We start from the raw sequence: 62,475 nt of genomic DNA on the forward strand, positions 1-62,475 counted from the left end.
GCAAACTGGCAGCGATACTCGCAGCCATCAATCAAATTAACGAGAGTCTAGGAAATATGAATGCGAGGTTAGAGGTCTTCGAGGGTCAAATAAAGATCCTCTCAGTCAAGCACGAACGACTGGCGGCGAAGACAGCGACGATAACCGTGAAGAACAAGTTCGCAGCGCTAAGGAAAGAACGCGCCAATAAAGTCAAGGAATCGATCGCGTACAGGCCCGGTCGCATCAAAACGTCAAAGAAAGATGGCGCAGACGCCGAACAGTAAAAAGCAAATCCGCGGGGGGGAAACAACGATCATTTACCAATGGAATAGCAGGGGCATCCGCACCAAGGAAGCCGAGTTACAACTTCACATAGATGGGCTCGACCAGAAACCGGATATGATCGCGTTACAAGAGACACACGGCAGACCCAGACACCCGGGTTACGTGACCTACACGGATCCGACGGAAGGCGGGACGGCGTTACTGGTGCGCACCAACATAGCAGCCACCCAGCACCTCACGGCGCAAAAGCGCTGCGAACACACGCTGGTCGAGGTTCACACAAGGACTATTGGCAGTGCCGGAAACCTGTCTGTGATGAGCGCATGCTGCAGGCCGTCACAAAGGCAGCACGACTTTGAAACAACAGTGAGCCAGGCGAAGAGTTTGGCGGGGAACAGGCCGCTCCTGGTCCTAGGCGACTTCGACGCCCCTCACACTACATGGGGTTACAAATACCATTCCAAGCGAGGCAAGGCTCTAGCAAAGGCAATGGAGGACCAAGAAATGGCGCTCCTTAATGAACCGGGTGTCGTCACCCGAAAGAGAAACAGCGTCAACAGGGACACCACCCCGCACCTGTCGTGGATGGCGGGCTCCCTAGAAGTGGCCTGGCGGAACGAAGACGTAGACCTGGGCTCCGACCACAGCATCATAGGTGTAACGATAAAGGGACCAAAGTACCGGGCAGCCCTCGGCAAAGCCCGGATCACCGACTGGGACCGAATGCGCAAGCACACGGACGAAGAAAACGAGACCTCCAGAGAAAACGCGGAGGAGGGCAGACATCAAACGTACGCAGAATGGGCGCGAGAACAAAAGATCGCGCTCGACAGATTTACTCAAGAAGTTGTGACAACGATACAGACGCCCTTCGTCGACGCCAAACTAGCACACATGTGGGAGGCGCGGCACTCGCTCACGCGAAGATGGAAGCGTCAACGACGAAACAAGAAGCTCGTCAAACGCATCGCGCTCCTCAACAAACAGATCGCTGAATACGCAACCAAGCTGTGCCGAGAGAACTGGATGAGTACGTGCGACGGGCTGCAGGGAAAGCTGTCGACGCGCAAGACCTGGTGCCTGCTCAGACACCTGATCGACCCGTTGAGCAGCAAGACCGCTACCAACCGCAACCTCACCAAAGTTCTGAACGCTTACGATGGCAACGGCCAAAGGCTCATTGAAGACCTCAAGGCGATCTACCTCAAGACCGAGAGAGGACGATTGCCGATACCGGAGGAGTACGCGGGACCGGAAAATCCGGCATTGGATGAACCGTTCACCATCACGGAGTTATTAACAGCCATAGACGAGAGTAATAAGACGAGCGCACCCGGAACGGACGCCATTACATACAAGCTGCTCAATAACATGACTGATGCGGCGGCACGCAGGCTCCTGGGTCACATCAACAGAACCTGGGAAAGCTCGAAGTTGCCCGCAGAATGGAAAGAGGCCGAGGTACGGTTCATACCTAAACCCGGCAAACCTCTGACGATCGATAACATGCGCCCTATCTCGCTCACGTCCTTTGTGGGCAAGGTCATGGAACGCATGGTTCTCAATATACTTCAAGCACACCTGGACGAGACAAATCAGATGCCGGCGACCATGTATGGATTCCGCCAGCACCTGAGCACCCAAGACGTCCTGATCCAATTACATGAACTAGTGATTAAAAGAGCAACGAGGCACGCGCCCTGGGGTATACTGGCTTTGGACCTCAAAGGGGCCTTCGACAACGTGTCCCACGCCAGCGTGCTCGAGAACCTGCGCAAGACGGGGAGTGGCCGCAAGACCTACGGCTATATTAAAGATTTCCTAACAAATAGAACAGCAACTATCCGGATAGGAAATGAACGGTCAGAGCCTGTGGAGCTCGGAGACAGGGGTACCCCACAGGGGTCTGTCCTGGCGCCTCTGCTTTTCAACCTAGCACTCCTGCCTCTGCCCGAACTACTCAATCTGATCGAGGGCGTGGACCACGCGTTCTATGCCGACGATATAACGGTGTGACCGAACCACGCGGGGTCCGATGCCTGGGTGGAGGAAGCCCTGCAGAGAGCGGCAACGACCGTCCACGAGTATGCCACGACCTGCGGCCTGAGCTGCGCTCCACAGAAATCGGAGCTGCACATGGTACAGCCTGGAAGACCAAAGAAAGAGCCGCCGCCGAACATAATCATCACCATCGACGGCACAGAGATCAAACCAACGCAGCAGATCCGGATGCTGGTCCTGCTGTTGCGCAGCGACGGCAAGGCGCACGCAGCCGTGAACAAAATCAAGACCACATCAGAACAAGTCCTGAGCATGATCCGGAGAGTCACCAACCGGAACAGAGGAATCAAAGAAGACGCACTGCGCCTGGTGCAGGCATTCGTCGTGTCACGCGTAACGTACTCCGCCCCGTACTTCCAGCTTGCGAAGGTGAACCGCGAGACGCTGAACACGACGATAAGAAAAGCAGTCAAACTCGCCATGGGCATCCCAGTCTACTCCTCAACGCAGAAGCTGCTGGAAATGGGTGCCCACAACACGGTGGAAGAGCTGGTGGAAGCACACCTATCCCACCAGAGAGTAAGGCTGAGCCGGACAGAGCACGGTCGGGCCGTCCTACGCAAGATAGGATGGCAAATTGAACAGCAACCGACAACGGAGCCGCTCTCCACAACGTGGAGAGACATATTAAGACCAAGCCCCTCCCCCGGAACATGCAGCCGGGGAGGAACAACCAGAGACGCTATGCGCGGGCCAAGGCACTGGCTCGACAGCTGGAAGAGGACCCCGAGGTCCTCTACGCGGACGCCTCGCTTCTCAAGCACGGAACCAGAGCAACGGCGGACGTCACCACCATCGATAGGCTGGTCACAGGCGCGTCGATACGGATGACGAATACAGCCGAAGCAGAAGTGGCCGTGGCCCTCGCACTCGCACAACCGGGAGTGAGGACCGTGGTCACAGACTCCCAGACCACCTACGCAAGCTACCGCAAGGGGAACATCTCTCCCGCGGCACTAGCGATCCTCACCAAATGCAAATCACCGGGACCGGCCGTTGAGCTCGTGTGGGTCCCGGCTCACTCGCAAGTGGAAGGCAACGCACTCGCCGACCACTATGCCCGAGAACTGCCAATCCGGGCCGAGGACGAGCCAGAGCTACCGCACCCCGTGACAAGCTACAAAGAAATCACGCAAATGTACAGAAGCGGCAGATGTAGGCTTCCCCGTCCGCATCCGCAACTCAGCCGAATGCAGCAAACAATCGTGCGACGCACGCAAGCGGGGTCGCTAGCGCATCCCGTGCTCTTGCACAATATGTTTCCAACAAAGCATGACACTTCATGCCCTTTTTTCAGACGGTCAAAAGGCACTCTAGCACACATCCTTGCAGAGTGCACTAAGCTCAAGAACCCCCCACCATCCCTACCCCCCACCCTCCCCAGCCCCAACCCCCCCCCCCCCCCCGAGCGATGGGAGACCTTGTTGTCCAGCCCCGACCTACCGACCCAGCTCGCGCTCGCGGCTAGGGGCCAGGAAGTGCTGGACAAATATGGGACCTGAGAAGAAGGTTCCACCTCCTCTGGTGCCAGCGCGCACCAACCGTCACTAAGGGCTCAGTACAAAAGTTGTTTCTCTCTCTCTCTGCACATTCGCACTACGCAGAACGTAGTGCTTTTGTATACGCAAACTGTCGAATAAACACACTAGATAATACTCTACAGATGTACGGTGGAATGCGTCCGCGTTCGAGCTTACAATTTATCTTAAAATAATAGCACGCACAGAAAACTGAGAGAAAACGCCAAGTAAAATATCAACGTGTTTTGTGCCGGAGTTTCAGGACAAATAGAACAGAAATGTTGCTTGCCTCAGCATTTTTTATTAAGTGGAACGTGCGTCGAGTTACTCATTGCGGCTTCAATCACCTAACTGCGACAAGATTCCTAGCTTAACATGTTATTTAGCATAATTTAATAAATTGTTTGTTCAGTGATTTTCAAATTACATTTACTGACGTGCACCGTGATTAGTAATGCGTTGTCGAATAAAAGACGTTACTGTCCCCACGGCGTTGTGGTTTAAATTTTGGCTTCTTATTCCCACTTGGAGCAAGTGTTATGGTTCCAAGCAAGCGTTCACGTGCGATGCTTGATAGTATGTTTGGAATGTTTTTTGAAAGAGATGCCTCGATATCTCAGTAATAGAACAACAACCAGAATGAAGAAGTATTGTATTGTTTATAAGTAAAGACAGTCTTTATTTGGGAAGTTGATTATTCAGCAGTAATGTCAGTTGTCTAATCCATGTAATGTGACTTGCCATCTGGGCCTCCTCCTTTCTGTGTTGCTTTTATTATGCTGTACCAGCACAATTTACCATAATCTGCACCGTTTCTCTGGATTCATCTTCGAATCATTTGCACACTTGAATACGGTGGCAAATTCTTCCATGTTTTGCATTGGTATGTTTACTCTACAAAAAAAAAAGCATAGCAAAACTGCACTTAGAAAATATGGCCCGAAAAGTATGTTGAATTGCGTATTATAATTACTATTATTATTTGCATTGCTAGCCTTTTGCAAAGTGGTGACGATGCCCAAAGTAGCATGCAGTGAATAGTTGAATGAAAAATTAATATGATATTAGTTTGCGAAAGTGCATGCTGATACCAAATTTAGACGCTTTCTTCACCAGTGTTGTTTTTCTTTTGTAAATCATTCGCTTGAAACTGTTGGAGGGTGTCTGAAATCGAGAATCGTAAATTTCAAGTAATGCGTCTTTTGTTTTCATCAGCCTAAGTGATAAACAATGGACGAGATGGTGCTGAAGATGGCAGTTTGCGTTAAAATTTGCTATAACATAGTATAGCGTCAAAATCAGCGTAAACGCAAAGAGGAAATTGCAAATCTTGGCTCACCGTTGTGGGAGTAGAAAGCAGATTTTATATAATATGGGGAGCGGATGGTTTAAGAGGAAGTAGGGGCTGCATATTTTAGTAATGTAACAACCACATGGAGCTGGAATAAGTACTGACAAAATTAAATGTTTAAATTGCCCAAATATCTTGTCAGATAAGGTTATTGTGAAATAATCACCTTAGCACCTAATAAAAAAGTTATCAAGCCTGCTCTACACTTGATAACGCACCGTCTCACATCGTGGCGTTGCCGCTTTCGCAGTTCGGCTTCTTCGGCTCGTTTTCGACGCTTAACTGTGGCTTCACGAACTCGTATAGCGTGGTCAGACTAGCGCCAACGGCGTCTCCCTACCACATTACATAGCATCCTCCCAGCAGGGCAATGAAACGTATGCTGTCTGGTGTGCTGTAAGGGTTATTTTCATGAATGTATGCACTGTTCGCCTCATCTTGCTGAGTGCTTACAGCTTCATCCTTACGGGAGTATGATCCATTGGAATATCTCGTTTGTTCACGGGAGTCTGAGCAACTGAGAAGGTATCGTGAATGTTTTTTTTTTTTTTGTATCACTCGACTAGACGCCGTGTTTTTGTACGTTCTATGCGTGATTCCAATGAATGTATGCACTGTATGCTTCCCTTTGCTTAGTGCTCAGAGCATCTGCATTGCGACAGGGATAAGACATTGCATTTTTCGCTTGCTTAGGGGAGCATGATCTAAATTATGGGGTTATACGTGCCAAAACCACGATTTGATTATGACGCACTCCGTAGTGGGGGACTCCGGAAATTTGGACCGCCTGGGGTTCTTTAACGTGCACCTAAATCGAAGTACATGGGTGTTTTCGCATTTCGCCCCCATCGAAATGCGGCCGCCGTGGCCGGGATTTGATCCCGCGACCTTGTGCTCAGCAGCCTTACACCATAGCCACTGAGCAACCACGGCGAGTTGGGTGTATGATCGATTGCTGATGATGACAGTTTTTGTACCATTGCACCGGACGACGTGTTTGTTTCAAGTCCATCGGAGCTACAACCACTTAAGGCTTTCACCTTAATAAATACTGGAACGTAAGTGGAAGGAAATAAAACTTGACCGCCGGTCTTTGGACGAACTTGTTCAGGGTGGGAACATCATAAGTTTCGCAATTGGAAGAGTGGATATTCACAACCGCAGCGAGGCTCTTGTTCATTGAATATTGTCACGTAAAGGACGGTCTCCCGCGTAGTGACTTTGTCGCTGCGATTTTATTCGTATACCATGCTAAAAAAAAAAAAGAAGAAAACGAAAACACCTAATGTCGGGGAATGGCGCTGTGTCATTAAGGCGTGCAAATTAAAAAAAAAAGAAAAACCAGAAGAAGACATTTTCGGGCTCCTTACGCTATACCGCAGTCACGCACTCGTTTTCTATGAGCACTTCAATCAAATATCACTGAAATAAGCTGGTCCCATTCGCTCCCGTTCACGAGCTCGCGCAAAGGTGCAAATTAGGCGCGGGCATTTAAGTGGCATTTAGCTTCAGTGCTCAATGAAAACGACAGTGTGATTGTGGTGTTATACATAGTTAGCTTTAATTTGGTTAGCTAAGTTGCGTTAGGTTAGTGATAGTGAGAGCACCGAGGGTGCACTGAGAAGTGGCCAACCCTCAGTTACAAGCACGCCCAAGTGACGTAGGCCAGTCCCTGACGACGAAAAAAACGGCCGCTTCACCATTACGGACTCCCTATCAGGATTTGTTCACCCCAGCTGCTGTACTCGGTACCAGCATGGCTAGGGACAAACGGAGCAAAGCACGCCCTCCTCTGTAGTACCTAGGCAAATGCAGATTTCGAGAAGCAATAGTCCTCAGATTTCTCTTTAACCACTCACGTGTGCGTTTCTAAGTCAGGAAAATACGAGAGAGAAGCTCTCGCAGCTTTCTTCGCTAGCTTTCAGAACCCTTCAACCGTGTGGCGGAGGTGCGAACAGTAGACACACTTTTGGAAGAAAAACGAAAAGAATGTCTATAGAAGCATGGATGAGTGTGGAAGCGTGTTCCAGAAGGGCGCCGTAAGTCTCAAATGAGCGGCGCCTATATTTGCGTTGCCGGCGCAGCGAGGGCTCCGGGAAGACGCTACAAAAGCGTACATATAAAGCTGGCATGCCTTTGTGATAGACGTGTGTTTGAGAAATAGAGAAAGGAGAAGGGGATTACAGCAACAGCGAGGAGGCAGCGTCGACCTGGGTATTGTGCTGTCGATAACGGGCCAGTTACGCGGTTCCGTTCTGTGTATTAAAGCGAAGCTTTATATGGCTAGGCGAAAAGAAAATGCGTCTGTCCGCGCCTGCGTACAGAAAACTGTCATCATCAGCAATGGCTCGAGCGTCGTCGTCTTCTTTCACAGCTGGCTTCGTGGCCGCTCATCATTCCAACGTTGAATTTCAGTTCTCTTCTGGCGTCTTAATGTGGAGGCCGCGTTTACGGGAGTACAAGCCATTCATTGTCTTACATGATGGCCAGGCTTAATTTTGAAACAATCTAATTTCGAAGAATCGCCCAAGCGTCAATGGTGGGCGGATGCTGCTAATAATGCCGCCGAGCAATCTCGAGACATCGAACGCAAGCGACAACGGCGGACTGCGGGCATACCGTCACTGACGTCGTTCTCTCCGTGGGAGCTGAACGGGTGGGTAAGCTGATTAAAAAACACTAACACGTAACCAATACTTGAGATAGACTTCAATGAACCGTCGGGATTAACCCAGCAATAAACATCGGGGCCGCACGTATCAGCTTCTCTGGTTAACCATCTGTACAGAGTGCTTGGGCGACGAGATTTGTTTTTGTTTTTTTCATATGTACAATCACTGGAAGCATGGCGCGCTGCCTGGATAAAAGTTGCGCGTTGCCGCCATCGCCGCGATTTTTGCGATGGCATTTTCGAAATTGACAACAGGTCGGCAGGGCGATCAGAACATGCTCAGACTCTCTCAGGAAATATAGTTTTTGTTTAAGGCTTAGTCGAAATCAGGCTCATCTGAATGCTAGTAAGCCATGTTCATTCGGACGCACTCAGGGGTCAGTCTAAGTTTCAGTCAGTCAACTCACGAGTGAGTTTTTGCCGACCTATGGCTAGTGTTATACAACTGTTGCTGTTGCTGTTGCCTCAAAACATGGCTCACGCATCGCGTTGTCCTATTACTTATTTTTTCTTTCTCTCTTTAGGGATAAGCTTGCGTTGGCTTGATGAATACCTTCTTATTGCAGTGTTTGTCGTTCCACTTAGCTTTGTTTCTATAACACTGGAACGGCTTATACGTACCTGTATTCGGCGGGGCTGTGTGGGTCATACTGAATTTGCAGCTGTCGCATTTTTTTGCGATATCGACTGCACCACACCTGCGGAAGAGAACGCCTATGTCAGTGCTATGTTCCACGGCCTCTTTGAACTGTCCTATTCGAGATAATATGAAAAAAAAATATTTTGCTGGCCGAAGCGACATTTGCAAATCAAGGTCATACCATTGCTTCCGCAATAAAGAATAGTTGATTTCCCGATAGGTGTGTTAGTCCAGGTAGGCGAGTGTCCACACCCTTATATTCTTCTTTTAGTAATCTTTCATAAGCCTGAAACACAAATGAATTGGGACTTTTACTTCAGCACATTATGCAGGGCTTGACAATATACCGTATAATATACTTTATAGAAAACTGTGATGTTTTACACCATAGTTTTTTTTTATAATATCATCAATGTTTCTCGAACAGTACTCTTTCTCTTATCTACCTCCCCTAGATAAGCCTAGAGCAGCCTAGAGCCATAATTTAAATAAGACATTTTCTCCCTCTTCACCGCAGTAGATCCAGTGTTCCAAGGAACAGTGGATCTCACCCCTTTATCGCCTTGGATGCAATGATGTGTTCAATCGTGTCCGCCGTGTGGGCGTTAAATCGCATTTTCTTAATCTGCACACAGCAACCCTACTGCTAAGACATGGGTAAATGCAAGAAGTTGTCATGTGCTATGCTGATTATGGCAACGGGAATATGCTATGAGACAAAGCTTCGCAGACTGCAGGGACGCTACATTTTTCTGGAATGTCCTTCAAGGAGCTCCCAAGAAGGACGTATATAATATTTACAACACTATTCTTCATTTATCCTTCCTCTTTGGGAAATCCCGAAGGTCCTGCATATATCATGTTCATGTTAATAGGTCGCCGTTCGACTTAGCTGTCCTTTCGTAAAGCCGGAGATATATAGGTGTGTGCACAGCTCAAGAGCCGAAACCGGAACGGATGTCCTTGCTGGTTGCGCGTTCCCGCCTAGGGCATATGTATTAGCCACGTGAGATCTGAGCACTTGCTGAGAGATAGGGCGCTATAACGTAAAACTATTCCAAACTTTTCTATTCCAATTCTGCTATCAGCCCTCCACGATTGGTCAAAAACATTTTTCGACCACCCCCACTTCACCTATCTGTCACGCGACGTCACGAAAACCACGATACTTCCCCATCTGATATGACGTGTACACACTGATTATACATGATTTGACAGAAAAAAGAAAAACAGTTATTTTTGATTCGACCCCTTTTCGCCATTAGCCTTCGGCTATTGGTAAAAAGTTTTCGGGCTGCACCCACTTCGCCTGCCTGTCACGCGACGTTACAAAACCGCACAAACTCACCGCGTCAGAGTGACGTACGCGATAAAGGTGCATTAATATGCGCAACAAAACTGCATTTTCTTCGGAATAGCCGCAGGCTGCCCCGTTCGAAAAGGAATAAAAGATGACTGCCGCTAATCGCTGAGACGCTGCCTACTCGCACCTGCCGGAGAGCATGGGTGTATTTGCGTATTATAAAACTTCTTGCGTGGTCGTGTAACGTTTTCGAGCACTTTCGGCACGTTTACCACCTCATTCTGCCAACTCTTCTTTGCTGAGTGTCAGTTTTAGCGTAATTCTTAAGCTTCCGTTGCATGCCGCTGCGATTTTCGACCAGCCACCACAAGCTAAGTAAGGGAACGCCGACCAATCGCAGAGCCGGCACCACCCTCTTCATCCGGTTATCGATTTTCAGTGTACTGGCTCTGCCCCAGCGAATTCCTCTCCACTTGAGCGTTCTCCTCGCCTCATGTCAGCCAATTAGATACGACAAGCCGCTCAGTGAAGGCAATGTTATTCGTTTTTCAAGCAAACAAAAGTGACCTCCTATGAACGTGGAGAGCGTTTGATTGGTCTGTTCAGACAACCCTGCGGGTTACCGCCCGGTGCTTGCGTCGGTGGTTACGCAAGTTTGACATGAGTAGATTGGAATAGAAACATGTTGGAATAGTTTTACGTTATAGGGCCCATATATACTGTTTTTTATTTCGAGCGTAGCTCTTAGCCAACCGTTCCTGAGGTGAGCGTCGGCGTCGGCGTACCTCGTAACGGAGTAAACGAGCGCCGGGAAGGATGAAAGAGCGAACGCGAAGCGCAGCGGGGGATGAAAGACGGCGATAGTGAAGAGAGCGCGAGGAGGGTGCAGTGGAAGTGCGAGTCGAAAAGCATGGTAGGAGGGCATGGCGAAAGCATGAGAAGAAAAGCGCAGTGCCGCGCCAGACGGGCTCTGCGGCGATGGTGGCTACGAGATGGCGCCAGAGTAGTTCACGCCGTCTGTTCACCAATGACGCCGTCAATAGCATATATGGAAACAGAGCGCTGCATGAGCGGAGGTGTTTCTGCTGCTGTTGCTGCTTTTAACAGCACCCACGCCTCACCGATGCGCTGCCCCTTGCGGTCTCCCGATTTGCGAGGTAGTCACGCCGCACTTCGCTCCGTTTGCAACATGCCGCAAGAGACAGGTAGTTCACGGCAGCCAATATATCGCGAAAGTTGGAAATAGCGGCAATTGTTTTAAAGTATGGTTCGCACACGGAAAGTGCGTCAGTTCTTGGTTAAACTCACCTGGTAAGCCATTCGAATACCGCCATTGTCGGCAATGTTTTCACCAACAGTATTTATACCATTGAGCTGCGAAGAGAAATGTAATTACCCTTCAGAATGAATGAATTCTTGGGTTTTACATGCTAACACTACGATTTGATTATGAGTCACGCAGTAGTGGGGGACTCCAGAATCATTCTGACCTCCAGGGGAATCGTTAACGTGGCCGCAATGCACGGGACACGCGCGCTTTTGCATTTCGACGTCATCGAAATGCGGTCGCCGCTGCCGGGATTTGATCCCGTGACCTCGTGCTTAGCAGCGCAGCACCATAGCCCCCAAGCCACCTCGGCGGGTAGGAAATACTCTATCAGTCACTTGAACGATGCCAGTGAAAGAGAACCGGCTAATATTTTTTTCATTATTTATAACATATTGGAGACCATACATCTCTCCTTGAAGGGAGGGCACTCAAGCATACAAGGCAAATTAGAAACAATGCAAGCAAAAAAAAAACGCGAATATAGAAATGTTGATACTGTACAATAAATACAAATAAATATGCATAACAGAGAGCATATGAGTAACGGGTAATTCGGTAACTTGAAATTATTTCGTGTGCATAAGACAATATTTCAGAAGTAGAGGTGTCTAGTTAGTGGAAGTTCGCTTCTTTTGTACTTCATGTATCGTCGATAAATCTGGTGACACCAATGGGCCACCGTAAACTTGCGTGCATATCAATGTAGGAGACTTGAAGAGATTATTTTTAAAATACATTATTTCATATTCCGTTGTATGTGTTTTGACTTGACGAAATCAATGCAGCAGCTAGGAGTGGTGGAACGGTGATGTTGAAAAACAAAATGTTGCACAAAAAGGATGCGTAATTGGTCGCATTACGCAGGCCAAAGCGCCCGCCAAAATAATTATTGAAAAGGTGATGAAGCTTGAATCGCTGGATGAACAAACTTTGTGCATGAACAGTATGGCATACACCTCAAATGAGCCAGCGGTAACCTGGTATTGATTACTGCTGATTCCTATTAAAAACACCTACAGAATGCATTGTATTAAACATTTAATCAATGTTTCAGTTATGCATTGCTTGAACTCTGGAACATTAACAATATATTTAGGTTCTCAATGTTTATTACATAAAGAGTACAGCTTTTCATATATTTTATCTAGGGTGTGACGTAATTTTGAACCAAGGCAGAAATATGCAGCCTCTCGGAATTAAAAGAAAAGAAGTGACACTTTTGCTTGGTCACGGTAATCGATTAGCAAGACCGTAATGCCGAATGTAATACCGAGAAAAGAATATATACCTTTAATTAGTTCTCCTCTCTCTATATATGGGTCATCATATTGTGCTTAGTGGTGAAGAAATCCAACTGCAGCAGGCTACGAGATCGGGCTGGTATGTATTTCATCTTGCTACAAAAGGCATAACCAGGCAAAGGCGGTCACCTAGCAACGTAGGCAAGCGCTTGTCTTTGTCCCTCATTTGCGTACCTTGTCTGGCCCCGAGCTGTGTATCAAGATGGAACCTAAGACCAAAGGCACCCAAGTTTTTACCCCCAAGGATATTCTTTGTTCGCCCACACTGGGCTCGACTTGGAGCAGTATAAGTCGGTGATCTATTACGACGTTCATGACGAACATATGAATACAGACAGCGCAAAGAAAGAAAAAGACGCCGACAGGGTAGACGTCATAAGCCCTCGCTCCTAACTGAATGGTGATTACAAACGTCATGGCATATAAACACGTGAATATCACTCCAACAGGAAGGAGTATAAAACTAACATCTAAGTAAATATAAGAGGAAGAGCATGTGTTTAGACACTCGTACACTGAATGCCTGCGTAAACGGTTAGGAACAGTTAGCGATTATCTGGTCATTTACCTTGTTCGTATTTTTTGCCTTTTTATATACCGTCACCTTCTCTATGCCATGTTATTGATACTGTTATATCAATTGAGCGGCCGCAGCGACCGACGACAAGTTGCGTATACTTTAGAGAGCCAGAGGTTGGTATTAAAGCGGTCCTGAACCACCCCTGGGCTTGGTGAATTAACATAGTCTGAGGATAGCATACGCTGCTGTGAATATATCAGCCAAGTTTAACTGTCGATCGTACGCGGTGCTTGGAGCTCACAAGCGGAGCGCGAAGTCATCTTTCTCTCGAACGCTCTCTCTTCAACAGAAGCCTGCTTCTCACTCTCTTCTGGGCACTTCATTTCGTAATAAAGCGGATTCTCATACAGGGCTGCTATTGGTAGCTGTGGTCTTCTACGTAACGTAGATACCGCGGTCGCGCCCTGGGGTTCCGCGACGAGTCCACTGGCTAAGCGCACGGCGGCTCGCTGAAAACAACCGCGTTTGGCGTACGTTTAACACGTCGTAGGCACCAAAACGGAACTAGTGGCGTCTACTTTAATATTGAAAATGAAATTAGAACTGCGCGTCACGGCGTCATTTAGAAGGCGGAGATTTGGAGGAACGCTTCGCTTGTGTAAGGCTTCGAAGGCTTCGAAGAAGGAGCGGAAGCACCGTGGAGGCCGTGTTTCATTGCCAATAACTCCGCTTCTGCTGAACACATTAAAGTACTTCTTGCGGCAAGGTATTTCTGAAATAGCCTATTTTGAGTTCAAACGAATTTCTCTTTTTAGGTAGAAAAGTGGTTCAGGGCCCCTTTAAAAGGCAATAGCAACGAAACCTCTCCCGTGCTCGACTTCTTAGAGTTACGCGTACTTCGAAGTAGTCGTAGTTATCGCGAGAAGCTGCTGGGGTGTAGCACTCGCATATATTGTTGATTAACAGCATTCGTACAGCGTCGTAGCTGACGAAATACACCCCCAGAGGTGTGCCATGCAACTGTACACGCTAAGGGGACATACATCAATCACTCAATCGGATGCGGCGCACTGGGACCGCTAGCCTTTTTTATTGATTCTTGTTTCGATCAATATATGCGAAAACACTTTATAAATGCAGCCTCACGCACAATACTCGACGTGCGTGATGCATCGAGAATTCGTGCAGGTTCAATTCAGAGCATGTGTGCACTCTGGGTCCCCTTTCGGCAAGCCGTCACTTCCGTCTGCGTCACATCCGGCGGCGCATTTTCCAGTTGCGGTAGAGTCGCCTCACTTTTGGGAACTGTGGTTTTGGCGTGAAATACGGATTTTTACAGATTATTTCTTATGTTACCGTTCACAATTAGCACGCAGTTTATCCCTGAACCTTTTCTTTTTTCTGTGGGTAAACCTGTCTCTACAATTATGCCTTGCGGCATGCAAAATTTTGGTGCGGAAACGGCGATCGGGCTGAGATTTACGAATACGCTTGCACATTTCTGGAATTTCTGACAGTCCTTTGTGTCACTGCAGCCTAGCGAATTCCGCGATTCAAAAGCTGACCGAAACCTCACCGTCATGTTGGCCTCTTCGTCGGTGATGTTTCCGTACTGCTCGATGAAGCACTTAGCCTTTTGATCAAATTGCGTGCGTGTTTGGTCGGTCCACCATTGCTTCAGCCTGCCATCTGCATCAAACTGGCTTCCTTCGCAGAGGATAAAAGGTACGCGAGCGAGAAGCCATATTAGGCGAAGCAATATAAAGGTTTTTAATGGAAAAAAAGGAAAAGCACGTGTAGGTGTGAGGTTTAGCTTCTATACGGCGTGATTATGGCTTGCGCACACCTAATGCACACTGGAGCAAAGAGAAACAAACCTAAAGAAATATATCAGAGTAAAAAAGACACGGACATATTGGACAGATAAGGACCAATTGGTGTCTAAATATGTGCATCACTAAAAAAGGGAATCATGAGAGTTTCAATTCCTAAAGCGAGACAGGGGCTATGAAGATGCCGTAACATATAGTTTCATATTAACGTTCACAACCTGGGGATTCTTAACGTACACCGAAAACATGGCATTCTTGCATTGCACCGAAAATCAGCGTTCTTGCATTCCATCCGCATCATAATGCGGCCCTCTGCGGCCGGAAATCGAATGATTCCCGGCATAAGTTGAGGACAACTTAGCCACTGTAGTGGCGCAGCAGTGGGTGCATCGATAAAAATATCGACTTATGCGCGAATGAACGGACGATTGGTGCAGCAGTCATTTTCAGCGTTTAGATTTGGTTTATTTTTACAGCTGGTGGTGTTAAAAAACTCTAGACGGAATGCCTATATTTTCCTTACGTAATTATTGGTCCTATTTAACATGCCGTGTCCCAGCTAACGTTAAAACCAAGCGGTTCAAAGAAAAAAAAAGATTAAATAAATACAGTGTTAACACCTACTGTGTTCGGTCGACAGGCCTCTGACGGTGGAACACCTTAGGTCTTAAATTCGTGTCTTTCACTGTGTTTTTGTAACCATTTCTTTTTCAAACAGCTAAGCTAACGTTAACTGGGACACCATATATACGCATGAGCTATGGGTATAGAAACTTTCTTAAGGCGAAGCATGCTTTGCCTCCTCCTTCGACTTGCCGCTTCTGCTGGCTGCTGCTGCTGTTGGCTGCCGCTCTTGTGTTGCAGATAAAAAAAAAAAAAAAAACTTGGGTCACTGGGTATGTGTTGCTGTATATGAGTTCGAATAGGCCACTTGGATCACTTGGTTCCTCCTTTTTGTACCGTCTTGAAGCGCTGTTTCTTTCTGTGATAATGAACTAGCCGGATATACACACTCAATCTTTGCAGGATCACTGGGTATATGCAACTGGGTATGTATGTGTCCGAGCACACAACTTCGGCCACTGAATACGTGCAACTGCGCATGTGCCACTAGGTACATGTGCTCGAATCGGCAACTTGGGCATCTGGGTATGTGCAACTGGGTATTTGCAACTGGCCTTGTGCTACTGGGCATGGGCTGTTGGGTATGGGCTTGAATAAATAACTTGGACCACTTGGTGCGTTTGTTTCCAGTACCATCCAATCGTCTACTACTGTCGCCAGGAGCAAGCAGGGATGGCAATGATACGACGACGGCGTGATGACGATATTATTTTCAGTATGACACTCGGCAAGAGCTATGCGGCGGCGGCAGCAGCAGCAGCAGCAGCAGCGGAAAGCTGAAGTAGAAGGTAAAGAAAGCTTTGCTTTTACGAGGACGACGACGGCATGACAAGGACGGCCTGTTGTTCGACCTTACTTGTGCACTTACTAGCATCAGCCGCGGGCCCCCTCGATCCGCACTACACCTAGTGTTTGTTTTCTCCATGTCCTGTACCGGCCCATTGTCCAAGACTGTCGCCAGCAGCCAGCAAGGATAGCAATAGTGCAACGAAATGCCATTCAGTAAGACACTCGTACTTGGCAAGAGCCATTCGGCAAGACAGAAGCAAAGCAGCAGCAGCAGCAGCAGCAGTGGGAAAGTCCAAGGAAGTGGCAAAGAATAAACGTTGCACGTATACTCCGGAAGAAAGCTTTCAGCGTTTTACTGCCGGAGACACAAATGTTTCTTGACATTTCTCACAGGAAATGTCTTTTGTCAATAAATGTTCGTTTTGAAGAGTCTTCTTGGCGCCAGTATTTCTTTTTAATTAAGGATATTTACCTGTGTCGTCGAAGCCGTGTGTCATTTCGTGTCCGACTACCGTCCCGATAGCTCCAAAGCTGAGAGAACTGTGGGTGGGTGGAAATAATTCAGGTTTAGTTTTTGCAAACAGGACAAGAATTGAATCGTGGTCACATTTCCGATTGCTGAAAACACATTTTCTGAAGTTTGGCAGAGCGAAGCGTACTTGAGTCGTATTAAAAAAAACAACTGTTGACATAAGTTTAAAGCCATGCTGACATAAAAAAAAATCAGGTATAGTGGCGCCGAAGCGTGTATGCGAGAAATTATATCGCTGATGACAAACGAAGAAAGCAGCTTAGCGATATCGTTCACGACTCAGCAGGTTTGCTGCGGGTTTAAGGCCCGTCAAGTTGCTGCGAGCAACTTTTTCCTTAAATCCCCCATAAATTGTATGTTTACGGAAATAAAGGCACTGTATTGTACTCTCCACGGAAACGCTGCGTTTACAATTGCAGCGCTTTCTGCGTTGTTTCCAAAGAAGAACGCCACATATCCGTCGTGAAACCAGACATGCGTGTCTCTACCAACATTAAGCATGGTTATGTCGTTTATTGTTTAGGGTCTTGGCGGATTTCTTAATATTTGTGGGAAACAACAATTTAGCTGTGTCGCTTGAGGCAATTTTGCACGTAGTTTGCCTTCGATGAACCCAAAGAAAGAAAGAAAGTAAGAATGAAAGAAGGAAAGAAATGAAGAAAATAGAAAGAGGAAGAATAGAAAGATATCTACACATCGACAGTTCAGACATGGCTGTCCGACTTACGCGGGCCGTAGGGGCCAATCACCTCAGAAACCCGTTTGAGAATGCTGTAATAGGTACGAAAGCATGTCGTGACATCATTTTTCCTCGAATCTCTTTCAGACACGAATTATGAAGATGTTATGTCTAGAAATGTTTCAAAGGTACATAACTATATCGTCATGGGTATAAAACTATTTACAAGATTTATTTACAAGGCATATATAAAGAGCAGCCGAGAATCCGGAGAGGCTGTTGCCACTTCGTCGTCTTTACCATCGACGACCTTGTCCTCTTTTCCACCGCAACAATATTCCAAGGGAATACAAACTCCATTGGAATAGCCGAGATGATACGATGGTCCTTTGTGCACTTTTGAGTGAGACCTCATAATTAGAGTACCTAAATCTTGATGACGTGAACAGTCAGCGATGCGTTTTTTTTAATAAAATAATTTTAGATGGCCGCTTTAAAGCACACGCGGAAGTTAATTATTGGCTGTTGGCATTACGAGGGGTGAACAACTTTTTTTTCATAGTTGCTGATGGAACATGGCGTGTCGAACATACTGGTGGTACATTTAGTAAAGCAGCAGTGTGCAGCAGTGCTAGGCAGTAGTAGGATCGACATTTTGGCGAGTTGGTACTGGTTGAACACGTTGAAGGCGCAGCGCAATATGACGAAGACAGAAGGCACGAACACAAAGGACAGCGCTTAACTCACAACTAACTTTATTCGAAGGCATGCACAAACTTATGTACGCAACCCATAGCCACGAGCTCTCCCATCGATGGCGTCATTATCAGTGCGCAGGCAAAAAAAAAAAAAACCGCGGAACCCTGTAATCTAACTCTACACTACGAGGCGGCTTAAAAATTCAAATTCACTGTCATACAAATTTAACGATGGCGTGCTTACACAACACGACCCTTTTTTCCTGATATAGTAGGCCTCACTAATCTCCCTCGTGGTCTGATTTCTATGCGCGGAAAGTATTGGGGTGTTATTATGGATTGGAATGCACCCATGCTCATAGCAATGCCGAGCCACATGTGAGTAGGCATTACCCGTTAGCGAACGCCTATGCTCAGACAATCTAATGTTCAGGCAACGACCTGTTTGGCCGATATAGACGTGACCGCAGGAAAATGAAAGCTCGTGAACCACTCCCATTCTACAGTGCACAAACGGGGATGTATGCTTAACAGTACAGCCTTTCCCAGCATGAGTAGAGGCAGCCTGGGCAAATTTCCTATCAATCTTACCGCAAATTTTGATCATCTTGTTAGGGACAGAAAAAAAACATTTACATCAAACCTGCCTGCTACGTTCCTGAGGCTGTGTGATAGCTTATGAACATATGAACTTACAACCAGCTTTTCTTCTTGTCTGCAGGCTCTGGATTGTTCTTTCTTGTGGGTCCTCCTAATTTTACACGCTTGGCAAGCTTCTGTGTGGTCATGCGGATAGCATCCTCTCAAAATCCTGCCGTTCTCAAAAGGTCCAGTAGTATTAAGAAACTAAGAAGTCTGATGAAGACATGTTTTCGAAAGTGCGGAGAATAGAACCGAAAAAATACCTTTTTAAACTGACTATTCGGCTTTCAAGGCGTGCGAGCTAAGCAGACCGCATGCCAGACGCAGGGATTCCCTATAAAGAACTGTCTTTGGTTTGTATACGAAAACTTCCTCGTATCGGTGCAATCCGTTTATAATATGCAGATTGTAGAGAAGAAAAATAAACGTATTCACTCATTTTCATCGCGGTGTCTCGGCTGTTTACGGGCACCTCTTTTTTGAAAAAGTCGTTGCTAACATTGCCGCGATGGCGGTTTGAAGAGCAACGCACAGTGCATTGATCGAAGTACAGTGAATCATTGTTTTAAAAGAAGGCTGCAAGCTTTCCGTAGGCTTCCTTGATCGAAAAGGGTCTGTTACTGCGGGATGTGGCACACAGTATTAATGTGACTGGTGAACCCACAATACTTGTGTGTTAATGATGGAAAAAACGCTACTAAAATTGATGCCATAAGATATGACATGATTAATAAAAATCGGTTCCCTCGGTTAACCCCCGGACACTTAGCAAGAACTAAGGACAAAGTGTGTGTTCTTGCTAAGCCTCCATTTTTAGTAGCCCTTTTTCCTTTTAGCGCTTTTCCCTGTGTTCTTGTTAAGTTTCCGTTTTTAGTAGCGCTTTTTCCATCATGAAGGTTTTCCAACACGCTCAACTGACAGCTATTTGTGTGTTTTTTAGTCATGAATATACGAGAACGAATCATGGCAATAGAAAATGTGATCAACTCTGTGGTGTCGCTCTTCCTCACCCGTGTCTTTCTTTTTCTTGGGCTGCCCCGCTTCCAGACATGTACAATCAAGTTGCCGAAGTATTTGACTTTAACTGTTACACTTAACGGACAACGCCGAATCACATTTAGAGCAGTAAGGTTTGAAATCTATTTGCATCGGCGCATTTGGGAGCTATTTTGGCAAGCGTTCCACTGCGTTATGTAACTTACCGTGGAAGACCAAATTGATAGAACACACCTTGAAGTATGCCCGAAGGAAACACTACAAAAGAAATGATGAAGAATATCTAAGTTATAAATTCAAGAAAACATAAAATCAGGTAACCGCTTTGTAAAAGCAACAAAGAACAGATCGTCTAGAAACGCCGAATTCTTGGGTGATCTTGCAGAATCGCAGTCCATTTTCCAGCGAACCTGGTTTTTTCGACCCGTGCCATTAAAACATTCTGTTGCCTTTATTTAAAGCACATGCTTTAAAACGTTGCCGGCATATGGTCCTCACGTCTGAAGCACTGCGCGCGTACTGGATGTCCCACATAACTTGTGCCAACATCTTAAAAAATGCACGCGCCACGTAGCTGAAGAAAACCAAGCTAATGTTTGCCGTGCCATGGAGCAAGTGGGGCCACTCTCGAGTCTGCGTTACGGCGGGGTCCGCCATAAACTTCCTGTAACGGATGTTAAGTTGGCGCGAACGCGTAAAATATGCTCTTCTTCTTGACAGGGTTGGCGCTGCCATCTAGGAGCGGTGAACCGAACTACTGCATCGTGACACTAACGAGCGCCTACAGTGAGCGCTTCGGTAGTCTCTGCGAAGTGGAGGATCTAACGTGGCGTAGCCCGGTGTAGGCGCTGTACGCTTTCTGCTGAGGTGACGACGCCCTTTCCGCGTATGGTTTTCCTTTCACGTCGGCATGGCCTGTGACGCCTCGTCGCTTGCGTAACGTAGCTTCAACATGCATCAGCGGCGCTTACACGCCTCGTATTGCTTCCCTTGCGATGGCATCAACTAAAAAAACTCCTGTGCTAAGCGGTGCAAAAAGGCAATGACGCCGACGAGAGAATCTCGCTTTGGTCCGACAAGTGACACGCCAGCTTGAAGCAGAACGCGTCCGCTCGTTCGCGGCGCAAGCCACTCGCATTCCTGAAGCTGAGCGCGTCGCAACTTAACAGGCTGAATTTTAGTGCGTCCGGTATTCCGGCAAGCGCGGGCAGTTTGCCGGATATAGCGTGAGCGTAAACGTGAGCGGCCAGATTGGGGGCGCCAGCTGGGGGTGCAAAGCCCAACCACATAAACACAGAGCCAATTACTATATTCTTCTTAGCTGGGGTGTAAATTTTCGACAGCGGCGTCACCGTGTTCACTATTACGCCGCTGCCGAAAATTTGCACCAGCAGTGAAGCAGGGTAAGTGGGTTACTGCAATTTTAGCTTTGTGTTTGTCTGGTTGAACTCTACGCCACCAGGTGGCTGCACCGCTCCGGCCGCTCACGTTTTGCGCCCCGCAAATCCGGCAATCCACCCAAACCGCCCCCGTTTGCCGGAATAGTGGAAAGGCTAAAAGTATCTACGACGGAGCCGTATCAAGCTGCCGTACCTGCGCTGAAGCAACTTGGCAGCAAGATGCCGCTCGCCAGGACGACGCCGAGCCTCAAGCAAAGCTGCAACAAGGTCGCCAACCCGAGCAAATTATGCGCCCTTACGGGCCTTATGCGCCTTGAGTCCACGAAGCGATTGACTAACAACCCGTTTCGGTTTCGCTCGTACAGTTTGCGAACGACTGTGGTTTATGGCGGGTTTGCGCAGTGCTCTGACGCGTTCAATGAACAGCTTCTGTGAAGGCACTTTCAGTTTCGTGTTCTACCGATATCTATCAAAAGGGAATCAATAATATTTTTTGTGTGTGCCACCTGATTACATATTCAGCATTATTAACTAATCGAGTTCTCAGCTATTATATATAGAGCACAAATGTCCATGAGATAATGGTAGGCAATCCTGAAAAATACCCCCCTCTAACTTTCTGTTGCTCAATCCAGGCTACATAAAAAGCTTTTTTTCCAAGCCTGAAAGAAAGCCCGCGAAATACGAAATCGTGCGGCACATTTATTGCGACCCTTTTCTAACGCAACAATTTCTTTTTAAAAGTCGCACCGCACTTACCCAACCCAAGATTTTCACTGCAACTGGATTTGGTTAATAAATTATGGGGTTTTACGTGCCAACCCACTTTCTGATTATGAGACACGCCGTAGTGGAGGGCTCCGGAAATTTAGACCACGTGGGCTTCTTCAACGTGCACCTAAATCTAAGTACACAAGTGTTTTCGCATTTCTCCTCCACCGAAATGCGGCCGCCGTGGCCGGGATTCGATCCCACGACGTCGTGCTCAGCAGCCCAACACCATAGCCACTGACCAACCACGGCGGGTTTAAATTTGGTGGCATGTAGAATTTATTTAGTACTCTGGGAAATGTGCCGCCTATACCGATTAAGTGCAGAATGACTCTCTGGAACGCTTTAATAAGTGATCTTCTAGAAGAACTTCACTTTTACTAAACAGAATGAATAATTGTCGTACGTCACCCAAAAGCTTGCTTCCAATCTTGCTTCAACGACATATAAGCAACGTGCCTCGCATTGATCCCCGAGGAGACCGCGTAAAACACACGCTTCATATAACGCATGAACATTGGCAAAAAAGGTACTCAGGAATTATTTCCTCAGAGCGCTTGAATAACCAACAAACTTCAAAGTTTCGGCGGACGTCTCCCATAGCATGAACCCATCGTCTTTAAGTATGAAATTGCTGCTGCTTTTGGCCCTCCGATCACAGCGGGGAAACTTTGCAAGCGTATTATATAACGCCTCTAAACAGACTGAAAACGAGGTTATAGTAATTTTCATTGAGTCCCTAATTAATCCACGCACGCGAAGATTCACTCGCTTATTACCCTCTATATTTCCCACATTTAGTCAAAATATAAACTTTGGGAGTGATCTAGTCCTACTCGCCGGGGTGTGTAGTGGCTTTGGCATTGTGCTGGTAAGCGCGACGGCGTGGGATGAAATGCGGGCCACAGCGACCGCATTTCAATGGCGGTGAAATGTAAAGAACATCCGTGTGCTTTGCATAGGGAGCACGTTAAAGAGCCCCAGGGGGTCACTATTAATAGGACGGGCCTCATAATGAGATCGCAAATTTTGCAACGTGATGTCTCACAATGTAACTAGTTTCAAATCTAGTTACTTCTTTTTCTTCAGAAAACTGTGAAATCGGCATATACCGTTTCTAACACTCTAGCCGCGCAAACATCTTCTCTGTTAGAAGTCGCTACGTGATCTAGTTCTTTCGGGACACCGTAAAAAAAAACTTGCATATAATGTTTTCGAGCGTGTCCGGTGTGTGAAATGGGAGGACAATGCTTCGTCATGCATTTAGCATTTTGCTGTCTCGTTAACATTTCACCTGCAGCGGTAGTCCCATGGTTATGACGTTACACTGCCGAGCTCGAGATCGCACGTTCAACCGCGGCCACGGCAAACGCTTTTTGATGGGGGCGGAAAGCATACACGCTCGCGGGCTAAAATCTAGGTGCGCGTTAAGGAACCCCAGGTGGTCAAAATTATTCTACAATGTCCCACTGCAGCGTGCCTTATAATTAAATTGTTCTTCTGTCACGTAAAACCGCAGAATTAATTTGTTACAAACATTTATAGACTTCGTTCATTCAGATACTTGCCTGTAATTTGAGATTGGGAATGGTAAAATGTGTATAGTCGTGTTTCTTTTTTTTGGGGGGGGGGGGGGGCGAATGAGGGGAATTCATGTTGCCTGATGGCATTGTCAACTATTTTCGTGTTATTCTGACGGGATCAATGAGCCGAAGAGAAAATTATTTGACCCATTTTTCATAATGAACTGGCTATACATCCAATGATGTGGCATTGGATTGATCAGACCTTGAAAAAAGAAAATATGTGGAATATATGTAGCAAGAGTTGCTTTGACGGTTTCGAACTTCTGTCGGAAAAAATTTATGTGCATCTTGAAAAGACTAAGCACATGCGAGCACTTACCCATTTCGTTGTTATCTGGACTGTAGAAAGCATTCACAATTGCGGCTCCTGTGAACCAGCTGTAAGGGAAGAGCAAAGCAAATTAAGCGTGCGTCAATATTCGCGATTGCACAGAACGCGGCAAACAACCAGAACTAAAGGAACTTCAAGGTGCTATCAAAGTTCGCTGATTCATTTTACAAGACCTCAGCAGAACTGTTGCACCTGGAGAGAAAAACCAGGAGGTACCAAAGAGCTCAACGAACAAAGGAAAATAAAGCGACTCTTTCTTTGCGCAGCCCACCACCGTTTTATATTAGGCAGTCGTTCTTCCCACTTGTAGGTCTGTAGGCCTGTCATTATGTTAATTGTTCTGTCGGTCAGTCGCTATCTCGGCGAACATGTTTGAGGATCTAAAAGAAAATATAATGAGCACTTGTAGAGCTGGAGAACATTTCAGCATTGCCATTTGTTGGGCGTGTTGGTAAACTTAAAGCATATATAGCGCCAGCAAACAAGGACGGAAGGGAGACGACAACACAATGCGAAGTTAGCGCAATGTGGTGTCGTCTCCCTTCCGTCCTTGATTGCTGGCGCTAAATATGTTTGGAGAACATTGTTGTAACACTGGCAAACAACTTAAAAAATAACGAGCCACCACAGTCATATCTAAAGCACACAAACCGGCGGATGGAATACAACATGGTTTGCAACGGGTTCTTTGAATTTCACATGTTTCTCATGTTTGGCTTTCCGCATTCGTGGGCCACTGGATATGGGCGAGGCGACAGCAGCGATGGAGGAATGCTGATCCCAGCTTTGATTTTTGCGCAGTCGTTCTGTCTGGCTTGCCGATCCTGTCATCGGCTTCGCTGAGGCGGTTGCGTCAACTTGCGACATACGACCAGTCCGACGTGCTTAACGCAAACCTGCTCAATACGTGCATGATGCCTTCTGCTTACGCTTGGACAGCCCTATCTCCACTGTATATTGTCACGTAGTAGTGACGGTGAATAATGAACGGCTTCTCTATTTGCGCAGCAAGCGATCCATGTGCCTGCACAGTCGGTGACGTCACGCTGATCGCAATTTATTTTACACCCTCACAAGAGAATGAGAGGGTAAACCTGTTTTTAATCTCACACTATTACACAAAAGAAGGATGTAAGGTTGCAAGGTATAGATCTCACAGCTCAATTTTGGACAGTTATGTTCTCTTGAGGGAGTTACCTACTTTCGCTCAGATGCTTCTTCACCCACACCTTCACGCCTTCTTGTTTGTTTCCCTGCATTCTTACGCCATATGTTATTTCAGTGCGGTACTTTTGAAGTGAGGATGCTGAGCTGAATCTAGGGCCCGAATGCTGTAACGATATCTTTGAACGGCTTCCTTAGTTCTGCACTTGATTCTACCCCTTACCTAACATACCGTGGAATTCCGGATCGAAAATTTTCATGAAGGGGTGATGCCAGTGCGAATTCTAATATAGCCAACATGTTCGCTCAGTTTCTTGAAGGTCAAAAAAGAACTGGCGAAGATGTCAGCAACATTGGGTAGTTTCCACAGCTCGTGAACTCTCGTTGTGACGCGATTGGAAAACGGGTATCCGCACTTTATTCACTGCCTTCCGATTCTAAAACTCAAGATTCCTGTCCTACTCACACATTAAAGAAATTTTTGTCTATTAATGATCATCTGAGAAACCACTCGTGTAGGAATAACCTCATTTTGCACGGTATTTCTGAACCTCGAGAATGAAGCGATGAAGCTGAATTTGCGGAAGCAGGTTTCGCAATTGTTTACAGAATTCCTAATTAATAAATGCCCCAAGATTAAACGGTGCCATAGGATAAGCAGTCGACTACGTCCTATCATCATAAAGCTTCAAAGCTTCTGAACTATTACGACAAATTAATTTATTGCCTTTAAACTAAAAGGTACGGATGCTCGTATTGCTGATACTTTCATTGTTCATGCACGATTCATTAGAAAAAAAACTTGTGGGGCGCTAGCGCTATTTATGAGAACAATGTTGACACAGTTCATTTGCGCGGTGATCCCACATTTATTGAAAATGTGAAGTGCACCCGCGATCGTAGTGCGAGACCATTGATTGAGCCTTCAAATATCACACGTAAATGTCGCTCAAGTGTTTGGTGGGCTCGTTACCGTTGACTCTGTCGCGATACTTATGATAACACACGGCTTTTAAATATTAATGTTAGAATGCTGATAAATTTTCTGAATTCACTTCACTAACCACTTCCTCTTGGCCTCAGATTATTGGAGTCACCTAAGCGTTGTTCCGTGACGGCTTGAGTAGCTCTGAAATATCGCCAACCAGTCTGAGATATCATCACAACGAACATAACTATTGTGCCAATTTAAAATATTAAGCGACAATAGCAGTGCACTGGTATACTTGGCAATGTTGATCTATTTTCAGCCGCGATGTCCTATTATGCAAGGAGTTCGTCGACCTGGCACTTTCGCTTGACATGAAGCAGATTGTTCAGTGCAACGCTTGAGGAACACCAGTGCAAGATCTTGCACTCGTCAGTGAGTGCATTTTTGATGACGAGTACGAATTGGTAGTAGTAGACCGACTGCTGGACCACAGAGCTGTACCGGTATCAATTTCCTTTGGCATTATTGCATCAATATTCACTTAATATACTTTTCATCACTTCCACCGAGTGGATTGCCGCTCAGTTACATATATATTATGCATTTATTTTGAACGAGTTGAGTATGCGATGTTAACAGCTCAACTTCGTTCTCTTTCAACATCTTTTATAGGTGCAGTCGCAATTTTGTTCCTCTAAAAACTTAGAGAGAAATTGCCAATCTTTCTTGGATGACTAGGGAATTTGTACGCTTGTCTCGTCTCATTTATATATTCAGACGCCTAAAAACCCGCTGGCGACCTCCATGCTACAGCGCAGTTTAATATCTTTAAAGGAGAAAGTGCTGGATAATTTTAATAAAGCCAGACATTTGTATTATAGTTTTCCGTTACATTATTTCTAGAAATTATGTAATTCTAGAAAATGTTAGGGCACAATCTTTTTCCTAACGTAAGTTCTAGTCGGAACATTATTGTTAACGACATACCCACTACTGATCCTGCTTACATCAGCGGTCTATTTGTCGTCTTATTTAAGATGCTCTGTGAGGAGGGTGTTCTTAAGAATATCCTGAACCTTGATGCGGTTTTGGGCCAGATTAAATTGTTATTACTTTGTGCAGTGTTACTCTCTTTGGTGTAGTCCCTACTTAACGTTTATATTCGAGGAATAGCTGTCGGCTAGCATGCATCCTTCATTATAGAAAACGACAATAATAAATCGTTTGCATAAATCCGGTGACAAACAATCGCTCCTAAATAATAGGCCAAACTCCCCAACATCTTATCGTACAAAATGTTGGAGCGCCTATAACATGGTTATATTACACTGCGCCTTCATGGTAACAATATTCTCCCCAATTTTCAACACAGTTTTCGTCGCGGTTAAGCACTGCAGCTCAATGTATAGAATTTAGTAACGACATAATTTCTGGAATTTATATAGTTTATCAAATTGGACGTTATGTTCACAGACTTATCCAACGGTTTTACACAAGCTTGTTACAATATAAGTCCTTTTCTGGTTAATATCATCTCTAGTGTTTTTTATTGGCCGTTCGCAGTACATATAAAAAGATAATCTCTCGTATACTGTTGATGTATCATCCAGTGAACCACTGGGCTCCGCCTTGAGGTCGTTACTCTTCTTACTGTATATTAATGATTTGGCGACTAACGTAGAATGCACTATACGTAGGTTTCCACGCCGACGAATGCGTACTTTGCCTAACTATAAGCTCGCCAAATGATCACATTCTCCTGAATATTCTTTTCTAATAAATTTTGTTAATGATGTAAAATGAGGCAAATGACTATAACTCGTAAATGACTATAAAAACCTGGCAAATAACTAACTTTCAGATAAGCCGAAATAATGTCATTTTCGAGGCATCTGTTTTCATCCATGTTCCGTGGAGCGTTTACATGTTCTACGGCGGAAAAAGAGTCCAAGCATATAAATATCGTGGCCTTTATTCAACCACCAGCACGCCGTAGTCTCATCATACTAAACTTATCGGCTACAAAATTCTTAAAAAGCTCATCTTTTTGTGGCTCGCGTTGCGCACTGATATGTTAAATACTAAATTAATAATTATCAACTTAGTTATCTGACAGCTTCTGGATGTTCCTGTGTGGTACGGAATCTATACAAAAATAATATGCTGAAAAGCTAGGAATAATTAAGAAAAAGAGCAATGCTCATCTGCCGCATGTACGACAAGAACGTCTCTCCGTCTTGTAAGCATTCAGCTTTAAACCAGATTACTCTCAGTGCCCGTCGCCACGTAGAATTCTCGAAGCTCTTGCACATCCTAATGAATTCGGCTAACTCCTCTTCCCTTAAGATACACGAAACATTCACGAAGCCCCTTTCAGTGCTGCTTTATTTTCCTGCAGTACTGCTATGTAGTGCTCGTGTAGTCTGGTTTTCCTTCTTGTGTTCTCGTTTGTTGTGCGTTAAGTCAAGTGTGAGTTTGTGCAAACTCACCAAAAGTTAAGTTTTCGTCGACAGGGCACTTGGCATCTATGAATCCTCTGAGCTATTTTGTAAACGACGTGGCGTTGTTGCTGCGATGTCTCTATTTGCATTGACGTTGTCGATGCTTCCGACGTGGTTTTCGACCAACCGCTTTCTTCTCGGCGCATTCTCTATCCTCTGTATGTGCCCTGTTTGAGGCATGGTGCTATCACCGTCACGTACGCGTCATTGTGCCGTTGATGTAGTTTTTACGAAGAAGACATTGAAGAATTGCGTCCACACATACCGCCATCTTCTCAAGAGCAATTTGTATGCGTTGCAAGTAACGTCATTTGCGCCAACGCAGTGTTGCTCGTTCTGGTCTGCGAAATGCATACTCAGACGTGACTGCCCTCTGCAAAATCGTCGTTATGTGTCGTCGATACCCCCAGCGGTCGCCTTCAGCTTAACTGAACAGACGCACGGACACAGCAAACCCAAATTTGAGCACTTATCCGCTGTCGCAGTAATGTTCCCCAGGGTGTGTGCCCATACTTGGTCAATCTTCCCCGTTGGATAAGTGCCACTATAACACGAGGGCTGCATAGAAGACATTATTCCTTCCACAAACACCAAACATCACCATCGCCCACGTGGAATCGCTGCGACGACGTGTCACTGTTCATTCGCATGAACTGCGCTCTCATTCCGCCTAGCTTGTGGATGGCGCAGTAGATAAACAGGAACATTGCACGACAATGAAGTAGTAACTTTGGCAGTGCATAAACAAAAACAATCCATGAGATCACACGTTGAATAGAACGACGACAAAAACAAGTCTAAGTGTCGTAAATAGTTGTGTAGTATTTCGCTAACCTTCTCACGAACGCTTCGTCTCGGACAGGTTTCAAAGTATACGTTGCGTGTCCAAATTTTTTAGTAACAACCATGTGAAGCCAAGAGACAATGAAGCAAAAAAGAATATATAGGAATCTTATCACATTTCTAAATTTCACAGTAGAAATAATATATAATGAAATAGATTTGCATTATGGCTTTATATTTAAAATAAAGCAAAAACCAACATCAAAGCTTTATATTCAGGAAATGAAAATTCATCGCGTGAGTTAAATCTGGGATCAAGTTCTTTCAGTAAAACACAATAAGCTCTATTCGTGAAGTTTTCTTGCAGGAAAATCATTCTTGACATTTTCACTACTTGTCATTAGCAAATACATGCATTTTGGGTTGAATCGCTTAATCTAGAACAACAGTAATTTGAGATCTTCTGTGAGGCCATTGTGCTGCAGGGCATCTGACTTGTCTCTCAAATGATTATGAGTATATACAGAAAAGCTACTTGGTGTCTTACACATTTTCCTTGTCATATGGCTGTCGTAACATCAGCAGTTTTCGCATATCGTTGTTTTCAGTAATGTAATAAGACATTTCCAAGAAGGAACTGCTCAGATTCAGGTTTGGTACCTGCAAGATTAAAGTACAGCGGCTGGATTACTGGCGACTAAGACTACAGAGTGATCGTAGTTTTGCTGGGCATTTTCAAGCAAAACCACTTGCAGAATGTCGTCCTGCGCACTAAAGTAGTTGCTCATAGAAATAATGCCCGATATTTTATCAGAACCCTACAAATTACGAATAAACACACAATAGACGAACAAAAAAGAAACACATGCTGCTATTCTGAAACAATTTTTTTTCATCACGCAGAAGAAAGTCACTATTTGAACCAGAAAATGACAGTTTAAGTATATGTTGGAGGACTGCTTGCTTCCGTATTTTCTTTGTCTATGCGGTAAGTGGCTCACCTTTTTTTCCTGTTTTTTTTTTCAGTACAAATGACCACCCCTTTTGTAGTGGCGAACTGCCTAATGATGTAACGATTTCCGCCACCTTTTATCACTGTTTGATTTTTGCAGCAATTAAACCCTTAAGGACTTATTGCTGCCGTATCAATCATGTAATAATCAATCAATTTTCATTCGTCAAAGGTACAAAAGAAAACCCGACAAAGAACGGCGCGGCACCCCTCTTATACAGGACATGGTAATAACAAAAATTTCAAGCATCCATTCAGTAAAACGCTCGCTCATCGTTTTGGCTATATCAAGAGCGTACCGTTTTACTCTAGTCAGGCCTTTGGGCTCAAGCTAAAGGGCTTCGTAATTTTTCTATGGTCGTTGCGGTCGCCAGTAAAGATATTGCTTGAACTCGGCCAGAAAGCACTTCAATCCTGATAATACATTCGAGCTGCAAGGTTCACTCACAGAGGCGCTCCGTAGGGATAAAGCCCGCGCTATTCGATCGTAATATATTTGAGCATAATATATTTCTGTATCGCATGTTTTTCACCCTTGATATATCTGCAAATGAACCGCAAGACACAGAGGTGTCTCAATTTCAAATTTTGGCGGGCAGAAAACGCGGTGACCCGAATGAACTGGCTGTACATGGCGGGATTCTATGGTACTAAGGTTTCTCTAGTTTATAGTCTTCTTCGCAGATGGAAGCACCGTAACTTTATGTTCGCAAATCCAGTGGAACTTTTAAATTGCTATTGATTGGACGACATAATAAGTGGTATGCTTTGCCTGCATATAATACGTGTTTGTCGCATGATAACGTCCGGCTGCTAACCACTGCATGCATCGGTTTGATGTTTGCTGTCAACGTCGCCGAAAATAATGCTGACGCATGCGCGCGGCTGCGATTTCTTAATAAACAAGGGAATACGGTATTAGCGTCGCAAATCGATTAGTCGTGATGCTTTCCAAGTCAACATCAGGAGTAACATCAAGAAAAATTTGAACATAACATTCAGCTTCAAATGAGGTTCTAAGGATTTGCTTACAAGCTGTGAAAATAAACGTGTATCGTTCAGTGCACACCGTGTCAGAATAAAAGTCATGCGTTGCGATCTTGTAACCGTTCTGAAAGGGAACTGTTCTGAAAGAGAACTGTTCACTTATCCACGCGTGATTGGTCAAAATAAAGCTTTACGTGACGAAAGCGTGATTCGTAAAAATCACATGAGGACAGGGAAACGGTTGTTTAGTGAGCCGCTACATAATCGTGCCTCTGCGTCTTCTGGACGCAGACAAAGAGCCCTGGTGCAAGCAAAGTATTGTTTAATATCGACTCAGCCACTTTCGTGTTGGACCAAACGTTGAAAAAATTAAGCTGTCGCCGTCAACATCATCGCTAATTATCGTCAGTGAAAGCAAACAGCACAGAAAGCTTCGCTTACATTGATTCCCACAGTGCATGATATGCGCATGTTACTATATACATGAGTGTGCCATAATTACTGCTTGTAGTCAATCAGCGTATGCGCAGTGAGTTTCTGCCGTGAAAATATTTTAATCTTGTTTCATTCAATGATAACTCCAGTGATTTCTGCCCTTCCTCGAGTACCGGCGTACTAGCATGAAATGCCGGCTGAATGTGCTAATTCCCAAGAGAATCGAATGAACACTCACCTGTTTGTAAAGCTGCTCAAGATATGTTACGTTGAGTTGCCAGTCGGGGTATCCTATTTTCGAACCCATTTTTGCCAACTGTAAAAGCAAGATGAAGAACAACTTATTATTTCTGATGAAAACGCTCTTGAATTTACAGACTGGCTTATTTCTTTTAAATTTAGTTATCACGGGAAGACGCCGTAGGGAACACGCGGTCTTGTCGCGTCAGTGCCGTCAACGGCTACTCCGGCGTTGCATTATGCGCTATCCAATGACGCGCCGCTCACTGGCCTTACTACTTAGCATTTCAGTAAGGAAGTGCGTTACCTAAACCTACGAACTACGAAAGGGGGTCAGCCGCTCCCCTGTGTCACGAGGGCCATGTGCTCACGGTAACAAACATTGTGACTGCAGGCGAGCGCTAAGGTGACATAACACAACGCTATGGCCAGTGTAATCGTTCTCTCGAAGCCTCATCTCGTCTATAGATATTTTCCGCCGTTCGTCAGGGGATATCATAGCCATCGTGTTCTGTCGAATTTGCAAACCAAACTTGTATCGCACTAAACACGCAAGGAGGACTGTGCACGCTGCCATCACTCATGTGCGAGACCCGATGTCAGGTTGTTGATGTCTAGTGCTAAGACTGTTGGTTCTTAGCCTGTTTCGATTGTTTTCGTAAGCATTATTATATCCTTCCCTGTACGATATGTACCCTGCCCACGGGCCCTGTTGACATATCCTGTTGGCGTTGTTCCGAAGATCTGCCAAATCGAGACGTTTTAGCCGCTGCGGGAAGAGCAACGTAGGCTGTTTCATTCCGCTTTTTCTTGAGCCTGCAGCGCGAGACTTCGTGCAGGTGCGGTATTACAACGGTCTTTATTGAAAAGGTTCCTGGCTTTAGCAAGGCGCTACTTGTTGAGGCGACATCTCTTGACGTCCATAAGCGAGCCTTGGTGACGGACGACATGTCTTGAGAAAAACCCACCCTATTAAGACAAGGCCTTTGCGTTTCAAAAAAAAAAATCTAAAAAAACTTAATGTCTGCTTCACCTTCACCGTGGGTCGGCCTGGCATCGCGGTATCTTCGGGATCGACCCACGTATGGGGAGTGCTTAACGCCTGCTTCACCTTCGTCGCGGGTCGGCCCAGCATTGCACATCGTCGGGATCGGCTCACGTATGGGGAGTGCTTAACGGCTGTGTCACCTCCGCCGCGGGTCGGCTCGGCATTGCCCATCTTCGGGATTGGCCCACGTATGGGGAGTGCTTAATGGCTGCTTCACCTCCGTCGCGGCTAGGCTCGGCATCGCACTTTGTTCGGGATCGGCCCACGTGGGGGGTGTGCTCACGGCCCACGTATACGGGAAGCGCCCGTATATTTCCTATCGCAAGAAAAGGGTTTGCAGTGAAGTGTATGAAGGGACAGTTTATGCTAATCCTTACAATCCTCATTCCCCCTTCCCCAGTACTACCGGACTCAGCCTGGTTAACTTACCTGCCTTTCCCTTATGACTTCTTTCTGTCTCTGACGTGCGGCAGGAAATTTCTCGGCGAGTCGCAGTGCTGCCTCTCCGAAAGGGCTCGGAGTGCACAATTATAACGTTTACGGGTGATTGGGCGGTTACATGGGCATTTACGCATGCATATGCCCATGCTTTTATGCGAAGCATATTACTAGAGCTCAACCCAGCTCCTCAGGCGCGGCGGTGTCGCCTTCAATACCACGTGACACCGTGACGTCACGATAGAGGAGAAACGGGGCTCCAACTCGCGCCGTCGCTCGCGGCGTCGCGGCGGTATATAAGCAGCTGCGCTTTTTCTAGGTGGCTTTGGCTCAACTCTTGTAAGATGGGCTGGGTGGGAATCGAGCCAGGGTCTCCGGAGTGTGGGACGGAGACGCTACCACTGAGCCACGAGTACGATGCTTCGAAGCGGTACAAAAGCGCCTCTAGTGAATGCGGTGTTGCCTTAGAAACGAGCTGTTTCTAAGGCTCAGGCGTGCGTCGCTTGCTCAGGCGCACATTTCGTTGCCGCGCCGAACGCTGCGTTGCTCGACGCTCACCGCGTCCAATGCGGGGCGCGTAGTCGCTGCGCCGTAGCCCATTGTCTTACACCCCTTGGCGGGTCGACGGGAACGCTGTCGCGTTCCACTCTTGAAGGCGAAGCAAAGTAACGCATGAGTTGTTTCTTCTACTAGCCGAACCAAATATAGCCAAGCAACAGCAGTTCACCAGGCTAAACAGTGGTTCAACAACTAAAATAAAGGCTAGTATGCTTCGCATCCTGGGCTTAACCTTAGCTAAGCCACAGCCATTTTTTCATCTTCATTGAGCACTCAGTTTTAACGCGATAGCGTTAAGGAGCTCGTGTCGCAGAAAAGCCGGTGTCGTCGGTGTCGGCGTCGGCGGCGTTGGCCGTGAGCGATAAATCCCAGCAGGCACTTCATGAATAAAAAACAACTTGCAAGAAGGGCTGGGTGGGAATCGAACCAGGGTCTCCGGAGTGTGAGACGGAGACGTTACCACTGAGCCACGAGTTTTTTTTTTATTGCCTGTTTTGTACTTCTACATCAAACAACAAATGACATTTTAGAAAACAAGACAAATTTGCAAGTTTTCAACACCAAGTGTCAGCCTTATAGGGCTGACTATTTTAGAATTCTTTGAGCGTGTTCAAGGGTTCCACCCTTGACAGCCACGCAGGTACACAATCTTGTGCTTTCTGAATTTCCACAAATCTCGACATGCATTCTCGGAAAAGCATTCGTGCAGGCCGAGCATCCGGATCGCAGTGATACCCCGCCATACGGGCGCGCCATAGACAGTGAAGGCCAACTAGCATAATAAGGTCGAATGGCAGTCCATCATCGTTTTCTATAGATAAATATCTAATACCCTGTGGATCTTAAGGAAAGTCCTTTTTGATAGTCCTCTGAAGTACATCCCAAAAGAAGACACCCGCCCAACAATCTAGAAATATATGATCTATAGTTTCTGGTTTCTTACAGATCAAGCAATGCGAGCCCCAGGGTAAGAAAAACCCACGATCTTCTAAAAAGGTTTTGACATTCAACGTACCCGTGTGAAGCTTAAAAAAGAAAGACTTGGTCTCTGGCGTTACTTGCATTCTTTTCACCCACTTAAGCACGTTTTGCCCTTGACCTCCACTGTATATGGCCCTGTACATTGGCACAGGGAGAACTACATCGCATACATCTTTGTGCAATGTTTTACGTTTCACTGAAAAAAGGTACTCATTTGAAAATCTAACGGACAAGAACCGTACACTTAAAATAACTTCTTTAAGAAATCCACAAACAGGACCGCTCATATTGTCTGTGCCGACTACATAGCCAGGTAACGCGCTCCTTAGCCTCACTTGGCACACCGTGCGCAAGAAAGGATCGCTTAAGTCGCGGAAAAATAAAAACCGGTTTACGACCTGTCGTATAAAAAGGTGCGTCATTCCCAAACCTCCGTCTTTAACTCGCCTGAACAAATTCGTTCGACTGCTTCGTTCCCAATTCGAAGCCCACACAAATACTGCGAATACTCGGTGCAACTTCTGTATATGTACCCTTGAACAATGCAATACCTGCATGACATACCATAATTTTGCGACAAAAAATAGATTGCAGACTGTAGTTCTTGCAAACATTGACAGATGTCCACCTTTCCACTTGTTCGCTTTTATCTGTGTTTCTCTTGTTTGATCTTGCCAATACTCATCGTTATTTTTGTAATATTCTAGCGGGACGCCTAGATATTTAACGGGTGTCGTCAGCCACTTGACATTGGCGAAAGTGACCGGGGTGGAAGGCCATTCTCCGTGCCAGAAGCCAAGACACTTTCCCCAGTTTACCATGCTTCCAGTTACCTTGCCAAAACCCTTCACTACAGCGATAGCTGCAGCTACACTCTCTTTATCTGTGCAACAGACTGCGACGTCATCCGCATACGCCAGAATTTTAACTTCCGATGCATTTAATCTGAAGCCGTGAATGTTGCTGCTTTCAATGATCGCTAGGCACATTGTTTCTATGTATATACTGAACAGAAGGGGACTCAGTGGGCAGCCCTGGCGTACAGAACGCTTTAAGTTAATGGGGGCCCCCACTGACTTGTTAACAATGAATCGCGTAGTGCAGTTCCGGTACGCCAAAGCTACCCCATCTCTAATGATGGATCCGACATTAATGTGGTCTAGGATGTCAAGCAAAATACCATGAGGTACACAGTCAAACGCTTTCTCGAGATCGAGCTGTAGAATTGCTACCCCTGCTTGCATAATGTCGCAGCACTCCATCACGCACCGCATCTTATGTATATTAGTCACAATCGAACGCCCCATAATTCCACATGTTTGGTGAGGACCAACCAATTCCTTAATTACTTTCTGTAGCCGCCTTCCTAGCACTTTCATCAAGATTTTATAATCACAATTAGTTAATGATGTAGGCCTGTATGAGGAAACCAATTTTAACTTCTCTGTCTCTTCTGTCTTTGGTATTAATACAGTATGTGCTTCCCCAAAAGACCGGGGCAGAACGTCTAGTTCGTAAGCCTCATTAAAAAGAACTGTAAGCAGATGAGACAATTCTTTTTTAAACGTTTTGTAAAACGAAGCGCTCAGACCGTCAGGCCCTGGGGACTTGCCGAGTTTCAGGTTATCTATAGCCTTTTCTACTTCCGTTTGTGATATACGTGATTCCAACTCTGTTCTGGTGTCATCTTGCAGTCGTGGCATTCTCTCAAGAAATTCTTCTTTAAACCTCTCTGCATTCACAGGTCTAGAAGCAAAAAGCGCTTCGTAATGTCGAGCAAAAGCACGTCCTATGCTGTCATTGTCTGTCATTACTATCCCGTTATCTTCAATGACATCTATATGGTTCCGCCGGGCGCGACTTTTTTCGAGTCCAAGTGCGCGTTTTGTTGGACATTCATCTATAGCCATCGCGTCTACCCTTGCTCTCACTTGCGCTCCGCGATAACGGTTCTCATCATAAAGCTCCAGTTTCTGTTTGATACTACGCAGATCTTCGGCATACACACCTGGCGTTTCGCATTCAAGCGCTGTTAGCTTTTCAAAAATCATCTTAAGCTCTTTCTCTTTCTTTTTGGCTTCAAACAATAAAATGCTGGATCTTTCTATCGCTTTAATTTTTATCTGTTGTTTAAAAATTTCCCACTGCTCTCCTATTCTTTCCCCACTATATTCATGGATATTCTTAATTGAATGAATCACAGCTGCATTGAAAGATTCATCCCTTAATAAATTGGAATTCAATTTCCATTGCTCCCATGAAAAACTCTTGCTGTCTTTGCTTGATACTATTTGACATTTTAGAAGGCAGTGATCAGTAAAAGAAATTGGCGAAACATCATAACTGCGGCACTTTGGGATCGCATCCACTGACAGGTACAGTCAGTCCAAGCGGGCATGGCTGTTGCCCTGAAAATGAGTGTACTTCACAGCTCGGGAGCCCTCCAGGCACTCTGCAATATCCTCTAGCTCATGATCTGCAATCATTTGTGACAACACATCACTGCTTTTGTCTCTAACCATTCTTCCAGTTGACCTATCACTTGAGTTCAAAACGCAATTAAAATCCCCAACCAAAACAAGCTGCTTATCAATGCGCAAATACTGTCTTAGGTTAGAAAAGAAGTTAACGCGTTCCTGCGCCACACTTGGAGCATAAACACACATAACACGCCATGCAATATCACTATATGTGAAATCGCACAACACAAATCTACCGGATGAACACGAAGAAACGTTTTGCACTGACAGTCCTGGATTCCTTCGAACAAGGAGGACGCACCCACCGGACCTGCCGATAGCGTGGCTCACGACGGCGTGGTACCGTGCAGCAAAGCCTCGCAGCATGTTCGCCGTCTCCTCTTCTCCTTCCACTTTCGTCTCCTGCACAGCCAAAACGTCCAGATCTTCTTCCATTAACAACCGGTACAGTTGACTTTGTTTTTTCCTAGAGGCGAGACCTCGAACGTTTAAAGTGGCGAGTGTAAGTGGCGTTTGAGAAGCCATCGTTGATTTCTGGAAACGGTAGGCCCGGAGCGTGGCGCTTACATTGCGCGTCTAGCTCAATGCTAGACGCCTCCGGGACCGCCCGGTGAGACGGTCTCACCACTTTGCGAAAGTGGCTTGTCGTCAACTTTCCTATCCGCCGTGCTCCCAGGCCTTGCCCTGAGGTTCGTGCGTCTACCCGTTGGTGCCTTCGCAGGCGGTCCCTCGATGCTTCGCGCGCCGACCTTGTCTCCTTGGCTTGTGGCGTCTTCCAGGGGTCTTTTAACTGCCGAGCTGACGCCAGTACTCCCCGTGACGCCGCTGGCGTGCGGCGACTCGCCGAAAGCGTCCATGTCTGCACTTGAACTACGAGGGACGCTTTTCACGTCCCCCCTTTTAGACACTTCGTGTGTGGGAATTTCGGCCACTTGAGTACTTACTTCTTTTGCAGAGTTGTCTGTTCCCTCAGCCGTTCTTGCCGCAGAGTCCGGCGGGCTGTGTACTGCCTCTGATCGATCTTCACTTCCTGGAGTTGAGGCGTCGCAATGTGACCCAGTTGTGCTCACATCCCCGCTACCTTTCGCTGCGTCCTCCGCCTCGGTCGCGTCCATAATGAGCACCGTTGAATCCTCATCACCGGCTGTTGCGGTCACTGCGGCGTAGGAACGAACGCACTCGGCGTCGACGTGACCGAAACGCCGGCAGTGTGAGCAACGTGGCACCTTGCACTCGCGACGCACATGTCCCGAACCATGGCAGCGCAAACACTGCATAGGTCGACCTGGTGCAACCAACAGCGCTAGTTCACCGGCAACACGAATCTGGTGTGGCAGGTCGTCAACCTTGAGACCACTCTTGAGCTTCAGGAGCACAGTCCGAGTAGTCGAACCTTTCTCGTTCACTCCTTCCACACGCCAGCGTCCCCGAGTAACCTTGGTCACTTTGCCAAACGCCACCAACGCAGTACGCACGTCGTCGTCCGCCACGCCGTGCAGCAACCAATGAAGCCGAAGCCTCACCTGCTGCTGCTGCGGGTCGATGACGAGACAGCGTCGCCCTTTGACCTGAAGTTCTTTCAATCCAGCCAACTGCTTCGTCGCCTCTGGGCTGTTTAATGTCACGGCCCACACATGGTTGATCTGGTAGGCACCCAAAGCCACAACGTCAGGGAGCAGCCGTTCCTTGTGCAAAGCGTCCCGGAAATCTTCGACCCTGAATGGCCGCGCTCGTACATCTCCGTGCAAGAACAATGTGTTCAAAACGACGCGTCCTGTTGGCAAATGCGGCAAAATAATCTCAAAATCCTTGTCGTCGTCTGCTACCATCCTGTTACCGTGTCCCGGGTGGGCCGCTGAGACCGCTCGTGAAGACCCCGACATTCCGCGTGCCACTGAGCCACGAGTTCGATGCTTCAAAGCGGTACAAAAGCGCCTCTAGTGACCGCGGTGTTGCCTTAGAAACGAGCTGTTTCTAAGGCTCAGGTGTGCGTCGCTTGCTCAGGCGCACATTTCGTTGTCGCGCCGAACGCTGCGTTGCTCGACGCTCACCGCGTCCGATGCGGGGCGCGTAGTCGCTGCGCCGTAGCGCGCCTTACGCCCCATGGTGTTTACGCCGGCTCCGCGAACAACCAAGGATTCTGGTGGTTTTTCTGGCAAAATGATCTGCGAAAGTGCTAAAATCGATTTTCGGAAGTGACAAGGACCCGGTGGACACAATTCTTTGTGCCTGTGAGTGGATTTTTAGTGATTTTACGGCTAAAAAACTGTGATCGGAGCACAACGCTGCGCTAAGCCTCACCTCGGCTTCGGTATGGCCCCGGCCGTGGACGGCGTCGACGGGCAGCCCCAAGCCAGCGGCGCCTCCCAGAGAAGCGGCGACATGGAAGTGACGGTGGAAGGCAACGAAAAGGATCCGAAGGGATCCGACAACGAAGGATGGTTCACAGTTTTGGCGAAAAGGAGGCAGAAACCCGTGCCAGCTGGCGCGGAGACGACGCTCGGACGCTCGGCGGACGCTCGGCGCGACGCGCTCAAGAAGGGAGCAGGGAAGAAGGAAGCGGAGCTATCGGTAGCATCGAACCTACCAAGACTGCCAGCCACGGGCTGGAAAGTAACTCTACGACTACGAGAAGGCCTCTCGGTGCTTCAGAAGGCACCAGAAGTTAGCCTCGGAAGAGCAGTGCGAGAGAGCGCGGGCGTCAGCCTACAAGAAGCCAAGGGAGACCGCTTCGTGATAAACACCAAGCAAGGTACGATCATCTACCACACATTATCTATGGAGAATGCTAAAAGAATAAGCAAGATAGATAAGATCAGAATCGGAGACAAGGATTACGGGGTCGTCACGTACGTGAACGCACCTGAAAGCTGTGGACGTGGAGTTATTCACGGCATAGAGGAAATGTACTCCGATAAAGAAGTCCTAAGCAACCTCAACGAGGACGAAGACAACCCGACAATTCTAGAAGCAAGAAGAATGGGCAAAACCAGAACTTTCCTCCTAACTTTTGACGACGAGGAAGTTCCACGCAAGGTTTTCTTCATGGGCGCTATTCTCCGGTGCTTCCTATACAAGAAGAGGTACGAAGTATGCTACAAGTGTGGAGGACTCGGGCATAGATCAGACGTGTGTGACAATGACGAACCGAGGTGTAGAGGTTGTGGGGTAACCAGACCATAAGAAGGACATCAATGCGAACCGCAGTGCCAGCTCTGCGGCAGAAACCACGTCACCGGGGATAAGAAGTGCAGGAATTTATTCCGCACCCCGTACATCGTGAAGAAGAGACAATGGGAGCAAAAACAAGCGGCCGAGGAGGCGAACCAAGAGGAACTGAGTAAAAGCAGGCCAAGTGAGAGATTGAGCAGCAGGACCAGGAGCCGCTCGGAGTCCTTCCCGAGGCTACAGACGCCGCAACACCAGACACAACAGAAGGAAACAAGTAACAAGGTGAGCTGGTCAGACAAAGTCTCCCAGGATTCAGAAAAGGATAGAGAAAACCAGGAGCTAAAAGCGCTTATTAAGAGGCAGGAAGAGCAAATCAGAATACTGATTGAGGATAGGAAAAAGGAGAGAGAAGAATTTTTAAAGATAATCGAGGAGATGAAAAAAGAGAAGGGTGGAAACAGTACGAGACAGGAAGAGAGTGTAGGGGACAAAGAGCCCCAAACAGATCGGCCCCCGCTCAAAAAGAAGAGAACGGGAGAGACAGACTCAGACAGTAAGATGGACAAAGTTACTCAGGATATTACTCTGATGAACGGAGCTATGATGCAATTCATGGAACAAACTCGAGCGGAATTTGAAAAACGTGACATCGCCCTCAAAGCAGAATTTGAGAAACGCGATTTCGCTTTAACAGCTGAATTCGATTGGTTTAGAACACAATTAATTAACATTCAAAATGCATTGGCAAAATAACACGATCTGGCAGTGGAATTGTAGGGGCTTCCTGAAAAAGAGAGCAGTCCTACAAACATTCCTAACTAACATCGATAAACCAGACGTCATTGCGTTGCAAGAGTGTGGGAAAAATGCAAAATTGGCCGGCTACACAGCCTACACTGGGCAAGGAGAGAACCGGCAGACAGCTATTTTAGTTAAAAGAAACTTAGCAGCAGTCCTACACGAGACTGACACAAATAAGATTGATCACGTCCTAATTGAACTAGTACCGAGGAAAAGAAAAGATAGGAGCCTATACGTCCTCAACGTATACAGCTCTCCTAAGCAAAAAAAGAATTGTGGCTTCGATCAGCTCATCGAAAGGTCCAAAAACATTGCAGGCAACAGCCCCATAGTCATAGTCGGAGACTTTAACGCGCAGCACATGGCTTGGGCGTACAAAACCTCGCAACAGAAAGGCAGAGAATTATGGGATACTATCTCCAAGCATGAACTAACTCTGCTAACAGATCCTCAAGTTCCGACGAGAAAAGGAAATAGCGTTTCCAGGGACACCACTCCGGACCTTACTCTCATAGGGGGACACATAACCGCACGATGGTGTAACACGGGAGAGGACTTGGGGAGCGACCACAGAATTATAGAGACGGTGGTAGAACACGGCATACCAACTCCCAAACCCAAGCAGATCGAAGCGGTAAATTGGAACCTCTTTTGGCAGAAATGTGCCGAAAAAGAGGAGCTCAAGGATGTAGGCAGTTGGAGCAAAGCCCTCTTGGAAGCAGTTGAAGAGGCCACCGAGAAGGTGGAGGCAGACGACACGCAAGAGGTAGTAGACCGGAAAATGGTCGGATTATGGAGGAAAAAGAAGCAGCTAGAGCAAACATTGAAAGAGAATAGAAGCAATAGAAACATTAGGAGGGCATTAGCGCACCTGAACGGAGAGATTGAAGAATACGCACTCGAACTCACGAAACGAAATTGGAATAGCATATGTGAACAGATGGATCACAAAATTGGTAAATCAAATGCATGGCAACTATTGAGGCACCTACTAGATCCCCAAAGCAGCAAATCAGAGACGCATAGAAACATGCAGAAACTAGTGTATAAATACGAAGGCAGTAACAGACAATTGTGCGCTGAAGTTAGATAGATATCTTAAATGTGGTCCGCAGAAACACTGCCGGACTACAAAGGGGAAGAGAACCCCCTCTTGGACAGCCCCGTCACCGTTGGAGAAGTCAGGGCTGAGCTGAATCGACTAAGAACGAAAACAGCTGCAGGACCGGACAGAATCAGCAATCGGATGTTGAGGAACCTCGATGACAAGTCAATAGTAAACCTAACGAATTTTATGCAAGAGTGTTGGAACAAGGGTAAAATCCCCAAAGAATGGAAGGAGGCTAAATTAGTCCTAATTCCAAAAGCGGGGAAAAAGCTCAGTCTCGAAAACCTCAGACCAATATCCCTCACGTCATGTGTCGGGAAACTAATGGAACACGTGATACAATCTAGAATTAGCAGATACTTGGAAGACCAAGACATGTACCCTGACACAATGATAGGCTTCAGAGCACACCTATCTGCGTGCGATGTCATGCTACAGCTTAAAGAGCAAATTATCGACCACCAAACGAAGGACACGAAAGCCATCGTTGGCTTAGACGTGGCCAAAGCATTTGACAACGTAGACCACAAGGCAATCTTAGAACAATTGAATAGCCTAAACGTAGGGAGACGTACCTACGAGTATATAAAGGACTTTCTGACTGACAGAACAGTAACGGTCAGTCTAGGGGGTAACGAGGAGAAAGGGATAGAGCTCAGCAATAAGGGAACACCACAGGGCTCGGTGCTTTCACCCACTCTCTTTAACATAGTAATGATGGGACTCCCGCACAAACTTAAGGACTTACGGGGTCTAGAACATACGATCTATGCGGACGACATCACCCTATGGATAAATAGAGGAAGTGACGCCTACATAGAAGAAACGCTGCAAAAGGCCATCAATAGAATTGAAGAGCACTTAGAAAAAGCCGGACTTAAATGTTCAGCTACGAAGTCGGAGGCTCTCTTCATCAGTCCACAGAACATGCGAAAGAAAATTCCTAACCACGGGATAAAACTCACGGTTAATGGGGACGCGATTCCAAACGTAAAAGCTATACGAGTGCTAGGCATGCACATTCAGGACAATCTAAGAAATACGGAAACGATTAGAAAGCTTGAAATGAGCGTAAGCCAAACTTGTCGACTCCTCAGAAGAATCGCGAACAAGAAGGCAGGCATGAGGGAGGCTAACCTATTAAGGATAGTACAGTCCTTCGCGATCAGCAAGATCACATACGCAACGCCGTACCTTAAACTGACAAGGGCCGAGAAAAACAAAATAGAAATCCTCATCAGGAAAGGAGTTAAAACAGCCCTAAACCTTCCACCATGCACCTCTACGCACAGGATATTAAACATGGGCATTTCAAACACCCTAGAAGAGTTGATCGAAGCCACACTAGTCTCCCAGCAACAGAGACTAATGAGAAGCAGAGGTGGTCTGAGAATTCTAGAGAAACTAGGATACAAAACTAGCAACAAAGTAAGAAACACGGGAGCCATTCCGTCGCAAATCAGAGATAGAATACGCATACCACCACTCCCGAAGAATATGCATCCCAGTCACCATCAGGATAGGAGGAAAGACAGGGTTAAAGCATTACAAAAATTACTAGATAAAAAGCAAGCGGTTTTCTACACGGATGCAGCAGAATATGAAAGCAGACCAGGTTTTGTCTCAGTGACGACACAGGCTAACGGTGAAAACTCAAAGAGCTGCAGTATCCCGCAAAACAGAGTGGAGGTTGCAGAGGAGGTGGCCATAGCCCTAGCTTTGACTCAAAAAGGGGTCAAAATCATAGTGTCAGATTCCAAAACAGCCATCAGGAATTATACCGCAGGGAGAATCTCCAAAGAGGCGCTCAACATATTAGAGAAAGGACCAATTCCAGAAGAATTAGTAAACCTTATATGGACTCCTGTCCACGAAGGCTTGCCCGGCAACGAGAAAGCGCACGCATTGGCCCGAGAGCTTATTTACCGGTACACCAATGCAGCCTCTCCAGCCAAGGAGCCCCTACAAAAAGAAGAAGGCATAAACACTTACAACGAAATTCTCGCTTATTATAGAATGGGAAGGAAAACACTGCCAGAGGCGCATAAGAAACTAAGTAAGCAAGAAGAGATAACATGGAGGCAACTGCAAGCGGGGGTGATCTGCAACCCCTACATACTGAAGAGATGGCACGATAACATTGAAAACATGAACTGCAAACACTGCGGGGCAAAGGCGGACATGATCCACATAATATGGACATGTCCTAGATACAATAAACCAGATAGGGATAGACAATCCTGGGAGACTTTAATGGCCAGCTCGAAGGAAGATGATCAAAGAGAAGTCATCCGCATGGCCCTGGACACCGCTGAGCTCCAAGGAGCATCAGCCAGATGAAAAGGGAGGAGCAATCCGAAGAGACAGGAAGACTCTTGACTCTTCGGGGCTCTTTTTGCGGGTGCAAATAAACGTTATTTCTCTCTCTCTCTACGCCCCATGGCGGGTCGACGGGAACGCTGTCGCGTTCCACTCTTGAAGGCGAAGCTTAAGCGTCCTCCAACTTTTTTTTTTTTGTGAATGCCATTGCGAACAAGGCTCCCTTGCGGTAGCTGATACGTCTGTTAAAATTGTTGTGGTTGGCGTCCAATTTTCTACTACCTACCGCTAACTTTCCTGACTGCCGGCACAGGCTGTTCCAGGAATGTATTCGGTTGGCCAGAAGGCGAGCCCTTAGCTACAGTCGTGAAGTTACCTTGGCAGCAGAGATAGCGTAACTGGGCGACTTGCGCGTAAGCAGGCGTCCAGTAAACGTTACTGAGAAGACGCTGAAATTTTTTTTATAGATCACGAGGGCAGAGTAGGTGACTGTGCGTGCCACAGACACGCGTTGCTGTATCTTTTCTTCCTTATTATTTTCTTTTACAAACTTGATAGCTTTCTGAGCTCTCTGCTTTTCGGCAAATAACTCTCTCTCCCTCGTTCTCTTGAGCTTTTCCTCCACACAATCTGTAAATGTATGATGCGTGATTCAAGCTAAGATATCTTGTTGGATACCAAGTCTGTGGCTCCGTATCTTGCTTGAGTTTGGTTTTTGTTGTGTTTCCACCGTAATGGTTCCGACAATAATTACTAGAGAGAAATCTGTCGTGGTGCTCTTGCAGCCATCATGGGAATGGGAATGGTGGTGAGTACATGGATATGTCTGATTTGCGCGCTTTATCTGCCTTCGTCGGCCTAGCTTTCACAGAAATCTACTTTTTTATTCCGATGGCAATAAGAGTTTGCGACCACGCATAATCGCTGCTATTTGAATTGGTTACACTCGTCCATGTGTCCTTGGCTTGAAAATCGGGCTTTGTGCCAGAGGTCATGTGTTCGAATAGAGCCGTTGAGGAAATTAATGTTGTTTATTTAATTATTTCTAACGCAGAGCATTGTCGATAATCATACGTTTAGAGGATGATGAAGCTGTTTAATGTCTGGACGAAGTTTAGGCAAATGTATAGTCACAATGGAAAGGGACTCTTTACCAAATTTACTGCTTTTCGGAAAGCGTTTCTATGTAACTACCATCATTACCATATTGGATGAACCACCCTGCTTGCAGCTCATATAGACATTAACGCCACAGAGCCCTCTGGTAACTGCATGCGGCATTATGCTGTCCATTACTTTCTGTCGTGTATCTGCTATTGTGACTCGCCCGTACCAAACCTAATTGGCGATGTGTGATGCTACTCGCGCCGTTTGCTCCACTGTTCTCGCATTGTGGCCGTATCATTGACTAGTTGCAGGGCCGGCATTGTGCGTACATTCAACGAATCAGTATGCCCCCTGTTCAGCAGACTTTCACAGCTGGACCTTTTGTATATCGAGGCCCAAACTAGCAGAAAATTGTCCCGCGTGCTGACCAATTACCCCACAATGCCATGTTCTTGCATTATGGATATGTTTTATGCGCTAAGTGAAGTTTTGTGTTTTATCTGCCACTGGAAATTATTATTGAAACAACTATGTCGAAATGAAAAGAGACTCTTTACCAATTCTGTTGCCTTATGGTAAACCTATGTATATATATATATATATATATATATATATATATATATATATATATATATATATATATGTGTGTGTGTGTGTGTGTGTGTGTGTGTGTGTGTGTGTGTGTATTGTATATATAACAATACGATTAGATTTATTTCAAATGGCAACTTAAGTAGCTGTATGGTAGCTTAAGTACCGTCCGCTTGAGATGTCAGGCTGTATATGACACATGTATCGAACGAAAACTATCGAGAGCAGTGGCACGTGCACTACAGGATTGATGCTATACTTAAAAAGCTTACAGAAGGTATACACCTGCCCTGCCTGTTTGTATTTCGTTACCCTTTACTCTAAACAGTACCACATGTGATAACTGTAACTGCAACTCGTGTCTTATATGAATAATGGTTTATTAGGTTATCTCTGCATTCTCGAACGTCAGTGTTCTCGCTAAATTGAGATTTTTATATTTAGTTTTACAAACACTGAACTTTTCTCTCTGTACTCTCGATGCCGCACCTTCACTGGTTCTAATTTCTATCACGCGGGTGCATTGCCAGATGGTGCTGGAAAACCATTTTGCTTTTTCGCACTCGTGGATTTTAGCTCAGCGGTTACCACGGTCAGCACAGCATGTAGCGAAGCCCACCAATTCAAGGCATGTAATAGTCTAGTAAACGGGACTGTCTTGTATGCCACTAGAACGACACTTGAATATACTTCAGAAAACCCAGATTCGGGGCACTCTGTGTGGTTTGTTTCTATTAATGCTTTCGTTTGAGAGCCTTGAATCAGTTAGAAGATTTGGCACGCATATTTTGCAGTTTGAAATCACGGCAGCTTGGCTCTGTTTGACAGATTGTGAAATCCCGATATTTATTCCCAAATCTCATACTAAGCGTCTTTTAAGAAACACATCCGAAGTAGGGCTAGACAAGAACAAAAGTGAGTGGAAGGAACAAGAGGATTCTGCTTGCTGCAATTATGCGTTACACACACACACACACACACACACACACACACACACACACACACACACACACACATATATATATATATTATATATATATATATATATATATATATATATATATATATATATATATATATATATATATACATAATTATACATAATATGTTGACACTGTACCTTGTCTTCTGCGGCAGATTTAGTTTCATTGTCCATCCAGTCGTTCTTTTGCATTGTTTCGTTGAACGTAGTCATGAGCCTGCTGACAAGGTCTTGCACCTGTGAAAGCACAGTGTTCAGCCATATTTTGGCGGCACAGTGATAATAATTTTTGAGGAGAACGCAACTGTTCACAATGTATTAGAAGCATATGACATGCTTGATGAGTTATACTATATGCGATATTAAAACGCAACATTACAGTTCTCATTATTTTCTTCGCTGAACCTTTTTCTTGTTAAAATAAGCGCTGTGGAATCGCGGGATGGAATTAATCTCTACGTTGCTTTTTTGGTTGATTACACAATGTATCCAGACTTAGGCCTTCAATGGGTAATGAATATTGCGCTTTTAATTACCGAAATTCCCCTTAACCCTTTACGCAGAGAAATATAGGTGAAAGGGAAATGGGGAACCAGCATCACAACTCTGTTTTTATGTAGCCTAATGCTCAACTTCTGATTTGGAACAATTAGCCACCGTGAACTAGGGGTACGGCTTACATGGCCATCAGCAATGATGATTTACCTGTTAGTCATTTGTGCTCTAAAAGAAGACAACTACAAAACAAAAAAGGTGTCCACAGGAAAAACGGAGTCTTCAACTGTTTAAGAGTGGTAGGACAAGGAATATCGCTGAAGTCAACTTTTCGACAAGAAGACAGTAACTGCTTTCCTTAACGGCGTTTTCTTTCTGTTTCTTTTTGCGCGTACCTCACTCTCCAACACATTCAGTGGGGAAGCAGGAGGAGAATACGGTGGTGTGATGAGCAAGTGGAAGTCAAATTTTTATATTGAAAGGGGTGGAAGCACAAAAGAAGAAAAGGAGGGGTGGTAGCAGGGCGGCGTGTCGGTGTTGGTTGGTATAGAGGGGCAACTGATAGGAATTCTGTTGTTGTCTTAGAAGCAGGGCTGACAGGCCTCATGTTACCGTCAACATAAATGCCTGTTCTCGTCTCAGGTGCAAGACCTGCAAACAACTTAAAACGGATATAAATATGAAGAGCACCGTAAGTAATTACGGGCATGAAATCAACAACAGTTTTACCTGCACGAGTTGTAAAATGATTTATTCGCTGGAATATGCATTTTGCCACAAACAGTACATTGTCGAGACCAGGCAGCTAGTCTGAAAGTTTATTCGGAACTGAAAGTTTATTCGGAAGGTTAGTGATTATATAAACCCTGTATGTCCTATGTCATCTACCGTTATCAAACGCCTTACCAGCTAAAATAAACATCCTGCACAGTATTTCGGTGTTTTGTTAACCCTGGGTTGTGTGATTTTCGCCTTGCACGGTTCTCACCATTTTATCTCTCTGCATTGAATTTCACTCTTTTGTGACTGTGCTGTATTCTTAGTGTATTTTTCGCCTGCACTGTTTTTATTGTTCCTTACGCCCTGCACTGTCTTTAATTTTTTTCCTGCACTGTATTTCAGCGTTTTCTTTCGCTCTGCGTTGCTCTTCATCCTTTATTACAATTCGCACTGTCTTTCATTGCTTATTCACCCTGCCCTGTGTTTCAGTTGTTTTTTCGCCCTGCACCGTTCTCACCGTTTTTCATACTGCGCCGTTTCTACAGTGTCTTTTTTATTGCGCTGCGCTGTCTGTCATTGTTTTTGTCGCCCTGGGCTTTCTTTGATTGTTTATTCACCATGCATTAGAATTACAAGGCAGCGATCTTTTCGCCCTGCCCTGCCTCTTTTTTTTTCCCCTGTGCGCAGTGTTGGCTGGTTGGCAATAACGTTATTGAATTGTCCTGCCGGTTTTCGGCGACCTGGGCTCAGGTCTCTCACGATGAAACGTCGAGAATAAAGCCCCTCAGTCGAGATCTTATCTGAGCACCGCCTCGCGAGCCCGCTAGACAGCCGAGAGTTGGTCGCTCTGCGCAGCTCCCACCTTAGCGATACGGTCTCGCAGTTAAACTCGCCTTCGCGTTGCGCATTACATTACTATAGCATTTGTTTGAGTGTAGCTGCGTCCTGTGTACATACCTTTCATGTGGCTTCATTGTGTACTTCAGGGAATGCCCGTTTGAGGTGATACGGGTTCAGGAAGGTATTTGTTTGTAGTTGACCTAGGGCCACTGCCTGTTCCCTGTTTAGGTCTTTGTGTGGTGGTGGGAATGTTCTTCTGACTTGTTGGTACATCTTTGTGATGCGTCTGTGTCGTTCGGCTCGGGGGCCTTCCCGGGACGCTCAGCACTGTACATTGTTTTTTTTTTTTAGTGTGAAAGCATTTATAGCTTATGAGGTGGAAAATCCGGCGTTGGCATGACCACCCCGCTAGGGTTCAAAAAGGCTACGAACCCTCGACTTTTTTGCAGTCGAAATCGCGACATTCGGTGTTAATTGAGGCGAACTTATTTAAAGTGTAGATAGTTCAGATACACTTATTTAGGATATTCGAACCCACGACATTTCCGTATAAATTAAAGTATAGTTAATTAAGGCGCGCGGACTTCGACTTTTGGTATTAAGGCCAAGTTAATTAATACATAGTCAATTAAGATGTCGTTAAATATGGCACTCGCTCCCACGACCTTTGGTGGGAGTCAAACCCATTTGGAGACATGGGCGAATCGGCCATATCTCCAAGTTGGATTTCAATTGACATCGTGAAGTTCAACAGTGGAAATCACTACCTCAGTTGTTAATTAAGGCATACAAACACACGACCCAACATCGAGATGTGGGCAAACCGGCAATATCTCCAAGTTGGATTCCAATTGACATCGTGAAGGACGAAAGTCGAACCCACTATTTTAATGGTAATTAAGGTGAAGTTAATGAAGGCACCATTATATCACACAGAGGTAATTGAGACACTCGAACGCACGACCTTTGGTTAGAGTGAACCGTCGACCTTGGGTGAGAGTGGAACCCACAACCTTTGGTGTGAATTAGGGTGAAGGTAATTAAGGCACTAGAACCCACGAACTTTGGCGCGAGGACAGTAATGGGAATCAACAGCGGATTCGAATGTAAATATCAAGTAATGTAATGAATGTCTTGTGAACACGCAGGCTTTCGCCTTCATCTTCTTTGGCGTATGCTAAAGTTACTCAACTTGTCACCCTGCGTTGTCTTTAATTGTTGTTCACCTTACCATATTTCAGCGTTAATGTCGCCGTGCATTGGCTTTATTTCCGTTTTTTTCACCCCGCACTAGTTTAGCTTTTTTCGCTCTGCCTTGTATTGCATTGTTTCTTTTCTTGCCCTGAATTGTCCCATTGTTTATTCACTCTGCACTATATTTAATTTTCATGTTCGCCATGCACTGCCTTTGTTCTTGTTCTTTTTCGACCCTTCACTGTCGGATTGTGGTTTTTTTTTGCTGTGCATTGTATTTTATTGATTTTTTTCGATCTGCACTGCATTTCATTAATTTTCTAGCATACTATTGTCTCTTACCACATGGCACCGTATATCTGAGCGTTTCCTTTTTCGGCCTTGGTTGTATTTTAGTTTTTTATTTTGCCTTGCACTGTCTTGAACAGTATTTCTTTTGACCCTGCACTGCCTTTCATTAAATAGACCAGAGGTTCATAGTCAGATCGAGGCTTAAAGTGATTAACAGTGGCTGAACACGAAATGTCGCTCGTCGAAGCAACAATGTCTGCGTCGTTTTCGTGATAGCTCTTGCTATTCTTTTTTCCGAGAATGTTGGTAGGTTCTAGCGACATTCCTTGTTATACCACTGTTAATCAGTTAATCACTTCGGAAGTCCATCTTCCCGCAGATTTGTGTCTTGTTCTTCTGGATATGAAGTTGCACTGGGCAATGTTATACAAGCTCCAATGTGATAATGGCATCAAAGTTTTAGCGAAAAAGCTACAGGGTTTAGTAAGTGAGTGCGCAGTTACCTCTTTCTTGGCTTCCTCGCGGAAATTTTGCATGACGTAGAGGTAGCCGACGATCTCTGGCATCATTCGATTCATTGTGCCAACACACGTTTTCCATCTGGCCTTCTCGACTTGGACTCCTGAAGACGCTTTGCCCAGCTCGAATGAAGCATTGCGGAAACTTTCCGAGGCGCGCGCAGCCCATCCGAGAATCTCTCGCAATCCAGCGAAGTTGAATAGAGTGTTGCTGTAAATAGATGTTAGGATGTCACATTCACTTTACATGCTCATATGGAAGAATGTGAAAATTTGTTCACTCACCAGTCAACGCCTTCGAGGAATTCGTCTAATTTACTGTAGTACTCCTTAGCGTAGAGTTCTACTGTTTCGTTTTCTGTTAATGTAATGTTCACCAGGGAAAACTGTTTATTGAGCATATGCAGCAGTGGAATCTGAGGAAAACGAAATGCTTTACAATCACTTTTTTTATCACAAGCTTAATGATACAACTACGCTGCAGAAAATTTGATTACTCAGTGATGGTGAGTATTCTATAAAATTACGGTTTTTCATTACACAGTTTACTTTTAATTCCCGTTTATCAAGCAACAGTCATACATAAATTCATTCGATGTAACCCGAACACGTGCATAGAGATGCTTCACATCGCAGAAGTGGTACTGCAAGGGTTTTCACATGCCGATATTTCTGGATATCTATAGTTATTTTTTGTTGAATATGCACATCAAAACAGCGTTACCGAAGTTCGAATACTTTTATGTCTCATCTATTTACACGACCTATAGCTTTCCCCCGACGTACCCAGACTTCATGACTGACCAAACAGCCCAAAACAGATGAAACCACATGTCAAGAAGTAAACCGAATGTGCCCAGACTCCAAAATTACGTTTATTACAAAAGAAAGGCACATGTAAACCACTACAGAAAAACAGACACCAGTTACCAAGAAAGGTAGGACAAATAAGCTTTCCGGAAGCACGCAAGGTGTTGAGAGGTTCAAGAAACAGGCAGTTGTCATTCACCGGACTGTGGCAAGTTATTCGAGGTTGCAAAGGAAACTTGTACGAGTTTCTCAGAGAGAAAGCTTTGCAGTTGAAATGCATTTTGTTTGCGAACCGTCGCCACACCCTGCCGAGCCAAATCCAGAGGAAGAGGCTGCTCCCTTTTGCGAGCGAGTAATACCATTATACTGGCGGACAACTTTCGGTGGCTATGAAGGGAAAGCTAGAGAGGCCGAGCTTCTGCGCATGTGTAACCACGCCAAGTAGTCGGGCAGCGTTTGACCGTGGTTTTGGTTGCTCGGAACAGACACCGTATCGATGCAGCTTCCACGGGCCACGGGCTCGCGTTTGACCAAACGCGGAAGGGAAAAGCCGCAAAATACGCAAACCGTTACATTCAGGTGTGTGGTTTGTCTTATTTAACTGTTGCTAATAAGGTATGTATGTTTTCTCTTCCCCAGCCTAAACTAACGAAAATGAAAATGCGGGACTCTTTTCAGAAGCGCTCTCACTTGTGCGCGCTTTGCCCCCGCAGCTTTCCCTTCACAGCCACAGAAAGTTGTCCGCGAGTACAGTAACGCCATCGTGAGCTGGAGTTAGCAGCACAACAGTGGCACGATCTCTCTTACTATTCTGCAGCTACGCCGACAGCCGGTGGAGCTTGGCTTCTTGGGCAAGCCGGATTGCAGGAGATACAAGAGCCACGCGGGGAAAATAACATAAGGGGGCGCAATACAGTCGAGTGTCCCCACAGATTCTGCGAGTGGGAGCTGTCATTACTCGAGCATCAAGAACCACTAGCATCGCGACGCAGCGAGTGATTCCGCCAATGAGAGGTGAAAGTTCAGTCAACGTTTTTACCGTGCCTTTCTTTTGCCATAAACGTCAGTTGTTAAATCAGAGCTCGTCTGGCTTTCTTATTGTCCCTTGTTCTCGTCACTTGAGTGGATCCAGTCAACCACGACGTCATACTCCCTTGCCCAACCTTCTTCTCCTCATGAATGGCGCATTTGTCAATAAATGCAGGCCTTTTAAAACAGCAAAACTAGTCTTTCTATCCATATGGTCCCGAGTAACTAAAATTTTGCGTGAGGAGAAACTTTGACGTGTGGCAAAGCAGTAGATCCCGCGTGCTGGCCAGCGAGTAGAGGCGCGATTCGGTCAAGGAAATGTGTACATATATATAGCAACTTGCTATTGAAGAGATTACTGAGCATGGGGGGTGCGTTAAAGATCTCCTGGTGATCAAAATTAATCCAGAGTCCGCCACTACGGCGTGCCTTATAATCATGTTGTGGCTTTGGCCAGTAAAATACCAGAATTCAATTCAATTCAGAGATTACTGAGGGCGAAATGAAAACGAAGACAGCCATAGAAGCACATATCGAAGACCCATCCTTCTACAACTGAATGAAACAAAACGCTAGAGGAATTTCATTCGGATGTTCGTGTTGATGTTATACTTTGCGGTGCCTGCTCGAGAAAGTCTCTTGCATGTATTGCGTGCTCTACATATGTCGCCTCTACATAAGCATATGTCGCCTTCAAGAAGACAAGTCCACTTGTCGAAACATTGGCTCCTGCATTCACCTTGTTCACGTTTTGCTCATCGTCTTGAATTTCCATCTCCCGCATTCCCTGTCTTTTCTCTGGTGCTCTACATGAATGCGTGAAGAATACACTTTCGAAGTTTGTGAGCACTCGGAATTCGCACTGTGCATTTAACACAGATGTTAAATTCTTTCAATTCATTAGAGATCAACACAGTGGCCTCAAATGATTGTGTGATATATACTGCTCGCATCACAAGTCAGCCTAACAATTCAGAACTTGTGCTAAAACATTCACAGTCATTCACCAAGCCGTTGTGAATGCTCATAGGATATGGCTTGTGGCTTGCTCGAAACTTGGTGCGCTGTATATTTGGTTCAGTCTTCGAATCGAAAAGTAACTATTTGTAAAAAAGAATATTCGTTAATGGTTATCGAATATTGGAAAATGCAAACTGTATCAAAGAAATCAAACGAAAAGTTGAGCAACACTACGATAAGCTCGATTCCCGTGGCCATAGCTAGTTGGCATAAAACCTGAGTTCTTACGCAGAGGTGCAGGCACATGTCTCAGGCAATCACACCTTACCGGCTACCGCAATCATCCACGCACTCCTAAGAGTACTGGCTATGCAAGCAAACTGCTTATTAAGTTCTGATGCTCCATTTGTGCTTTTAATAGGCAGCGCTTCATAATGTGCAATGTAATGACAGAAACTTTCTAGTGTTACTAATTTGTGATCATTGTGTCATAATATCAATTAAAAGTTCTTCATTGTTCAAAAACTATTCGAGTATTCGATATTGGATTCGCTTCGATTAGCTTCTTGGAATATTTTATTCCTATTTGATTGAGTCTAAGAAAATTACTATTCGCAAACCCCTGCCTAATAAAATTGTCATATAGCGGAGAAATATACGGTCCGTCAACGCCACTGGGAATCCGATTCATCCACAGGCAGCAATGAGTGGTCAAAATGCCGGCGCAATAGAAAGTTAGGTAAAAGCCGGAGAAATTGCTCAAGTCTCAAAGCTGGCCTTCTTCAGTGCGATCATCTGATGACGCAGCAGAAAGGAGGCCCGCAAGCTCCATCAGTCATCGTGCAAGACCACGTCAACTGAAACGAACAGTGTCCCGAAAAGTACTCGACAAAGAATGCGGCCTTTGGATTCCTCGCATGAGAATACTTTATTTGATCTTACACAAGACATTAACTGCAGCAGAACATGTTTCGTCTCTGGGAACGAGAGTGCTGTCGGAGTACAAAGGCAGCGATTTGCTTACCTGAGTGAAATTATTTTGTAATTCGCCGACAGTAGTTCTGTGATAAATATCCAGTATGTCGCGGCTTTGTTCTGGGGGCGTCGTCAGCTGTAGATAGCGAAAGTTGAGTGCGTGATTGGCAATACGAATAACAAGCTAGGAACTACAGAAATAAGAAATGAGCGACATGTTTAGCAGACAGCATGCACACAAAGACTTACGCTCTATAAAAGATAGCCTATCCACTGTGCGAAAATAGGTCAGAGCAATAAATTATAATTGTATTGCATGCTATGATCGCCTGCCAGGGTGGCTGTGGTGTTTCGCTGCTGAATACAAGGTTGCAGGTTCGATCCGTGGTCGCCACGGATGCATCCGATGAGGCGAAAGGCTGAAACACTTGTTCATTAAGCACTGGGTACATGTCAAAGAAAAGCACATGATAGAGCCTGTGTTGCATTCGAACACTAATATCAATCAATTAATCAATCAATCAATCAATCAATCAATCAATCAATCAATCAATCAATCATTCAATCAATCAATCAATCAATCAATGGTGGTTGGGCTGGTGGTGGTGATGAGTGCAGGCGGGGTTAGCGTATGGAGACCTGACCGGCAATTGCTTCATCTTAGGATCTATTTATATGCGATAAATGCCTGTCAACATGAGTCGACCTGTCTTGTCTCTAGGAGAAATGCAAGTAGAATGCAGGGCACTTCCTTGAGAATTCTCAGCGGTCCTTCCTGGAAATATAAATGTTCTGCCATCTTCACGAGGAAAACCTCTTCTCAAATGGTCCAGAAGTCTCTTCCTTTCAGAAAAAAAGCACTTGCATGATGAGATTAAGTGCTTTGTATCACCCAATTCATTGCACTCAATGGAAGATGAAGCATCGGCACGGCCGACATTAAAGAACAATAGAGGTGTGTAGGCTGATGCTGCTCTTACTGAACACGAAGGTAGTTTCACAGCGACTATGTCCCGTTACAAGAATGGGTGGATCTGTCAGTTTCCAAAGTGAACAAAAGGGGCGACGAATTGTCTCTTTACAAGGCTGGTGATTCACCGGCGTTCTAATTGCTGCCTTGAAGGCGATTCACTGGTAAGAGTGTCTGCTCTTTACAGCCGTAGTTTGCAGCAGTAGTTGAGACCCTCTCACAGAAGTTCAAAGGGTGCTCACGAAAGCAGCGGCAGGAGGATCCAGGTGTCTTGTGTGGAAAGAACAAACCACTAGTGGTTCCTTATTTGCCCAAGGTTACACATAACCTAAAGAAGGTTGCAAGCCGTAACGGCATAAACATGGGTATCTGGCGCGCTGGGTGTTGCATGAAGGTTAGGAACATCGCACACGGTGCCACACGTCACCCTCGCTCTCGGAAGTCTGCGTTATCCGCGCCTTCTTTATCCGCTCACACTGTCAGCTGCGTTCTAACTTCGCTTCGGTAACCACTGTAAAGAAATTAATGTATAAAAAGACAGAATAAACTCGAAAGCACAAGAATTGGCGGTAGTGAGATTCTAATTTAATACCGCACGCTCATGACCTGAGTGTCCTGCCCACTGAGCTAAACCAGTGCCTCCGAGATAGGAGGCCTATGCACTCTGCTTGATGAATTTATGCTACTTGAACAGATATTGTCATTGTAAAGCAGGAAGTGACGAAAGCGGTGACGTAAACATCACCGCCGCTCACCCAGGAGCGTCTCTATTAGATTCTGTGGCAGTCGGGCAAGTCAGTGACGTCACGGATCGAATTGCGAAGGCCTTATGCTATCTATGAAGCATTGGCTAAGCATGTCAATGCGCTCATTTGCCTGGGAGAAATTCATAACCCGAAGGACGGCTCTATGGCGTTCAAGTGGACATTAATGCTTTCACATGCACAACTCATAAGTGCTTAGATGTCCTCGTATTTTTTTATCAAATGAAGAGGTAGCGCATGTGTAAATGACACAGTTATATTGTTGTTCACTGTCTTTTCAATTTATAAGATGGATTAGAACATTGTACAGGGATAGGCATATCTCTTTTTCGGCGTGTATAGGCGCTTGCGCTTTCGGGTGTGTTGTCATGCCATATTTTGTTACGCCCAACGTTGTAATGAACCAGTTGGTACTGCGCTCGATCTTTCTGTGCATCTCTTGTCTGGTTTCCGGTTTCCCAATTTTGCGATTTTTTTCAATGAGATTACGATCTGCCCTTTCGTTGCCAGTGACAGAACATGTGAAGGCATCCACTAAAATGCTATCTTAATTCGTTTCTTTGGAAATTATTTTAAGTGAAATCACCATTTGACGACAGAATTTGTTTGAAGGCACGCCGCGAGGTAGTTGCTGATTTGTTGACTTCGAATCCGAGACAATGAAGGTGTTCATTGCGGATCCGTTCTTAAGGCCGCAGCGACAGCAGCACATTGCCTAATAGTCGTAGAGACTACGCGGTAGAAATGGCCAGAGCAGCCAACACCGAGAGGCGGAATAGAATACTGAACGGCTCTGGCATCCGAATCTACGCTGGCCGATACGTCCGTGTTGGCCGAAGGTGTGGAGGCCGAAGTTCTACAATTCACATCAATGTAAAGTGCGCGCGTTCTTATATTACTCCTTGTGGTCTGATTCATGGACGAATTTCTGCTAACATGCTAGCGCACAATGTCTGTTTAGAAAGATAGGCGAGAGAAAACATCTTATTCCTAAGACAAAGTTACACCCTGCGTGAATGCAGGCGACGCTCTCTGAGTGGTAATGCTGAAAAGAGGGCCCTCAGAGTTGGATACAGTCGGCTCGTCAACTGAATAGTGCTGGCAGGGTCGTACGTATTTTCTTGTCATTTGGTACAATCATATCGCCATCTCCGCCACTGCCACTTTCAGCCGAAATGGGCCCAACGCAAAACGGGAGCCTCTCTGAGTTCTTTAATTACGTCTGTACAGCGTCAGCCGCATCACGCCTATGCCGCATAATTTCCTTAATACTCCATCAAAGCCTTTACCGTTGAAGACAGGCGCTATCCTCTTTTGCCTTTCACAGTGACACTGTTACATAACAGGCTAACGGTTATTAGTTTAAGCATTGCATGACTTGCTGAATTCCGCTACATTTTATTGTTCCTTAAATAAATGACCGGGCATGCAGCCCTTATTTTGCACACATAATGTCGTCGTCCTATATATCGCTGTGACGCTTCCTTTTAGTTCTCCGTTGCGCACTCCTTAGCTTTCTTTCAAGCTCTTTGGCATTATCACATTTGAAAGAATACCCGCGAACTGTGGCATGGTAGGGAATGAGCAGGCAAACACTAAAGGAAAAAACATTCTTGAAAGATGCCTCTTAAAGGGAGTACGCATTGCATTCTCACAAAAGGACACGGATGCCCTGGTCGTTTCTTCATGCGGGACTGCGTTTGAGCACCGAACTCAACCGGACTGAGGCCACAGGGAACTGCACAAGTGCGACCCAGAAATAAAGTTTGGGATGCATCCAAGGTAAAACAAAACCTGGAGTGTGATGCATCAGATTCGCCTCACTGTCGCGTTCACCATGCAGGTGCTATGTGCGCTTCGCAGGTGGCAGTGACACTAATGCAAATTGTGAACGCTGTCAGGTGCCAGAAACACTAGCACGCGTGTTTGCAGTGTGTCCTGCACACGTGCGCGAACGACAGACTCTGGTCACTTCGATTGCACACGTTAACTTCAGACCACTATCTCATCACCGTTCTGGGTCCATAGCCTGACGCACACAGTGCAGCCGTCATTACAGCTGCCTATAACATTTACAAGTCGTGTGTCTTTCATTTTTAGAAACAACTCGGCTGCACGCACGGCAATAAAGATGTCGCTACGCGGTGGACTAGAATGTACGAGCTTATACTTCTCTTCGTTATCATCCCTTATTTTATCCCGTGCAGCCCGATTCCCTCGTGAAGGGACTGCCAGAACAAGCTATAGCTCAGACCGACTTCTCGGCCTTTCTGTCAGTAAATTTTCATTTCTTTGTCTTTTTGCTATCCAAATCCTTTCAGTCAGGTATACTGGAACCGGTAGAGGGGCGTGATCAAGTGGTTTTCATTTAAAATGTATGTCGACATCAAACTATGGTAACAGAAAGGAAGAAAAAGGATTCTTACGTTGGCCAACTGTCCTTCAAAATCTACGAGCGTGTCAGCGAGCCCAGATAGTTCGTCTTCGCTTAAATTTGGCTTCATCAGTCTCAGCGCCGTCTTTACAACCTTCTTGTAAGCCGTTGTTATATTAACGTTTGTTGATTTATTGGGATGAATTAGCTGATTCCTGCCCACCGTTCTAAAATATAATTGGTCTATCTGAAAGTTCAAAAAGATTGTTGATTAATTCACACTGTAAGTGTAATACTAAACTTTTAAATTCAGAATCTTAGTAGCTTAGGTAAATGTCCTAAGTTCTGAAGGCTCCTGATGAAATGCAACATGGAGACACGACGTTGCTTCACGTTGAGGTTGCTTTGATCAGCTTGACGTAATGCTAAGAAGGCAGGAAAATATTCCACTCGTGAAAAGCATTGATTAGCGTCTTCTAATACTAGAAAGCCAAGCCCGATTATAAAGAAGTGCTTCGATCGCTTTGGGCTATGCAGCCGGGTAGATAATTTTTCCTTTCGCGAGGTATTACTGTTTAGCGAACACTTATGCCACATGCGTCCTACGCAGCCTTATTACTTATGATCGAAGAAAGAAATGAAAGGAGAAACGTCACTTAACATGTGAAAGAACATATTATCGCGCAAAATAAACTACGCGCAAAAATGGTATTCTTAGCTTTTATTTTCTCAGCGACCTCCCGAATAGAGTTCTCGACGCAAGACACACTTTCTGCATGCTTGATACATGATATACTACCGCAATATTTTATATACTAAGCCATCCGCGGAAGCGCTGCTTTTGCACTAAACTGCGGCAGGCATGCCGAAAGATCTTCCGTTTTCGCATAGCGTTATCGCGTACCATGCTAGAGCATAGAATATTATTATTGGTGTAGCAACAAATGAAGCTTTTTGAGCATTTTTCTCTTCGCCAACTCATCAAGAAACCGTATGCTTTGCCACTGCCCCATCTACTAGGTGGAAGTCAAAACACTTTTCCGGCTCGGTACTGCTTTTCTCGGCCTAGGAGCATCAAATACAAACAGCTTACTTTAAATGGAGGACGAAACATTGCTAATACGTTCTGCCCTGCGTGCGATGATACTTAGGGATAACTGATTTCACCACAGATTTTTTGCTGTCACGATCGTGAGCAAGCAGTTAGGAAAGACAAATTAGGATAGATGGGGCAATTCGTGCTATATAGTGGGTTTTGGCTGGCCTGTGTGTTGCGATGTTACGGCGAAGTCACTGCGCATTACTCAGTGGTATAAGACGCACACGTGCATGTGCCTCAATTATTACGGTAACGTATCACGTGTCACGCAATACTAAACTGTCTATTAGGCTACGTATGTTCAAATACAGGTTTTTTGCCTTTGCCCAATACATATGCACTTAGTCTACAGCCGAAAAAACGGAGTAATGATCATAAAGAAATTCGGAATCCCACGCGCTGTGAGGATGTGGTTGAGCTAAGCCTTAAATGACGTTCGCGAAGAACTCTGCTCTTGCTTAGAGACCATTCGCAGGTAGAGCGCACACGACCAAGTAGAACACATTTTTCACCGTGAAACGCCTAGCAGAACGTAAGCCTAAAGTGTGGCGCTCGAACACGTGGATCCCACGCAAGACGACGAAATGAGGACGAGGTATGACCAAAACTGTGGGGCGATGACAATTTAACAATTGGATAGCAGCACTAGTGTGATGACAACGGAGTAACCACGAAGGTACAATCATGGCTGTGCTATAGAAAGACGTTATACGTGCGATAGATTGGTGATGGTAGCGAGGCGACAATGAAGAACGACACTCGAATGAGTACAACAGAATGACGACCATGGATGGTAGCATTGTCACGACGAGGAATGTATGACAACACGATGACGACTATGACATGATGAAAAAGGAATGACTATTATTAGAATGACGACCATAGTGTGACGACGACACTCCGCCGACGACGGCTTGTCGACAACGATATTCGGACACTAGAATGGCTGCGTCGGCTTGACGAGAATAGGATGACGGTGATGGAAAGTCGTTGACTGCATGACTACGATGGCATAACAACGGAATGACGACACTGAAGTGACAACTACTGTATGGCTGCGACGCATTGGCGACAAAGGCACGACACGACTACACTATTTCCACGCCGTGACGACACTGGTATGATGAATGCGGAACGACGACGTTGCAATGACGAAAACGGCGTCGGGACAAAGTCATCCCGACGATACTACGATAAAAGTGGAATCACTAAGACAAAATGTTGGTTGCGGAATGACAATGAGCACGTGAAACTGAATCTTTGACGACAACGCAATGGCGATAATGGCATGATGACAACGGGATGACGATAACGGAAGGACGTTGACTGCAGGGTTACGATGCATGACTAGAACGGAACAACGACACTGAAATGGCAACGCCCGTTTGTCGACGATACATCGACGACAAAGGCATATCGGCGACTGCATGATTAGACGGCGGGACGACACTGTCATGATGATGGTGGAACAACGATGACGCAATGACAACGACGGCGTAACAAAATCACGACAATATCGTGATAAAAGCGGTACCACTACGACAAAGTGTTGGTTATAAAATGCATATGACCGCATGCCCGTGAATTGTTGAGGACGAAAAATGACAATAAAGGCATGACGACAACGGGATGACAACGACGCAGTTACGATGAAGGAACGACGATGACAGTATGACGACGAGGGCTCGAAGTAGGCGGTGTGATGAAGATATGATAACACAGTGACAGCGACAAAGTAAAGACGGCTGAAGAATGACGATGTCCTGACAACGCAGTAATTATCAGAATGGCATTAAGGCTGTAAAACGACGACCATGGCTTGACAATGATGACGCATTGGTGTGGGAGCTCACGTCCGCGCTTACGCGCATCGCCAGCCCACCTCAGGCTGCCTCGATTCGCACTAGATGTGTGTTTTTTTTTTTTCACTGTGGACGTTATAATGGTCAATCGTG

At 45.8% G+C, this 62,475-nt stretch overlaps 1 protein-coding gene across 1 annotated transcript; it reads right to left on the minus strand.

The window, feature by feature from the left end:
- Positions 1 to 4,518: 4,518 nt before the first annotated feature.
- On the minus strand, positions 4,519 to 31,969 carry LOC126539170 (neprilysin-2-like). Its single transcript, XM_055075314.2, has 9 exons — positions 31,896 to 31,969; positions 23,833 to 23,891; positions 19,963 to 20,014; positions 16,682 to 16,749; positions 14,541 to 14,671; positions 11,122 to 11,187; positions 8,692 to 8,796; positions 8,492 to 8,568; positions 4,519 to 4,742 (listed from the first exon to the last, which is right to left on the minus strand). Exons 2-9 carry the CDS (start codon positions 23,834 to 23,836, stop codon positions 4,643 to 4,645), a joined length of 603 nt encoding a protein of 200 aa, XP_054931289.1. The 5' UTR covers positions 23,837 to 23,891; positions 31,896 to 31,969; the 3' UTR covers positions 4,519 to 4,642.
- Positions 31,970 to 62,475: the final 30,506 nt, after the last annotated feature.

The sequence above is a fragment of the Dermacentor andersoni genome, chromosome 11 (assembly GCF_023375885.2).
Source record: "Dermacentor andersoni chromosome 11, qqDerAnde1_hic_scaffold, whole genome shotgun sequence".
Classification (NCBI taxonomy): Eukaryota; Metazoa; Arthropoda; class Arachnida; order Ixodida; family Ixodidae; genus Dermacentor; species Dermacentor andersoni.

Excerpts from the sequence above, each read along its gene's own strand:
- LOC126539170 (XM_055075314.2), bottom strand. Across the intron at positions 16,750-19,962 it reads TATCAATTTGGTCTTCCACG|TTCTCTCAGCTTTGGAGCTA; the intron begins GTAAGTTACATA and ends ACCCACCCACAG. Across the intron at positions 8,797-11,121 it reads GTATTCGAATGGCTTACCAG|GCTTATGAAAGATTACTAAA; the intron begins GTGAGTTTAACC and ends TTTGTGTTTCAG.